The sequence below is a fragment of the Capricornis sumatraensis genome, chromosome 4 (assembly GCF_032405125.1).
Source record: "Capricornis sumatraensis isolate serow.1 chromosome 4, serow.2, whole genome shotgun sequence".
NCBI lineage: Eukaryota > Metazoa > Chordata > Mammalia > Artiodactyla > Bovidae > Capricornis > Capricornis sumatraensis.
Genome location: NC_091072.1, coordinates 154560360 through 154629752, shown reverse-complemented (window position 1 = coordinate 154629752; position 69393 = coordinate 154560360). Strand labels below are relative to the sequence as shown.

Here is a 69393-nt window from a genome sequence, read left to right as displayed (position 1 = left end):
GAGGGGAGGCTTCGTTGTGCTTGGAGAGGATGTCAGGGGAAACTGCAGGACCCTGACTCAAAGGGTCAGGAGGTCCCGGGAGGAAGAGGGCCCCCAGGAGGAGAGCACAGCAAGTGCAAAGGACAGGAGCTGGGATGGTGCTGGGCATGTCACACTCCGGGCGCAGACCTTCACAGCTGAGTTCACGGGGCCTTACACAGAGTAAGTGTGCAGAAGTGTCAGTGAAAGAAAGGAGGAAAAGTCTGTTGTCGGGCAGCTTGTCACTCAGATATAGGCAGGACTACTATTAGGTTTCACAGTAACCAGGACAGTTAAGGATGAAGGTTTTAGCTTGTCTGGTTAGAAGATGGCAGGGGCAGGGCCCGGCCTCTCTCTGCCTTCTAATACCTCCCTAATACCTACTCACCTCCCTTCTTGTCCAGCAGTCCTGGGGGCAGCCTTAGCCAGAATCACAGCCTGTTGCTCTGGGTTTCTTTTTTTTTTTTAACATGCCCATACACATTTGTATGCATATCTGTATACATACATAAATGTTTTCAAGTTATATTTTTTATGTACTAGCATCTATTTTGGAGAAGGCAATGGCACCCCACTCCAGTACTCTTTCCTGGAAAATCCCATGGACAGAGGAGCCTGGTAGGCTGCAGCCCATGGGGTCGCGAAGAGTCGGACACGACTGAGCAACTTCACTTTGACTTCACTTTTATGCATTGGAGAAGGAAATGGCAACCCACTGCAGTATTCTTGCCTAGAGAATCCCAGGGATGGGGGAGCCTAGTGGGCTGCCGTCTATGGGGTCGCGCAGAGTCGGACACGACTGAAGTGACTTAGCAGCAGCATCTATTTATGATGAATCATCCTCCCCCCACACACACTTTTGGAAGTTATTTAAAGTTTGCTTTTAAAATTATTCAAATAAAATAGCAAGCTAAGTTAAAGGCAGATACTAGGTAAATAATCATGCAGCTGGAAGAAGGGTGGCTGAGCTCTGCAATTACTCAGGTCTGTCCTGGCTGTCTAGAATGCTGCTGTCTGGCCTGGGAGTGGTGGAAGGTCCCTTGTGGAAAGACCTAGGGGTCTGCTGTAGGATCACTGCACCAGACAGTCTCTGAGCATTTACCAGATTTCCTCCTATGTGACAAGGGACCTTCAGAGCTGGCCTTGATGATGCAGGTGTGTGCTGAGGAGGGAGGGAATGGCTGGGCCAGGCAGAGGCCACACGGGCTGGGGCGTCAGAGGGGCTAGGGACAGCAACAGTAAGAACCACAGAGCACTTCCCGTGCACCGGCTGCATTAAACACGTGAATGCACTTAGCGCGAGAGACCTTTTAGTTCATCTCAGTTGCTCGGTTGTGTCCCGTGGACTGCAGCACGCCAGGCCTCCCTGTCCATTACTAACTCCCAGAGTTTACTCAAACTCATGTCCATGGAGTCGGTGATACCATCCAGCCATCTCATCCTCTGTCGTCTCCTCATCCTGCCTTCAATCTTTCCCAGTATCAGAGTCTTTTCTGATGAGTCAGTTCTTCGCATCAGGTGGCCGAAGTATTGGAGTTTCAGCTTCAGCATCAGTCCTTGCAACAAATATTCGGGACCAATCTCCTTTAGGATGGACTGGTTGGATCTCCTTGCAGTCCAAGGGACTCTCAAGAGTCTTTTCCAGCATCACAGTTCAAAAGCATCTATGGATGGGGAAATCAGCACAGAGATATTGAGCCACTTGTTCACAGTTGTGCTGCCAGCCAGGGCAGAGCTGGGGTTTGAACTCGGGCAGTCTGGCTCCGGAGTCCGTTTTTCACCACATGCTCTTGCCTCTTATGGGAAGGGAATCCAGGGATGTATGGGGCCTGCCCTCTTTCAGTTCAGTCGCTTAGTCGTGTCCGACTCTTGTGACCCTGAGGTGAACATGGGGATCTAGTCAGGAGCTGGACGAAGTCATTTTTAGGGTGATGTGATCAGGATGAGGGGAGTTCTGGTGTTGAAGTCCCCAGAAGGCCCCCAACCTAGTCTGGTGGGCTAGGGACAATTTATGGGATTAGGAGACAATTTCAGGCTGGATCAGGAAGGGGCAAGTCCTGCCCACAGCAGCTGTGGCCTTTGAATGCGAGGCAGGGCTGGAGGCGGAGCAGCTCTGACCGCTTGTTTGTCTCCCCAGGTACAGCACGTGGGAGCCGGAGGAACACATCCTGGACCCCCGCCTGGTCATGGCCTACGAGGAGAAGTAAGGGGCTCAGCCGTCCCCAGGGCTGGGGCGGGGACGGCAGCCTCTGAGGTTTCGTGGGGAACTGTTGCCGGCTTGACTCTGAACAAGGGTCATGGGCCGGGGGGGACAGGGTTCTAGCAGGGACAGCTGCAGCTGGGGAAAGGTACTGGATACCGGGTCCCAGGGCAGCCGAGGGTCCTGTCCATTTCCTGCTGCTGGGTGATGTCAGCCATTCTGCTAACCACCCCAAGCCTCAGTTTCTTAGCCATTGTTAGCCACCCCTAACCATACCTGCCCCGGTTTTCCCAGAAGGTAGGGGTTTCAGTTGCCATGGAGAAGGTGAAAATGGGCATAGAGATGCCTTGCATGTGAGGGGTGGCTGTGTCAGTATTGCTCTGTCAAGCCCAGCAATGGGCCAGAGAGAGCTTTCCCCTAGAGACCCTCTCACTGAGTCTGATGAAGCTCAAGAAAGGTCTGGGTGGGGGGAGTGTGACTTTAGAGCTAGGACAGCTGGGTTGCAGTCCCTCCTGCTTGGCCCCCTCCTAGCTGGGTGGCCGTGAACAAAGCTGCCCCCAAGTCTCAATCTCCCGTGTCTGCCAGGGCTCTGCTGCAGTTCTGAGGGTGGGTTAGCAATTGCCAGCTCCTCCAATGGGCCGTGAGGGCACACCTTTAATGGAGAGCTTTTGCCGAAAATGTCGTTTCTCCTGGGTGGAGGGCTTTTTGAGCATGATCTAGCCATTCCCTTCTGATGAGCCTTGGTGTTACCAGCCTCCCTGCCAGCAGACTGCCCAATCTTTCTGCCTCTCCCCAACGCATCAACCCTGTAGAGTACAGGGCCATTTTATAAAGTCATTTTTGTTTGGTTCCTTTTAGTAACCTCTTGAGACAGGGATGAGGGTCTCGTTTGACAGATGAGGAGACCGAGGCTCTGAAGAGCTAAGGGACTTGTCCAGCAGCCTCACGGCTGGGAGACAGTCCAACTAGGGCTTATCGGGTGGGCCTCCTGACTCCCAGTGATGCTGTTCCTCTGCCCTCCCCACCCCCTTCTGATCACTTCTCCCCCAGGAGGCCTCCTGCTGCTGGTTCAAAGGAAATGTTCCCACTGGTCTTTCCTTTAAAAATCACAGTGTTCCTGTCCCACAGCTTCTTTCTGTTTCCCGAGTGCTGGTGGGACCTTGATCCAAAAGGGTTGTGACACTGGGAGAACCCTGTGGAATGTCCTGGATTGTGGTAAGACCATTGGGCAGGCATCAAGGGCCTGGATCAGCATCCTGGCTCGGCTGCTCCCCAGCCATGAGGTGCTGGGTAGGGCCTTTTTCCTCTCTGAGCCTCAGCTTCCCTGTCTGTAAAATGGGGAGAACAGTGCTGACCTCGTGGGCTCTCGTGGGGAGCAAAGGTGTGTGAAAGCACGTCACGAGCCATGAAGTGTGGACACTTGCGCGCGAATGTTTTCCTCATGGTAACTGGGGGTCACCTAGCTCGCACTGTCATTTGTTCAGCCAAATCTCTTTATGGAGATCGTCCTGTGTGCTGGGCACTGTTTCAGGGACTGGGGCACAGCAAGGCACAAAAACAACAAGTGTCCCTGCCCTCGTGGGGCTCGCAGTCCAGTGTGGAGGCCCGCAGTGACAAGTAGGCCAGTGATCATATAGATGCAGACGTGTGGCTGCTGTTTGGACCGGCGGGGTGGGGCGGCGGTGCTGCTTTCAGCCCGGTGGTTGGGTGCTGGCGTTTGACCAGACCTGAGCTGAGTGAGGGAGGGAAGGAGCCCAGTAGGCATGTTACGGAAGACCATCCAGGGAGAGAGCACACTGAAGCAGAGACCCTGGGCTGAGGAGCGGCATGGAGGCGAGTGGGGCTCTGAGCGTGGCTGGCTGGACTGGTGGGAGCTGGGCAGGGGTGGTGCATTGTGGAGTGGGCATGGGCAGCTGAAGGGGTGGGGTGCAGCTCAGACTCTACCTGTGAGTCCTGGTAGAGAGGGTTTGGATGTTCCTTTGAGTCAGAAAAGTCAGTAGTTAAGGGACAAATGAGACCCACTGTCCGAGACCTGCAGACCCACAGTGTGGTTTGCCTTCCTCCTCCTCTCTGGGTCTTGGTGAGAAGGAAGTGGAAGGGGGGTGATGAGCATTCTAACACCTGCTTTGCAGTGTTTTTAAGGGACTCAGAAGGAGTCTGGTCAGGGAGTCCCTGCGTCCTGGGAGGGGCCGAGGGGACACTGAGGCCTGGCTGGGGCCACGATCCCCACAGCCCTGGACACTGAAGGGCCACGGGTTCCGGGGTTGACAGAAACTGGTCCCTGGGTAGAGGACTGACAGAGTGGAAGCCCCCACCTCACCCTCCTGCTCCCCGCACACCTACAGTTACAGGGCAGAAACTTGGGCACTACAGGTGGGAAGCCAGGTCATGTGGCCTAGGCTGCAGGCCTGCCCCACTGGCCCTGACTGGGCTCCCAGGCTTGACCTCACCAGGCCCGGTGCCCAGAGTTCAGCATCTTCACCAGTAGCGAAGGTTGTTGGAATTGTGGCATCGGTTAAGTGACTTTATCTCTCTGTGCCTCAGCTATAAGATGAGGATAGAAACTGTGCCTCCCTCATAGGGTGAAGGTCACAGCATTGAGAACAGTGCCTTGTACAGAGTGCCCAGGACACGGTAATAAATACAAAAATAAACAACACTTACACAAATATAATAGACGTCATCATCTTCTTTTCTCTCAAGGCCCTTTCCTCCCCCTGCCCCCACCACACTGCCTTCTCTTGCTCTTTTTTCTTTCTCTTCCTTCCTCTCTATGATCTTAGTCTTTCTACCTCCGCCCCCCAGCCCTGCTTTGAGAAATGTCAGGGACCTCTCGCTCCCCGCAGGAGCCCCAGGGCCCAGCTGAGAAGGGAAGCTCGTACTCCAGACCAGGAAACTGAGGCCCAGAGAGGGAGGGTGGCCAGCCAGGGTGTCCCCTGGGTCAGGTAGGGGTGACCTGGGCTCCCAGCACCGGGCTCTGAGATTAGATTCTCACTCTCCAGTATCGGAGAGGCCTGATTGGTCTGGGTATCGCATGCTCTTGGTGCTTCTCTCAAACACTGGTTCTGGGACCCCAGGGCAGACCTGCTGAAGCCAGCTCCACAGGGTGGGAGGGACAGCTCTGCCCCCAGCGCTCCTGGAGGCTGATGCCTGGAAGCGGGCAGCAGCCACTCCCTCGAGGAGGGAGACAGGAGCCATGGACCCACTGGCTTAACTGGGCTCAGACTGAGAGGCTGGCCTAAGGCCTCAGAAAGCGTGAGTGGAATGAAGTCAAGCACAATGACTTTGCATCATCCCACCACTTCCAGCACATGGTTGGGGGATCTGGCGTGTTGCATTGTGTGTGTCTGGATGCGTCCTCAGTTTGTGCCTTGCATGTGTGTGAAGTGAGGAGGGCATCCAGCAGAGAGTCTGACATCTGCTGGGGACTTAATGCAAGTTAGTTTTTCTCCGCTTCCCCAGCCAGACGATACAGGCAACAGGAGCCTGTCTCCTCTACCAGGTTCGTGCAGATGCCAAATTGGTGGGGAGTTCTGAGCAGAGCCTCACGTGCAGAAGGACTAATCCGCCATTCTCCTCAGCTCCTCTGGGCCCATTCAAGGCAAATTTGATTGAGAGGTTTCTATACAAGTCTCCTAAGAGTGGAAACTGGAAATTGTTCTGGGGGTTGTTCCCCGTGCATGGAGAGCAGAGGTCTGGCCTGACCTTGGGGCCATGAAGACCCACATGTTTTTGGAGATGTCCGCTGAGTCCCACCTCAGCAGATGGGACCAGTGGCTGTGCCCTCGCCTTTAGTCAGTTGAGAAGAGGGAGCTCTGGGAGTTGAACACTGCCCCCCACTGTCATGGCCTAGAGAGCAACGGGAGGGTCCCGACCCCAGGGTGGGTGGTAGCCTGTGGTGGTTGCCCCCCTCCCCCGTAGACAGCAGAGGGCCAGGTGGAGCGGACGCCTTCCTTACCCTTAAATGTCACCAGTGTTTCCTTTTCTTCTGCCATCTGCTTTGCATCCCAGGGAGGAGAGAGACCGAGCGTCGGGGTATAGGAAGAGAGGTCCGAAACCCAAGCGGCTTCTGCTGCAGGTAACCCCGCCAGCTCTGGTGCCACCCCTTAGGGCCCCTTGCTCCTACCCACCCCACCCCACCCCACCCCACCCCCAGCCCTACCATCTGTGCGTTTGTACCGGCTAGTTCTGCTAAACCACTAACCCTCCTCTGGCTCCATCCAGGGCACTGTGGAGGGAGGGGTGGGTGGGGCACTTAGTGGGTAAGTTTCAATGGGAGGAGTTGGGAAAAGTCAGAATTCGGGCTGGTACCCAGGGGAAGACAGCATGGGTGGGAGATCCAGTGGAGGGAGGGAGGGTGGATGTGTGGCTCATGGGATCCTAGAATTTTGAAAGCTTAGAATCTTGTAAATAAATTGATGCTCAGAGTCCCCAAAATACAAAGTTGTAGTATTTGAGAACCTTAGGAGCATAAACTTGAGAGCTGAGGAAACAAGGGGAGTCTGGAATGTTAGAATCTAAGGAGATTCATAGAATTTTAGAATCATAGCCTTGGAATGTCCTAGAAACGTGTCATTTTGAGTGAGAAGAAACCCTCTGTTTGAGGTCTTGAGGGCACTCTGCTACTGAAAAGAGGATGCAGGCGAGAGTGATGTAGTTCCGTGACTCAAGGCATGTCTCTGGGCTCGAGTTTTCTCTTCTACAAAATGCGGATGATAACAATACCTGCTGTCTTTAATTTAATAAGGCCCACCTGGGACTTTAAAGCCAAAACATAAGGCTTCTTGGTCCATGTGCAGTGTGAGCCACGGCCAGCCTCCTGTCGACTCTCAATTGTAGATCACATGAGGCTTTTGCCAGATTAGATGGGTCTCCCTTCCTGCAGTGGGTGTGATCCCTGGGGTTTGGTGTTGATTGGGTCCTGAGAAAGAGATAGCATGTCAGACATCTCCATGCTGAGCTCTGTGCTCCATGCTCTTCACAAATGAAGTTTATCTGCACACCAAACCCACAGGGAGGGTGCATCAGTCATCTATTGCTGTGTAACAAATTAACCCTTAACTGAGCAACTTAAGGCAGTAAACACTTAACACCACAGTCGCAGTGAGTCAGGAATCAGGGAGTACCTTAGCTGGTTCCTTAGTGATTCTGGCTCAGATTACAGTCATGATGTCAGCTGGAAGTCCACTCATCTGAAGGCTTGATTGGGGCTGGAGGATCTGCTCCTAACATGGCTCCCCATATGCCTGGTGCATCAGTGCTGGATGTTGACAGGAGGCCTGGTTCCTCAGTGCTGGGCCTCTCCATAGGGCTGCTGGCTGGCCTCATAGTAGGGCCACTAGCCTCCCCCAGGGTGGGTGAACAGAGAGAGCAAGGACAAAGCATCGTGTCCTTAGTGACTTAGCCTCGGAAGTCCCACACTGCAGTATTCAGTATAGAGGGGACTCCACACAGGTGTGAATTCCCAGAGGCAGATATTTGGGACCATCTTGGAGGCTGGCTGCTATAATTTCTTCACTTCATTGATGGAAGAAACTGAGGCTCAGGGAGGCCAGTACCAAGTCACGCAGCTGGACTAAAACCCAGATCTGACTCCTGGTGCTCGCAGACCCATTAGTAACTGTAATTCTGTCATGGTGAGGTAGAGAAGAACAGAACTGCATGAGAGTTTCCCCGGCCTGCGAGCCAGGTTGAAGGAGTGGTCTCTGATAAAGCTGCACATGGGGTAAGCCCTGCAGTGCTGAGGCAGTGCCGTAGCTTCACAGTCTCCTCCCAGTTCGGCCCTCTTCACATCGTCATGACAAGCCGCGCCCGTGCCAAGTGATGGGGATTAGCAGGTGGGACTGGAGCATGGAGTCTGCACCTGTGATGACCTCTGTCCCCAGCTTGAGATGTTTGACATGCAGGTCCCATCTGTGGGCCTCACTCTCTTCTGGGAACTCTTGGCCTCTGGTGACAGCAGAGGAGCTCCTGTCCCAGAATGGCCCAGGCCCTCAACATCTTAGCACCAAGGATCTTTCTTGGATTTGTATAAATTTCCACTAGGAGTCAGTAAGACAAATGCACAGATTTTAAAACTTCAGCCTTTGAATGGTGGAAGCACGTGCCCTCCAGCCCCTTTTAACATGAATGAGGCAGGACATCGACAGGGGTCTGGACCCCCCCTCCAACCCCCGCTGCAGCTCAGAGCTGAGGAGGGCCCTGGGGGAACTGAGGGGCGTCTGCGGCCTGCCAGCAGTGCACTGTCCCTGTGGCTGGGTGACACGGTGCACCCGGTGCTGTGTTAACTTTCTCCAAGAAACTTCAGAGCCCTGTGCCTCCCATCATCTCCCTGGCGGCTGACCGTTTCAGCTTTGGGGGCCTGTTAGAAGCAAAGATTCTTTCCTATGATGAATAGCTCCTTAATTTATCGGCCGCAGAAATCCTGGTGTTTTTTCTGTCCGTCAGTTTTCCATCTGTACCTCTTGTCTGCTCCTCTGCTGTGGAGCGAAGGAAAGCGCCCTGCAGCCCTGGCCCCTAAGATGAGGCCGCGCCTCTGGGGCCAAGATGAAAGCCGAGCTGGGCCTGGCCCAGGGGCTGGGGTGTCGGGTGGGGTGCGGGCTGTTTCTGAGCCCAGAAACTTGGGGAAGGGACCCCGGGCGGGAGGGAGGCGTGAGCCAAGGCGCGGCAGCAGGCGGTAGGGCGGGGCTGACCCGCCCTGCCCTGGCTTGCCCCCGCAGCGGCTGTACAGCATGGACCTGCGGAGCTCCCACAAGGCCAAGGGCAAGGAGAAGCTCTGCTTCTCCCTGACGCGCCCACTCGGCAGCGGGAGCCCCGAGGGGGTGGTCAAGGCGGGGGCGCCTGAGCTGGCGGACAAGGGCCCCTTGGTGCCCACCCTGCCCTTCCCGCTCCGCAAGCCCCGCAAGGCCCACAAGTACCTGCGGCTCTCGCGCAAGAAGTTCCCGCCCCGCGGGCCCAACCTGGAGAGTCACAGCCATCGACGGGAGCTCTTCCTGCAGGAGTCACCGGCCCAGGACGTCCTGCAGGCGGCCAGCGAGTGGGAGCCTGCCGAGCAGCCCCCCGAAGAGGAGGGTAAGGCGGCCCGGCCCCCGGCGCAGACCCAGGGACCCTCAGAGCTGGCAAGGCCCCTCGAGTTGTCAGGGCCCAGAGAGGGTCTCCTCAGCCTGCGGGGGACCCTGGCACCTAGCCCAGAGCTCTTTCCGTGGTCCCACTCGGAAGGAGCGCGTGTCCAGCCAGGGAAGATAAATGTGACCTCTACCCGTGTGGCCAGCCTCGAACTAGGCTCTGACCTGGCTGGAGACTCAGAGGAAGATCTGGTGTTGGGGGTGGGGGGGCTGGAAGGGGGGTTCACTTGGCCCCCCATGCCCACCTTCCCCACCTTGTTGTCAACGCTGCCCCCCCCTCCCCCCCGTCTGTCTGTCTGTCTATCCGTCTGTTCCACGACTGCAGCAGAAGCAGACCTGGGCGAGGGGCCCCCTTCCTGGACACCCACGCTCCCCTCAAGTGAAGTGACAGTGACCGACATCACCGCCAACTCCATCACCGTCACCTTCCGCGAGGCCCAGGCCGCCGAGGGCTTCTTCCGAGACCGCAGCGGGAAGTTCTGATCCGCCATTTTTAACTCTTCTTAAACTGTTTTCTGGGGCTCGGGGTGGGGACATCTGGAAATGAGGAGGGGGTTAGGGCGGGATAATTATTTTATTTAAAAAAAAACAACAACAAAAACATTGGCCAGGAGAAGGGGTGATGCTCCCAACATTGTCCTGCCCACCCGCCCCTTTCTCTGCGCGGATGGACAGACGGACATTTACAGAGCTGGGGCGGGGCGAGGCCTGGGGAGGCCTGGCACTGCTCTGTCGCTTGGGGCGCTGTCTCCAGGGCAGGACGGGGACAGGGCCAGCCTCCCCCAGACCCCTCTGGCCCCCTTCTTCGGAGAGAGCGCAACTGGTCCCGGGACTAAAGGAGGTCGGGAAGACCTGAACCCTCCCCCGAGCATCCTGCCTCCTTTCTGGTTGGTCACCCCTCTTACCTCCTGTGTGTGTGTTTGGGGAGGGGTCTTTCCTTTTAACTTTGCACTCCAGCTCTTTGGGGGAGATGGAGACTGGCTTTGAGCAAAAGCGACGGGGTCTGAGAGGTTAGGGGCGCCGGGAAGGGTTGGAGATGGCTGGGCACAACCCAGAAAGGTCTCTCCCTTCCCCAGGTCGGGTGGTTGCCAGCTAATAAGCCCCTTCCGCTGAGAGCTATTCCCCAGCCCACCCCACCCCACCTGGCCTGTGAAAGCCAGTCACACGCGCACCTGGCTTCACAGGCGTGTGCACTGTCCCTCATGCCCTCGTGACTGCGCGCACAGGTCTTGCAAACTTCTGTATAGAAACCCTGACCAGGTGAATGGGGGGGTGAATGACAGCACAAAAGAGCTTGCCTTAGGCAACCCCCACTCAGCCCCCTCTCCCAGCGCTTCACCTGACAGGGTCTGTCCATCAGCGTGCTGGCGCCCTCAGTGGAGGGCGGGGGTCCAGCTGGGGCGGGGCGGCCAGATGGCCTCCAGTGCTCCAGGGGTGAGATGCCCTCTTGTGGTTTCACCTGGCCAGTCACGGGTGTGCAGGTGTGTGCGTGTGTGCCCTGCACCAGCGCAGTCATGGGTGTGCAAGTGTGTGTGTGTGTGCCCTGACCAGCGCAGTCACAGGCGTGCAAGTGTGCATGTGTGCCCTGCATCAAGCTCGGAGGCACTTGGGTTCCATTCCTCTCCTGCGCGCCCCCTCCCCGCCGGGGCCCCTGTTCTCTCTGACTCAGGTGACTTTCCAGCCCTTCCCCTCCCCTCTTTTTCTGCGCCCCCCGCCCCAACTCAGCCAACCAGACGTGGGTGTGGGTGGTCAGGGAGGGAGAGAGCGTCCCACCACCTTCTCAGGGCAGCCCTTGACTCCTGACACCCTTCCTCCTGTTCTGGGTCTCCTCCGCATCCACCCTCGATGCTGCAGCTGTTTCCCCCTGGGGGCACCTCTGTCCTGTCTTCCTGTGATCGGGCTGTAGCGGAGGGTGGGTCCGGCTGTGTCCAAGTCCCGCTCCCGCCCCCTGCCCCCGCCCTGGCAGGGCCTGTGTCTGCCAGAAGAGGGGGCGCTCTGTTTCTAGTTTGCATAGACGTGTCCTGTGGACTAGTGGCTTCTCCCTGTAGTGAGGAGTGACCTCTTCCTTCCCTGGCCCTGTTGGGGAGAAGCCAGGTTGGGGGTAAGCACCAGGGGAGCAAGTGCAAGACTGGCTCCCTCCCCTGTCCCCATCTCAGGCCAGGCACTGGGTCCCGACCCCCCCCTCCCCACCCCAGGGCCAGCTCCGCGCTCTGCTTTGTCCTCAGGAAGTAGGCAGAATCCTGCTGAGGCTCCTCCAGTAGGACAGTTCTTCCCCAGACCCCTTCTTCCCAAGTTCCCAAACCAAAGACACCCTGCAACCCCATTTTTCTGTGGGGTTCCTTGCTGCCCAGATCCCAGATCCCTGTGTGTGGGTCCCCTCTTCCTCCTCAGTCCTTTGTTGTCCAGGCTCAATTCAGTGCTTCCACTGGGGGATGGCACCCCCCCCCACCCCATGGTTTGATCCACCCCCAGCCTAGGGGTTTGTGTCTAGAGGAGTAGGTGGGGGTGGACTGGGGGACCGAGGGGCTGCGGGGACCCTCCTGCCTGCAGCCCTGGGGAGGGGATGGGCAGCCAGAGTGGGCCGCTGTCCCAGGTCAGGGGCTCCTGGCAGAGGAGAGGGTGGTGGCAGGGGCCTCACTGTGACAGAAAGATGCTGGCCCTGGCTTTGGACTTGGCTGGCAGCTTCCGATAGAAGTCACACCCACGCCGTCCCTGGGGACAGGTGGCCTCCTCCGGCCTCACTTCGACGAGCTGTTTGTATCGTGTGCTGGTTTGGGGTGGGGGGCTCTTTTGTGGGACGGGGTGGCTGCTGCGGTGGAACACTGCCTGACTCTCCACCCTTCATGGCCCGTAGGGTGCCCTGCTGTCTGGAGGGCTGAACCCTGGGAGCCAAAGCTCTTAGGACCTACCCACCCAGGACACAGGACGGAGACCTTTGCGAGGGGTTGGAAGTGGCCTTCAGGCCTCCTCCAGCCCTGAGCATCCCAGTGGGGCTTGGGGTGAGGGGACAAGCTGGGCACGACCTCCCTCCCCACCCCGTAGCCACCGCAGAAGGCCAGTGCTCACTTGGGGAGGGGCGTTGAAAAAGCTGGACCAGCTACCTTTCCTTCCCCCAGGCCCACCTGTTTTGAATGTAGAGACCGGTTGGTACTTTTGTTTTGCTGTGGGGTGGGGCAAAGGGCATGTTCTCTGCCCCTGACACAGCTACCCCCCTGCTGATGCCGCAGGCCACTCAAGGACCACCTCTGCTCTCAGGATGGTGGTTCCATCGCCAGCTTCCTCCTTGACTCCTGCCCCAGGAGAGGGCGCTTCGCTGGTCCGGTGGTTTTTGCCTGTGCTTTATAACTGGCCCGCCGAGCCTCCAAGGCTCAGCACAAGAACGCTTCCTTTGCACAGAATGAGCGTCGAGCTTTGTTCAGACTAAGTGAATGTATTTGGGAGGGGTTGGGGGGCACGAGTCGATTCTAAGCACATGCCTTTTCTGACTGAGCGTGTGCCGGGAGAGCTGGAGCAGATGCAGAGCGTGGTTTTATTTTTCTACTGATGTTGGTAAGAGACTGTATAGCATCTATTTATTTAGATGATTTATCTGGTAAATGAGGCAAAAAAAAAAAAATATTAAAACATTAAAGATGATTTTAGAAAAAAAGCTGTTGGACACCTGATCATTGCTTGCGATGGCGTCACAGCCATGCCGAGGGAAGAGCTGCAGCCCTGGGGTGAGCCCTCCAGACCTCTCAGACCCATCCCCACTCCAGATCCATCTTGGGCCGGCACCAGGCGTCCGCATCAGCTTGTTAATCTTGAGATCTGGAGGTGCTCTCGTATCTACATTCTCCCTGTCTGGTTAATTTTCCCCTCTAAGTCTCAGACCCTCCCATGCAGCCCCACACGTGGTCTCAGCACGCCTCTCCTGTGTGTCAGCGGGCCTTGTAGTTCTTCAGGAGGGTAGGGCATTTCCTCCTGGGAAGGAGTGAGCTGTCTCTGGTCAATGCTGGGATGAGGAGGGGAGATGAAGGGGAATTGAGAAGGAGAAGAGTGACCTTGAGGGGTATCTGCCTCAGGTGTGGCCCTCACTTGGGCACCAGGTGGTCCACAGGCTAACAGTGCCAGCCAGAGGGGTCAGGGGATTCTGGTGGGCAAGGTTCCTAGGTCCTTTATCCCTAATGTTTTCATCCCAGGGCTTCGGGTTCTGATTCCTTCCTGTTGGCCCTCAGCATAAGAGGCCCGTGAGGCTGTTCAGTCTCCTTTGCAGCTCTGCCTCTCTTGCGACTAAATACTGGGCCCCACGGCCCGCAGGATATCCCATGGCTGCCGGATGTCAGGGGCCTTTTAAACACTGTAGTAAATAAAGTGCAAAAAATAGGACCATTTACATACACGAGGAGCTTCCCACGTGGTGCTAGGGGTAAATGCAGGAGTCCTAAGAGATGTGGGTTCAGTCCCTGGGTCGGGAAGATCCCCTGGAGAAAGAAATGGCAACCCACTCCAGTATTCTTGCCTGGAGAATCCCATGGACAGAGGAGCCTGGTGGGCTACAGTTCATGGGTTGCAAAGTCAGACACTACTGAAGGGACTTGGCACACACACCACGCACATACATCTATGAAACATTACTTTTCAAAACAACATCTAGAAGAGGGACTTCCCTGGCAGTCCAGTGGTTAAGAATCTACCTTCCAGTGCTGGGGACGAGGGTTCAATACCTGATCTTGGAACTAAGAATCCCATATGCTGCGGGGCAACTACTGAGGCCAAGAACCACAGCTAGAGAAGTCCAGGTTCCGAACAAGGCCCATGGGCCGCAACTAAGACCTGATGCAGCCAAATAAATATTTAAGATAGAAAAAACCTACAAGGCCCAAGTTGAGAGTGGGCTGACCTGGGTCTGCCAATTCTTTGTTCGAGCTTTCACACTGAGCCAAGCCCACATTCAGGGCCACCGTCTTGTATCCAGGGTTTCATCTCTGCCGCCCGTCCCAGGGCACAGCACAGTCAGGGATTATCACAGAGGTCTGACTGTGGGGGACCCGTTTCCACATCCCACCCTACGGATCTGCTTCTGAGACCCATGTCCACAACCCTGTCTTAGCTTCAGTTTCTGTTACGGGTGGAATTGTGTTTCCAGAAACAGCGCCCCCCACCCTTCACCTCCCTGAATCCACAGGTTGAAGTCTCAACCTCCAGGGCTTCAGAGTATGACTTTATTTGGAGATTGAGTCTTTACAAAGATAATCAAATGTAAACGATATCATTACCCCAGACCCTAATCCAATTGACTGGTGGGAAATTTGGGCCCGAGACAGAGAGGGGAGGTGATAAGAACAGACACAGGGAGAAGGTAGCCATCTGCCAACCGAGGAGAGAGGCCTGGAACACATCCTTCCCTCAGCCTCAGAAGGAACCAGCCCTGCCAACACCTTGATCTCAGACTTCCAGCCTCCAAACTGTGGCAGAATAAATTCCTGTTATTTAAGCCATCCAGTCTTACTTCCTTAGAGCAGCTAGCTCCTGAAAACTGCTACTGTATCTATGAGAACAGAGTCTGAGACTAGGCTTGGGTATAGGTCTGAGACTTTATTTTGGAGGTAGTCCCTGGGAGCAGGGTAAGGACTAGGGAGAGACGGACGGGGAAGGAGGAAAAGCATGTCACTGAGGTTGATGCCGTGGGCAAGAGGGGTTGATTCCACCTGGACTTTGTGAGAAGCATTCCAGTGCCCCGCTCCAAATGGTCCCCCACCACCCGGAGGACTGGAGATGGGAATGTTTATCTGAAGCCTCCTGTCTGTCATTGGCAAGGGTGCCGGGGCGCTGACTCCCTTGTACCTAGAGGCCAAGGGTATCAGGAGAGTCCATGGGGCAGGACGTGAAGATGGCCCATCCATCCTCCCATGGCTAAAATCATTGATAAGGACGAGAGGACAGGAGGCAAGCAGCCAGAAAGATGATCCAGCCAGCTTTGCGTTCTGAGTTTCAGGTGGCAGTGGGCACTTAAGTGGTAGATGTTGAGGCCCTGCCCCCAGGCCGCCGGTGCCAGGCCTTGCACCAAGGCCACAGAAACGAGGCCCAGGACCAAGGACACCTCTGAAGCTGACTGAGCCCCTTTGTAACTGTTGCCCCCAAGCCCCCATCATCACCAACAAGCTTCCTGACTCCCAGTTAGGCAAAGATGCCCAACCCAGTAAATACCCTATAGCGCACCAACCGGTCATCTAACGCCAGCCTTCCCGCGGGAATTTTCTTTGTCTTGAGGCTATAAAAATTGGCTACTGACCAACGAACACGGCCAACTCTCCCTGGCCTGTCAGGCTTTGTCAGTCCCGCACGCTCGCAGTGCCCACTTGATCTCTGCTCTTTGTTCTTAATAAACTCACTCTTTTCTGCTGTACTCTGTGTCTGGAAATTCTTTCCCAACCCACGCTCAGATTGACTCAACAGTAGATAAAGCCACAGGGGTGACGGAGACGGGGCCAAGGTCAAGGTTGGTTTGGAGGAGGCAAGAAGGCAGCATGTGGGTGAGTTCCAGCTGCTTCTTAGTTCCTGACCCAGGGGAGTCTGGCCTCTGCCCTGGCAGCTCCTTGAAAACTCCAGTTAGAGCGTAGGGGACTCAGCAGGCTCTGCCCTCAGCTCCGAGCCTGGACTCTGATTATGGGTCCCCCAGAAAAGTCGCATAGGACTCTGGTGTGAATTCGCAGCCTGACACTCAGGTGTGTTACCTGAATACAACCTGCTGCGGTGGCATCATTACTGTGCTCATTTTCATGGGTGGGACAAACAGAGAGGGCGTGGTTAGCTATTCAGGTGCACCTAGCCAGGTCGTAGAGAGCTGTGTCTCACTACAATGGGCTTCCCAGGTGGCGCTAGTGATTAAGAACCTGCCTGCCAATGCAGGAGATAGATGCTGGTTCTATACCTGGGTCAGGAAGATCCCCTAGAGGAGGGCATGGAAACCCACTCCAGTATTCTTGCCTGGAGAATGCCATGGACGGAGGAGCCTGGTGGACTACTGTCCATGGGGTCACAAAGAGTCAGACATGAGTGAGTGATTTAGCACGCTGCAGGGGGCATGGGTTAAATCCCTGGTTGGGGAAGTAGGATCCTGTATGCCTCAGCCAAAAAGGAAAAAGAACAAGTTAAAAAGGAAAAGCTGAAGAACAAGAAAGAAAGCAAGTCAGGAAGGAAGACAAAACCTGGACAAGAGAGGAAGGGTTTAAAGCAAGTGGGATTAAAGGCAAGGGTCCGATGGAACCCAGGAACAGGAGGGGAGAAGACAGTGGAGGAAAGGAGGCCACTGACCTTGAGAAGCCTTGTGGAGACCCACAAGGCCAGCTACCACAAGAAGGAGAGAAGAGGACCCGCAGAAGGTGAGGAGGGAGAGGGCCTTGGCCTGGGAACAGGCAACCAGCAGCCTTCCTGACTTTCTGAAGCTGTCCTTGAAAGGGGAAGAAACATCGGCTCCCAGCATTAGGGGACTCAGTGTAGCCATGTACGGACATGAGAGTTGGACCATAAAGAAGGCTGCTGGTTGAAGAATTGCGTTGATGCTTTGGAACTGTGGTGCTGGAGAAGACTCTTGAGAGTCCCTTGGACAGCAAGGAGATCACACCAGTCCATCCTAAAGGAAATCAAGCATGAATATTCATTGGAAGGACTGATACTGAAGCTGAAGCGCCAATCTTATTCCCTCTCCAATACTTTGGCCACCTAAGGCAAAGAGCCGACTCATTGGAAAAGATCCTGAAGCTGGGAAAGATTGAAGGCAGAAGGAGAAGAGGGTGACACAGGAAGAGATGGTTGGGTGGCATCACCGATTCAATGGACATGAACTTGGGCAAATTCCGGGAGATAGTGAGCGACAGGGAGGCCTGGCATGCTGCAGTCTGTGGGGTCAAAAAGAGTTGGACACAACCTAGCTACTGAACACCAACGGCCTTAAAGCCCCCCGACCCTCTGGAGCTTCTGGAGCGTCTACCCTCTTCTTTTTTGTTTTAGTTAATTAATGGATTTATTTATTAGCTGTGCTGGGTCCTATGTGGCTGTGCGGGCTTCTGTCTAGTTTCGGTGCCTGAGTGTCTCACTGCGGTGGCTTCCCTTGCTGTGGAGCGGGGCGGGGGGCTGTATCTAGGGTGCAAGGCCTTCAGTAGTTGAAGTTCCCGGGCTCTACAGCACAGGCTCAAGAGTTGTGGCCCATGGGTTTAGTTACTCTTCGATACGTGGGATCTTCCCGAATCAAGGCTCGAACCCGTGTCTCCTGCATTGGCAGGCAGATTCTTTACCACTGAGCCACCAGGGAAGCCCTGTACCTACTTCTTGCTGAAGACAGGCCTGGCTGGGCTAAGTCTCTCAAGACCCTGCCCTCCACAGCCTCGCACCACACTGAAGCTGACACTCCTAGTCTCCGTATCAGTGTCCCAAGGCCACCAGAACAAGGACCACAGGCAGGGGTGAGGCAGGGACTGAAGAGCAGGAACTTATGTCCCCACGCTTCTAGAGGCTAGGAGCTTGAAGTCTTGGAGTTGGAAGAGCTGTTTCTCCTGAGGCTTCTCTCTTTGGCTTGTAGACGGCCGTCTTCTCCCCGTGTTTTCATGCGGCCTTCCTTCTGTGTGGGTCTGTCCCCTCTATAAAGGACTCATACTGAAGCAGGGTTTACCCCTATGACCTCATTTAACTTAATCCCACCTTTAAAGGTTCTTACTCCAAATGCAGCCACATTCTGAGATCCTGGGGGTTAGATCGCCAACATGATTTTTTTTAATTTGTATTTTATTATTTAAAAAAAAAAATTTTTATTTTGTATTGGAGCATAACTGATTGACAGTTGTGATAGTTTCAGGTGAACAATGAAGGGACTCACCCATTCATATCAGTTCAGTTCAGTCGCTCAGTCGTGTCTGACTCTTTGCGACCCCCATGGACTGCAGCATGCCAGACTTCCCTGTCCATCACCAACTCCCGAAATTCACTCAAACTCACGTCCATCAAGTCGATGATGCCATCCAACCATCTCATCCTCTGTCGTCCCCTTCTCCTCCTGCCTTCAATCTTTCCCAGCATCAGGGTCTTTTCCAGTGAGTCAGTTCTTTGCATCAGGTGGCCAAAGTATTGGAGTTTCAGCTTCAACATCAGTTCTTCCAATGAATATTAGGGACTGATTTCCTTTAGAATGGACTCGTTGGATCTCCTTGTAGTCCAAGGGACTCTCAACAGTCTTCTCCAACACCACAGTTCAAAAGCATCAATTCTTCGACACTCAGCTTTCTTTATAATCGCTCACACCTGTACATGACTACTGAAAAAACCATAGCTTTGACTAGACGGAACTTTGTTGACAAAGTAATGTCTCTGCTTTGTAATATGCTATCTAGGTTGGTCATAGCTTCTCTTCCAAGGAGCAAGCTTCTTTTAATTTCATGGCTGCAGTCACCATCTGCAGCAATTTTGGAGCCCCCCAAAATAAAGTCTCTCATTGTTTCCAGTTTGCCCATCTATTTGCCATGAAGTGATGGGACCAGATGCCATGATCTTAATTTTCTGAATGTTGAATTTTAAGCCAACTTTTTCACTCTCCTCTTTCTCTTTCATCAAGAGGCTCTTTAGTTCTTCACTTTCTGCCATAAGAGTGGTGTCATCTGCATATCTGAGGTTGATATTTCTCCCAGCAATCTTGATTCCAGTTTGTGCTTCCTCCAGCCCAGTATTTGACATGATGTACTCTGCATATAAGTTAAATAAGCAGGGTGACAATATACAACCTGGACATACACTCCTTTCCTGATTTGGAACCAGTCTGCTGTTCCATGTCCAGTTCTAACTGTTGCTTCCTGGCCTGCATACAGATTTCTCAGGAGGCAGGTCAGGTGGTCTACTATTCCCATCTCTTTAACAGTTTCCCACAGTTTGTTGTGATGCACACAGTCAAAGGCTTTGGGATAGTCAATAAAGCAGAAGTAGATGTTTTTCTGGAACTTTCTTGCTTTTTCGATGATCCAGCGGATGTTGGTAATTTGATCTCTGATCCATACATATACACGTATCCATTCTCTCCCAAACTCCCCTCCCATCCAGACTGCCACATAACATTGAGCAGAGTTCCACGTGGTATACAACAGGTCCTTGTTGGTTATCCATTTTAAATATAGCAGTTCCAACGTGAATATTAAGGGGGACATAAATCAGTTCATAACAATTGCCTATGGACATCCAATTCATCTTCCAGCTAATAGAAACTTCATCATTTTGGATGAGAGGAAATGGCAGTTATCCAGCAAAAGGTTCATTTCCTCAGTTCCCCTCCCCAGCTGCCCACAGCAAGGGGTGCTGTATGACCTATGACATGTAAGTGAGCGCTCTGAAGTGTCACCCTGAATTTGCCTCCTCTGATGTTTCCTTGGAGCTTCCCTGGTGGCTCATCTGGTAAAGAATCCGCCTGCAATGCCAGAAACCTGGGCTGGATCCCTGGGTTGGGAAGATCTCCTGGAGAAGGAAAAGGCTACCCACTCCAGTATTCTGGCCTGGAGAATCCCATGGACTGTATAATCCATGGGGTTGCAAAGAGTCAGACATGACTGAGCTACTTTCACACATGTCTACAAAAATTCAGTTAACCCTCAAGTTAAGAAGAAAAGGGGGGAGCCAAACTGAGGATTTTAACCTGGGGAAGAGAGTCCCAGAAAGCTCTTAGAATTGTTCTGCCTGTTAATTAGAAGTCAAGGGCAGAATTATTTACATTTTTAAGACAAAGGATCCTACGTCAAAGTGACACTGCTATTTCACATAAAGTTCACCGGGGATACATAGTCCAGGTAAGCCTGGACAAAGTGAGCAGTGAGTCACCATGACTCCCTGCAGAGCCAGGAACGAGTGCTGCTGTTTAAGAAGTTACTTTGCCAGCGTCTGAAGAAAGGGAAAAAGTTGATCTTTATGGTTGAGCAGGCACTCCTTTCTTTGAGAAACTCAGGTTAGTGTGTAGCGTTGATGCATATCGCAAGTTAGGGAGGGAAGGCAGAGGCCCAAACACACACACACACACACACACACACACAGAAAATTTTATGATTAATTTTTCTTGTCCCGCCCTATCATATAAATTTTATTTCATCACTTGTGATCAGGTTCAGGTCTTGCATCTCCAGCAGGAACATCACAAAAGTGACCTGTGTTGTCATGGTGCCCCATCCGAGCGCCATTGCTCATGTTCTCCAGTTTATTTGATGAAGACGGCGCCTGCCAGGCTTCTCCACCGTGAAGTTACTTCTTTTGCTTCATTAATAACCATTTCTGGAAAAGGTTCATGCATGCCTTGGAGATATTACAGATTTGGTTTTAGACTACCACGATAGAATGAATACTGAAATAAAGCAAGTCGCAAGAATATTTGGGTTTCCTAGCCCATATAAGGGTTTTGTTTACACGATCCTGTAGGCTACTAAGTGTGCGATAACATTACGTTTTTTAAGAATGTACATACCTTTGGAATTTCCTGGCAGTCAAGTGACTAAGACTGCACTTCCTCTTGCAGGGGGCTCGGACCTAAGATCCTGCATGCCGCATGGTGCTGCCAAAAAAAATTTTTTTCAAGTACACACTTTAGCTTAAAAATACAAAACAATAAAAGCAAATTAAAATGGTAATGTCAAAGATCTCTGATCAGTAACCAACACAACATGGTAAAGCAATTATCCTCCAGTTAAAAATAGATTTTAAGTAATTAGCATCCAATTAAAATAAATTTATATTAAAAATAGATTTTAAAAATATTAAGAAAATATCACAGATCACCATCACAAACAAAATAATAATGAAAACGTTTGAAAGATTGAAAGTATTGCTAACACATGACACAGAGACATGACGTGAGCAAATATTGTAAGAAAAGCTGCTAGTGGGCTTGCTCCGTGCAGGTTACCGCAGCCCTTCAGTTTGTAAAAAATGCAGCGCCTGTGAAACGCAAAAAAGGGCAACACGATTAAATGAAGTCGGCCTGTAATTTGAAACTATGGAAAATCCTCATCACACATTCAATGTAGTTATTAATATTTATTTATATGAGTATGGATTCATGGTTCCCTATTTTATTCAATGACTGTCTTCCATTATTATCACAACTTGCTCGAAAGCTCAACATTTATCAGTTTGGGCCAGTTTTAGCCTAGTTGGCTACTATAGCTTTAAGGGTATGTTTGACATTTAATATGTTCAAAGTTTTCAAATATCTGACAAGGCAATTCCCCTTTCCACAACATTGTTATTCTTTTTCAGAATTATTTTGGCTATTCCTGCAGATTTTTTCTCTTTCCATATTGAGTTTAGAATTGGATTTGTCAAATTATGTAAGAATTTCAAATGAAATCTTTGTTAATACTCTTTCGAATTTATAGAAGAGAAGGAAAAGTAAAATGTTTTCCCTGGGAATATTAAATGCTTCTTCACTTTATGTAGCTCTATTTTATGTCCTTTATTATATTGTTGTAATTCTGTTCATAAAGTGTACATGTTTCTTCTTGGGTTTCCCTGGTGGCTCAGCAGTAAAGAATCCAGTTGCAATGTAGAAGACGAGGGTTCCATCCCTGGGTCGGGAAGATCCGCTGGAGTAGGAAATGGCAACCCACTCCAGTCTTCTTGCCTGGGAAATCTCATGGACAGAGGAGCCTGGTGGATTACAGTCCATGGGGTCACAAGAGGCAGACCCTACTTAGCAACTAAACCACCACATATTTCATCTTCAGACTCATCCTAGCCATTTCATAAATTTTATCACAGTTATGAATAGCATCCCCTATACCAGACACACACAAATATTTCTAAATTCGTTATCACTAATTTGTGCCCACACCTTGATTCCAGACTTCCGCTCTCCAGAAGTGTAAAAGGATACATTTCTGTCGCTCAAAGTCACCCCACGGGCGGTACTTTATTATGGCAGCCTTGGAAACCAGTCCGATGTAAGTATCTACAAATAGTGGTCTGATAAGCTAGTGATTGGGCTTCCCAGGTGGCGCAGGGGTAAAGAATCCGATGAAGACGCTAGGGAAGACTCCTGCCCACGTCTTCTCCAGGTGGGGCCTTTTTCTCGTGCTGGGCATTCCTGGGCTTGTAGGTCATTACTCCAGCCTCCACCTCTGTCCCCACATGAAATTCTCCATGCAAGTCTGTGTCTTTCCTCTTCTTAAAGGATTACCAGTCGTGTAGGATGAAGGGTCCGCCCTGCTTTGGTGTGATCTGACCACACATAATTATCTCTGCAATGACTCTATTTCCATAAGGATAACATTCTGAGGTCCTGGGAAGGGTATTAATTTGGGCGGATACTGCTCAACTTGGTGCATACATATTTCACATTTATTAGTAAAAGCTCTCTGTCTCTCTCTGTCTCTTTTCTCTGAATTTTGGCTGTGCTGGGTTTTTGTGGTGGCACCCAGGCATCTCTTGTTGCAGGGCAAGGCCTTCTCTAGTCGTGGAGCACAGGCAGCAGTGGATGCTGTGCTGGCTTAGTTGCCCTAAGGCATGTAGGATCTTAATTCCCAAGGATTGACCCCTGCATTGGAAGGCAGACTCTTGTTTGGGCTATTCAGAGTCTTTTGTATTTCCACACAATTATTCATTGTACTTCTGTGGAAAAAAAAAAAAGCCCATGGTATTTTGATAGTGATTGCATTGAATCTGTAGACTGCCTTGAGTAGCGTGCTCATTTTAACAATATTGCCAAGAACACTGCCTATCTTTCCATCTGTGTCATCTTCAGTTTCTTTCATCAGTGTCTTCAGTTCAGTTCAGTCGCTCAGTCGTCTCCGACTCTTTGCAACCCCATGGACGGCAGCACGTCAGGCCTTCCTGTCCATCACCAACTCCCGGGGTTTACCCAAACTCATGTCCATTGAGTTGGTGTTGCCATCCAACCATCTCACCCTCTGTCGTCCCCTTCTCCTCCTGCCCTCAATCTTTCCCAGCATCAGGGTCTGACTCAGTCAGCTCTTTGCATCAGGTGGCCACAGTATTGGAGCTTCAGCTTCATTCAGTGTCTTACAGTTTTCCAAGAATATGTCTTTTGCATCCTTAGGTAGATTCATTCCTAAGTATTTTATTCTTTTTGATGTGATGGTAAATGGGATTGTTTCCTTAATTTCTGCTTCTTTTTTTAAAGAAAATTATTTATTTGGCTGCACTGAGTCTTAGTGGCAGCACGTGGGATCTTCAGTTGCAGCCTGTGGGAACCAGTTCTCTGACCAGGGACCAAGACCTGGCCCCCTGCACTGGAAAATTCTGAAAGAGATGGGAATACCAGACCACCTGACCTGCCTCTTGAGAAACCTATATGCAGGACAGGAAGCAACAGTTAGAACTGGACATGGAACAACAGACTGGTTCCAAATAGGAAAAGGAGTACGTCAAGGCTGTATATTGTCACCCTGCTTATTTAACTTATATGCAGAGTACATCATGAGAAGTGCTGGACTGGAAGAAGCACAAGCTGGAATCAAGATTGCTGGGAGAAATATCAATAACCTCAGATATGCAAATGACACCACCCTTATGGCAGAAAGTGAAGAGGAACTAAACATCCTCTTGATGAAAGTGAAAGAGGAGAGTGAAAAAGTTGGCTTAAAGCTGAACATTCAGGAAACTAAGATCATGGCATCCGGTCCCATCACTCCATGGCAGATAGATGGGGAAACAGTGGAAACAGTGGCTGACTTTATATTTCTGGGCTCCAAAATCACTGCAGATGGTGATTACAGCCATGAAATGAAAAGACGCTTACTCCTTGGAAGGAAAGTTATGACCAACCTAGATAGCATGTTGAAAAGCAGAGACATTACTTTGGCAACAAAGGTCCGTCTAGTCAAGGCTATAGTTTTTCCAGTGGTCATGTATGGATGTGAGAGCTGGACTATAAAGAAAGCTGAGTGCCGAAGAATTGATGCTTTTGAGCTGTGGTGTTGGAGAAGACTCTTGAGAGTCCCTTGGACTGCAAGGAGATCCAACCAGTCCATCCTAAAGGAGATCAGTCCTGGGTGTTCATTGGAAGGACTGATGCTGAGGCTGAAACTCCAGTACTTTGGCCACCTCATGCGAAGAGCTGACTCATTGGAAAAGACCCTGATGCTGGGAGGGATTGGGGGCAGGAGGAGAAGGGGACGACAGAGGATGAGATGGCTGGATGGCATCACTGACTCGATGGACATGAGTTTGGGTGAATTCCGGGAGTCAGTGGTGGACAGACAGACCTGGTGGGCTGTGGTTCATGGGGTCACGAAGGGTCAGAGACAACTGAGTGACTGAACTGAGCTGAGCTGAGTGCGACTGTGCGGTAGTTTGAGCATTCTTTGGCATTGCCTTTCTTAGGGACTGGAATGAAAACTTGACCTTTTCCAGTCCTGGGGCCACTGCTGAGTTTTCCAAATTTGCTGGCATCTTGAGTGCAGCACTTTCACAGCATCATCTTTTAGGATTAAAAATAGCTCAACTAGAATTCCATCACCTCCACTAGCTTAGGTCCACTTGACTTCACATTCCAGGATGTCTGGCTCTAGGTGAGTGTTTCCACCATTCTGATTATCTGGGTCATAAAGATCTTTTTTGTACAGTTCTTCTGTGTATTCTTGCCAGCTCTTCTTAATATCTTCTGCTTCTGTTAGGTCCATACCATTTCTGTCCTTTATCAAGCCCATCTTTGCATGAAATGTTCCATTGGTATCATTTTCTTGAAGAGATCTCTGGTCTTTCCCATTCTATTGTTTTCCTCTATTTTTTGCATTGATCACTGAGGAAGGCTTTCTTATCTCTCCTTGCTATTCTTTGGAACTCTGCCTTCAAATGAGTATACCTTTCCTTTCCTCCTTCGCTTTTTGCTTCTCTTCTTTTCACAGCTATTTGTAAGGCCTCCCCAGACAGCCATTTTGCTTTTTTGCATTTCTTTTTCTTGGGATGGTCTTGATCCCTGTCTCCTGTACAATGTCATGAACTTCCATCCATAGTTCATCAGGCACTCTATCTATCAGATCTAGGCCCTTAAATCTATTTCTCACTTCCACTGTATAATCGTTAGGGATTGGATTTAGGTCATACCTGAATGGTCTAGTAGTTTTCCCTACTTTCTTCAATTTGAGTCTGAATTTGGCAATAAAGACCTCATGATCTGAGCCACAGTCAGCTTCCGGTCTTGTTTTTGCTGACTGTATAGAGCTTCTCCATCTTTGGCTGCAAAGAATACAATCAATCTGATTTTGGTGTTGACCATCTGGTGATGTCCATGTGTAGAGTCTTCTCTTGTGTGGTTGGAAGTGGGTGATTGCCCAGTGCATTCTCTTGGCAAAACTATTAGCCTTTGCCTTGCTTCCTTCTGTACTCCAAGGTCAAATTTGGCTGTTATTCCAGGTGTTTCTTGACTTCCTACTTTTGCATTCCAGTCCCCTATAAAGAAAAGGACATCTTTCTTGGGTGTTAATTCTAGAAGGTCTTATAGGTCTTCATAGAATCTTTCAACTTCAGCTTCTTCAGCATTACTGGTTGGGGCATAGACTTGGATTACTGTGATATTGAATGGTTTGCCTTGGAAATGAATAGAGATCATTCTGTCGTTTTTGAGATTGCATCCAAGTACTGAATTTCAGACTATTTTGTTAACCATGATGGGTACTCCATTTCTTCTAAGGGATTCCTGCCCACAGTAATAAATATAATGGTCATTTGAGTTAAATTCACCCATTCCAGTCCATTTTAGTTCGCTGATTCCTAAAATGTTAATGTTCACTCTTGCCATCTCCTGTTTGACCACTTCCAATATGCCTTGATTCATGGACCTAGCATTCTAGGTTCCTATGCAATATTGCTCTTTACAGCATCGAACCCTGCTTCCATCACCAGTCACATCCACAAAACTGGGTGTTGTTTTTCCTTTGGTTCCATCCCTTCATTCTTTCTGGAGTTATTTCTCCACTGATATCCAGTAGCATATTGGGCACCTACTGACCTGGGGAGTTCATCTTTCAGTGTCTTATCTTTTTGCATTTTCATACTGTTCATGAGATTCTCAAGGCAAAAATATTGAAGTGGTTTGCCATTCCTTTCTCCAGTGGACCACATTTTGTCAGAATTCTCCACCATGACCCGTCCATTTTGGGTGGCCCTACACGGCATGGCTCATAGTTTCATTGAGTTAGACAAGGCTGTGGTCCATGTGGTTACATTGGTTAGTTTTCTGTGATTGTGGTTTTCAGTCTGTCTGCCCTCTGATGGAGATGGATAAGAGGCTTATGGAAGCTTCCAGATGGGAGAGACTGACTGAGGGAAGTTCTCAGTCATCTGGAAGTTCATGGTTATCGTACTGTTGAGCAGACTTAGGCCAACCGTGATCCATCCCCTGGGGTATAAGCATTGCCACTCCAACTCAACTAGGGTTTACAATTAGTTTTCCTTTATGTAGCTGGCTGCTATGTTATTTGGTACATGCAGTTTATAATTGTTACATTTTATTCTTTAATTGTTCCTTTGTACTGTATTTAGTCCCTCTTTAACCAGCTGAGCCTTATACTCTGCCTAGTGTAATAGTGCCACTCTTGCTTTCCTTTAAAACATAATTTGGGACTTCCCTAGAGGTCCAGAGGTTAAGAATCCACCTGCCAATGCAGGAGACACAGGTTTGATCCCTGGTCCAGGAAGATCCCACTTGCCTCGGACCAACTTAGCCTGTGAGCTGTAATTACTGAGGCCTGTGCAACTACGTCTGTGCTCCGCAACAGAAGAAATCACTGCAAAGAGAAACCTGAGTACTGCAATGAAGAGCAGCATCCGCTTGGTGCAACTACTAAAGAAAGCCCACCTGCAGCCGTGAAAACCCAATGCAGCCAACAATTAATTAATTAAAAATTTTAAAATTGGGGACGTCCTCAATCCAGTGGCTGGGACTCCATGTTCCCAATGCAAGGGGTCCAGGTTTGACCCTTGGTTCAAACCAGATCCCACATGCTGCAACCAAGAGTTCGCATGCTGCAAACAAAAAGATTCCGCATGTCACAACTAAGGACCGAAAACCAAATTAATTTTTTTTAAAAAAAGTAAAGCCTGTACAACAGGGTTGGAGAACAAAGCTCTACACCAGTTAATTTCTAATAAAGATTCAGTCAGTTCAGTCACTCAGTTGTGTCCAGCTCTTTTTGACTCCATGGACTGCAGCACGCCAGGCTTCCCTATCCATCACCAACTCCTGGAGCTTACTCAAACTCATTTCCATTGCATCAGAGATGCCATCCAACCATCTCATCCTCTGTTGTCCCCTTCTCCTCCTGCCTTCAATCTTTCCCAGCATCAGGGTCTTTTCCAGTGAGTCAGTTCTTTGCATCAGATGGCCAAAGTATTAGAGTTTCAGCATCAGTCCTTCCAATGAATATTCGGGACTGATTTCCTTTAGGATTGACTGACTGGATCTCCTTGCAGTCCAAGGGACTTTCAAGAGTCTTTTCCAATACCACAGTTCAAAAGCATTAATTCTTTGGCATTCAGCTTTCTTTTTTAGCTGTTATTTTTCAAAATTTTTAATTGTATAAAGTTTAATTTGCCTGATATCTTTTTGTTCATCCCTTTGCCTTTTTGTTCATCCCTTTATTTCCAAGCTCTATCACTTAAAGAGCTTTTTTTTTTTGTAAGTAGCGTGGAAATGCTTATTCTGGTCACATTTTGTGCTGTGTTAGTTGCTCAATCGTGTCTGATTCCTTGGGACCCCATTGACTGTAGCCCACCAGTCTCCTCTGTCCATGGAATTTTCCAGGCAAGAATAGTGGAAGCAGGTTGCCATTCCCTTCTTCAGGGGATCTTCCCAACCCAGGAATCGAACCCATTACGCATTACGGGCAAATTCTTGACCATCTGAGCCACCAGGGAAGCCCCTCTGTTCACATTCAGTGTAAAACATTAGATTTTACTCTTCTCATCTTATGCTGTGTTCATTACTTATTGTAACTGTTTCCTGTCCCTTTCCTCCATCCTGATGGGACTGTTGGCAGTGGGGGCAGTCGAAGCAGGGATTCTTTGTTAGTATCCAGCTGCTGTGGGTAAAGCATGTCGTCATCAGCAGTCCTGGTCACTAGACCAGCTAGAGCACAGTTTGGAGGCTTCCTGGCAGTGAAGCCTCCAAATCTAGTTCCTCATCTTTCCTAGAGATTCTGTGAACCATCCAACACCTTTCTCTTAAATGTTTTTTCTGTTTCAATTGGCCGGGGATGTCTGTTGCTTCAAGCAAGAACACGAAAACACAGTTTCAAGTGTGTTGTTTCCCCAGTCAAGTCTGTGGTCAACTTCATGCGATGAAGTTTTACTTTACTTATTAACAACATTATTTTACTTGGCTGTGCCAGGTCATAGTTGTAACATATGGGGTCTTTTTGTTTCGGCTTGCAGGATCTTTAGTTGTGGCATGTGGGATCTCGTTGTCCCCTGACCAGGGCTCAAACCCTGGCCCCTTGCATTGGGAGCAAGGAGTCTTAGCCCCTGGACCACCAGGGAAGTCCTTTTCTTATTTATTTAGACAAATGTTAGATACAGAGAAGGAATAGAGCATAGTTGGACCACAAAATGATCCCACTATTCCAGACGCTACTAGGAATTCTAAAGCAAATTTTTCCTTAGTGCTGTACCACCAAAGTTCTTTGTGAACATGACCGTGAAGTCATTCAGTCATGTCCGACTCTGCGACTCCATAGACTGTAGCCTACCAGGCTCCTCTCATTGTTTAATGAAGGAAAGACTAACCCTAACCTAACCCTTTTAGAAAGTAAAGTTTCACAGACTTTCAAATTGTCTTTATTTATCTTTTTTTCAATGAAAAAATATTTTCCCACTTAGAAAACTGAAGAAAGGACTCTGGACTTGGGAGAGGGTCAGGCATGCCCGTGGAGCTTGTTACTCAATCCGGAGAGTCAGCAGTTCATGAAGCATTGAGATGCCCCAGGATCTGTCATCTTGAGTCACTTCTGCATGAAAAAGGGGATGAGAGTCTGATGCTCAAGCCTCTGAAGATCTTTTCTAAGTCGGGGCCTGTGAGAGAGGAACGAGAATGCTTTGATTGGCAGGAAACTGTGAGGGAGGTAGGGGAGGAGAGGTGATGCTGAAAATGCAGGGACTGGAAATGCAAAGGGAAAGAACGGACTCAAGTGTGCCCTGGAGGCCTGGAGGGAAACAGAGCGCTAGCGAGAATTTATTAAGGGGCTTCCCTGGTGGTCCAGTGATACAGAGTCTGCCTTCCCATGCAGGGGACTCGAGTTCGAACCCTGGTAGAGGAACTAATATCTCACATGCTGCAGGGCATCTAAGAGGCTGCGTGCCACAAAGAAGTGTCAGTCACTCAGTCGTGTCCAACTCTTTGCGGCCCCATGGACTGTAGTCCACAGTAGCGCGCCAGGCTCCTCTGTCCATGGACTTCTCCAGGCAGGAACATGGGAGTGGCTAGCCATTCCCTTCTCCAGGGGATCTTCCTGACCCAGGGATCACATCCGGACCTCCTGCATCGCAGGCAGATTCTTTACTATCTGAGCCATCGGGGAAGCCAGAGAGAAGACTTGAAGCAAACAAACGAACAAAAAGGGTCTATCGAGAGAGACATGGAAGGAACTGCAAACCGGGAGAGGGAGCCGAGAGGAGGCGTCATGAGAACAGAGAAAGGGGTGAGGGGTGGGAGCCAGCAAGGAGAGGACAGAAGGCAGAAGTGGGGAGGCTGAAGCTGGGAAGGGAGTCGGGGAGAGGCCAGGGCCTGCCTCAGGGCCAGCTTCTCACTGTCAGGATCCTCTGGAGCCTTCGCCTTATGCTAGCACTGTATTGCTCCAGCTTGTCCCAGGGCTGGAAGGGCCTCAGCTGGTTGTCCACAAACTGTTCCCAGCAGTCTTCAAACTCTTGAGATATTAGAGAGAGAAACAGAGTCAGGCCCCAAGGGCAGAGGAGCAGCAAGCAACCCAGGTTCCTTCCTTCCTTCCCCCTTCTTTCTCTTCCTCTCCCTGGAATTTCACCTTCCAGGTGATATCACACCTTGAGTCCCAGCTGGGCCTGCATCCTTCCTACCCAGCCTCCCCTCTTCTCCCTCTCCCACTCAGTGGCTTTCGTACTTGGAACTTGCAGAACCTCCAGGCCACTGACAGCTCTGTCTCTCTTCCTACCTGTGTGGGTCATGACAGCCACTGAGATCCCAGCTTCCTGCAGCTGCTGCAGCCCCCTCCGAAACGGCTTGATCCAGTGGAAGTACAAGCGGGAGGCAAAGATCTGCAGGTTCAGGTGGTCATTCCTGGTGATGAAATTGACCAGTTCACTGGCACAGTTCGGGCAAGGGCTCCATGTGATATAGCAGATGATTTTGTAGCTCTGGCTCGGGTTCAGATTCAGTGAGTTGATCTTGTCAATAAAGCGAATTTCTGCATGCCGCTGCTTCTGGAGAGGGTATCGGACAGAGAGCAGGAAGGGCTGGTTAGAAGGCAGAGGCCAGACGTCACACATGGAGGGTGAAGTTGGGGATGAGGGGCTCTATCCTGTGAACTTTCCAGTATGTGAGCTTGCCGATAGCACAAGGAAAGAACCTCCTTTCGCTCATTATGTATTCCTTCACTCACTCACTCATCCATTAACCCCACATATCTGTATCCTGATCAGAATCTGATGAGGGTCCTTGTGACCAGAGGAGATGGGTTGTAGACCAGACACCCCCAGACTTCATATTTAGTCACTAAGTCGTGTCTAACTCTTTGCGACCCCATGGACGATATATAGCCCCCCAGTCGCCTCTGTCCATGGGATTTCCCAGGCGAGGATCCTGGAGTGTGTCGCCATTCTCTTCTCCAGGGGATCTCCCCAACCCAGGGATCAAACCCGCGTCTCCAGTATTGGCAGGTGGATTTGTTACCACTGAGCCACCAGGTAGAGTGTGAGCTGGTGTTTGAACCTGAGGGTACCAAGGAGCAGGTCAGGGAGGGAGACAGGAAGAACAGACAGGTAGAAAGGTGATCAGAAAGGCAGAAATGTGATGGAGATCTCTCAGGTGAGGTTAGGTGCTCAGTCCTTGGAAGAGCGCTTGGCTTCCCGGAGTGATGACTGAGCTGAGCCCTGGAGGATGAGAAAACACGAACTTCTCAAAGAGGAGCAGGAAGACTTTGTGCTGGAGGGAAGGGCTTCTGTGGTGGCCTGGGGATGGGGAAGAAGGTGGAGCGTTTCCGGGAAGCTGGGTTAACTCAGCCTCTGCCGAGCCTTGGGATCCCCCTGCATGGATGCGGTCAGCCTCTGCCTGCCCTGCACCTGGAGGACCCGCTTGGCACCTTGTTTCGGAAGCAGCCTTTGTCAAGCGTCAAGTCGTCAAGCTGCTTCAGCTGGTAGCACAGGTAGGTCTTCCTCCGGTAGTAAGGTGGTGGGACCCGGGGCTGGTTGCCAAACTGCTGCTTGAACAGAGTTTCTCTTAGCAGATTCATTGTGTTTCTGTGCAACAAGGAAGGAGAAAATCCAAGATGCAGAGAGTGTTCTTTCTCTGGCATCACCTTAGGCTTGGTTACATTCTGAACCCAATTCCTTGGGCTCGCATGGGCCCTTAAGGGGAGGTATGGGAGGGTCTCTTCCTTCTTGGCTGACCAGGGAGACTGGGGAGGGAGACGAAGAGCGTGAGTTCTCCCACCTCAGAGACCACCTCCCACCTCTGGCCTGAAGGAGATCCCCCCGACTCCAGCCCATGATAGAGGACACTGCAGGTAGGATGCCTGGGCTGGGGTGGGGCAGAGGTGCCCCGAGAGCTGAACACGGCATGTCCTTCCTCGGCTCTCACATCTTTGTCCTGAGCCGCAGACCCCTCTGTGTAGGTCCCACAAGCATCTCAATCCTGTGTCTAATATCAGAACCCATTGTCTTCGGGGAGTGGGGGGATGGAAGCTGGTGTTTTCCCTTTAACTCTTTGTGCTCTTGGCTGAAGTGTGTGTATCACACTTCTGTCTGTAGAAAAAACACAGAGGTACGTGACCAGGAAAACTTGCTGTCACCAAGGCTGTGTTGCCACAGACACTTTTGGTGGAAGCACTCACTTAGCTTTTTCTCCCCCCGCCGATTATGCTTGTACTCTGTAAAGGATTTTATTTTGTATCTTGCTTTCCTTCATGTAATGCATTGCAAAGTGGCCCAGCCCATGTGGAAATGCAGAACCACCAGGTTCTAGTATGTGAGCTTGCCCACAGCACAAGGAAAGAACCTCCTTCTTTCCTTCATTAGGTATTCCTTCACTCACTCACTCATTCATTAACCCCACACTCCTCAAGCATCTGTATCTTGATCAGAATCCGATCAGGGTGCCTGAGGCCAGAGGAGATGGGTTGTAGACCAGACACCCCCAGGGCTTCGGAGTTGTTTAGTCACTAAGTGTGTTTGACTCTTTGTGACCCCATAGACTGTAGCCTGCCAGGCTCCTCTGTTCATGGGATTTCAATAAACCCCATTTCTTTTCAATAAATGCTGCTGGCTTTGCACAAATTGAAGCAGGTGGATACAACCAGGAGCCTTCCTGCCAGACCCCAGGGAGGTGTAGGAAGACACGCTCTGGCCGGAGCCCCACCGCAAGTGGACACTCAAGGCCAAGCAGATGCCAACCTGAACAAGCATGGGAGGCTTGATGGCCTCAGACCACTGTCCTTTTGGACCCGCCATCCACGGTAATGTCACTTGGCCTATCATCGCGTCAGACACAGGTGACCTCAGAGCATCGGAACTGGCATCTGGACACAGGAACCAAACCAAGGATGCCCTCACAGCCTGGACCCTGGGTTGTAACATTATCCTACAAGGCCGGAAAAGCTTTGCCATATTTCCTGCTGACTCACTGAAATACCACCAGTTCCACCAATGAAAAACCATTTCTGGTATCTGGCATTCTAATTAGCAAAGCCACAGATTTCACCAGCGGAAACCTATCTCATTAATGGAAACCTAACATCCCTCGTGTTAATCAGTAAAACTTTAGGTGGATTTGGAGAACAACCGCTAAAGAGACCATCTCTGGACTGTGACCTTTCGTTACCCGCCACTGACCTCCCCTAAAGTTCATACTCCCGGTGAGGGGAACTGGCGGCCAGATCAGAAGGGAAATCCCATTTGCAGCACATCCGAGACAACCACTGCCCCGTCTGCCCAGAGTCTTCCTGATTTTAGCCCTGAAGTCTCCACGTTCTGGGAAACTCCCCTGTCCTGGGGACACCCAGACAACTCAAGGCTTAGACCCTTCACATTTCAAACAAGAGGATTTATCTTCATAGCACGTATGTTGCACCTTGACCTTGAATAGCTAAAACTGTAGGTGTGACAGAAACAACCTTTAAGAAGTATTTAAAGACCAATTGAATTTTTCACACTTGGTAGTGTCTTCATGGGAAATGAGTTATCTTCTTATCTTGGAGAGTTTTCCCTCCACAGAGCAGAAATGAGAGTATTCTTTTGCAAAATTGTGCCTTTAAAATAGTTTTACAAAAATGCTTTTGTAGCTGACTCCAGACATTGTTTCAATCATCCTTGAACCTAAAGTCTAGGATTGAGGGGGCACAGAAAGCTTCAGGAAGACCTGGGGGCCATGTCTATGGGATATGGCCAGGGCCAGACAGAGAGATGGCCAGGGACACAGACAGACAGGCTGTGGCAGGGGCGGGGCTGGGAGTCTAAGGCAAGAGGAGGAACAGAAGTGGAGCCCTGCAGGGAAGGAGCCAGAGAGAGAACCCAGGGCTGGGAGTGGATGGTGGCAGAGCCCGAGGCTGAGAGAAGAACTGGCATCGATACCTGGTCCCCACAGCCTGGCTCCAGCCCCGTTGGCAGTCTCGGCTTGCCCTGGCACTGGGCTCTCTGGCTCCACCTCCCTCTCAGCAGGCTGCCCTTGGCCTTGGGAGAGTCCCTTATCTGAGAATGTTCCCCCACAGCTTTCTGAGTGGCAGGTGCCCTTCTGGTCTGGAGAAGCCGAGGTGGGAAGTCCTAGGCTGGTTTTCTTTTTCTCCATCCTCTTCCTCCTCCCGGGCTCTTGACTTACCTGGTTTGGGGAGTCCAAACACAATCTCGTTGCCCAGGAAGGCCTGATCCAGCCCAGCCCTCTGTCATAGACACTCCCAGGACCCTTGCTTTTAGGACAGCGCCTGATCTGAAAGCGACCTCGCAGCCATCTCAGCCAAGGTCCCACCCCCTTCCTGTTTTGGCACCAGGGGTGGGAGGGCCCCGGGGTGCTTTGCTTCCTCAGGCTCAGACCCACCCTCTCTGGGGCCCTCCCTCTTGGCAGAGCCCAGCCTCTGATGGACCGACATTATTGCCAAGGGGAAACAGAAAGTAAAGATGCTGGCGAGGGGCTGGGCAGGCCCTGGCTGTAGAGAGCAAGACAGAGGCTGTTCCCACTGGGGGAGGGGCAGGCTGGTGCTCTCTCCACCCCACCCCGGCTTGGCACTTTGTTGTCATTTAGTACCCTGGCAAGACTCTGGGCAGGGTGGAAAAGGAGCACTGGGGGTCAGCGCTCTAAATCTTCACCTCCAGCACTGTGTTGGGCAGATCTGTACACCATCAGCCACCCCAGCGCCCCAACAGCCTCGAGCAGGGAGGATCGTTATCCTGACATTTTAGATGAGGTCCTAGCACAGAGAGGCCAAGACACTCTCTCGAGGTCACACAGCAAATAAATGAAAGAACTGGAAAGCTGTCCAGGCAGCCTGGCCCGGCTCCCTTCTCCTGCTTCCTCACTGTTCCATTAAAAGGAGTGGGCGGAGGGTGGGTACAAAAGAAGGAGTAAGCTGCCCCTTGTCATGTCAAGACCTCCAGATGAAAAAGCAGCTCCGGGGAAAGGGGAAACCTAGAGAGGAGGTCTTAGAGCAGCCACAGCCACCTCCGGTCCAGACTACACACTAAGTCGACTTTTCCCTCACACGGACCCTGCACACCCACCCTTCTGCCCCACAGGCCCTGGTGTGGCCTCGGGGGTAACAAGAGCTTGAGTAGGAAGTCAGAGGATCTATAAGAATGCTGTCCCCTTTACTTCCCTTTTTCCTAATGCCCAGGGTCAGGGTCACAGCCAATGGAAAATTCTAGAACGATCTGGGTCCTTCTGGGAAGACTGATCAGATCTGCACACTGAAGTGTTGGTCAGACTCAGAGAGCTAAGTTGCCCCTGGCCTGAGAAGCAGGAAGGGTGGACAAGAAGGCTGAAACCCTTTGCTGGCCTTTCCCTAATGACAGCAATCCTCCAGCCCGGCCCTAGAGATCCCCGTGAGCTGCCTGAGATGGGCCGAGATGCAGGTGTGCTGGAGTGGAACATTTTGAGCCGGTTAGACACAGGTGTGCTGGGAACAGGACATTTGGAGCCAATTAGACGCAGGCGTGCTGGGAGCAGGACATTTGGAGCTGGCCACTGTGGCCCTTTTAATGCTGGAGACAATCAGGAAGTGCCTCATCCACAGGCGGGTCCGTCTGTGCCTCCCTCCTTGAAGGAAACACCGACAGGGAGGGCATCGAGGCAGAGGAGCTGAAGCAGCCAGGGACCCCCACCCCCCACCCCCCCGGGACTCTGCTCAGGACCCCCAGGCAGCAGTGCAAACAGGAGGGGAGGGCAAATGGACAAGCATCTGCTGCCACTGACAATTCACAGCCAGATGCCAAGAGGAGTGGGACCCCCGACCTTCTCCACGAGGACTTTATGGCAGATTCCAAACCGACAGCTTCCCACTTGCTGGTGCTTCCTGGGCCTCTGGTGGCCCAGAAACCCAGCTCATCAAGAGCTTACTCTCTTTACCCCTTGCCACAGTTCCCGCCACCCTTTCTGGAATCTCCACCGAGCTCCTCCTCCTCGGTGCATTTATGTGGCTGCTGGCTCCGCAATCACAGGGCCAGACACTCACATTCTGGTCTACCTTGAGCAGCCGAGCTGTGGTCTCTGACCTGACTCCTGGAGGCCCTTCCACTTTCTGTTCTGCTTTTGGGAGAATCTCTGATCGTCTCAATCCTTCCGTGCCCAATCCTACTTTTTCCCCTAAAGGCTTATTTAAATGTAAACTTAATCACTAACTACCCCTCAAACACACTCTCCATCACCATCCTCAGCGCTTCATCGCTGGCAGCAATGTGGGAATGGGACCAGGAATGAGCAGAGTGAGCATGGGCTGTGATGATGTCAGAGTGACCAAGGGGTGAGGGTGGGGTTGTTGGGGGCACCAAGGTCTAGAATGGAAGCAGACGAGTCAGGGTCAAGGCGTGGGGGCAAAACCTGGAGAGAGACACACAGGACCAGGATCCTGCTGTCACTGAACCCGCTCAGCTCAGAGATGCCCTTGGTCATTGAAGGGGCTGAACTGTGAGCCCCAAATCCATATTCTGAAGTCCCCACTTCCACTTCCTCAAAATGTGACCGTAACTGAGACAGAACCTTGAAGGCAGTGATTGAATTAAGAGCAAGCTGTTAGAGCGGGGGTCCCCAGCCTTTGGGCCATGGACTGGTACCTGTCTGTGGTCTGTTAGAATGGGTCTGCACAGCAGAAGGTGAGCGGTGGGCAACCGAGCAAAGCTTTATCTGTACTTACAACCGCTTCCCATCGCTCACATTACTGCCTGAGCTCCGCCTCCCATCAGGTCAGGGGCAGCATTAGACTCTCACAGAAGCACAGACAGGGCTTCCCAGGTGCCATTAGCGGTATAGAACCCCTGCCAATGCAGGAGCCGGAAGAGACTCGGGCTCAGTCCCTGAGTCGGGAAGATCTCCTGCAGGAGGGCTTGGCAGTCCACTCCCGTGTTCTTGCATGGAGAATCCTATGGACAGAGGAGCCTGGCAGGCTGCAGTCCATGGGGTGGCAAAGAGTTGGAAATGATTGAAGCAACTTAGCTCGCACATATGGGCGTGCACACTCTACTGTGAACTGTGCAATCAAGGGACCTAGGTTGCACGCTCTTTATGAGAATCATCCCCAAACCATTCTCTTCTCAACCCTCCAGTCCATGGAAAAACACTGTCTTCCACGAAACTGGTTCCTGGTGCCAAAAAGTTTGGGGACCACTGTCTTAGGGTGACTCTTACTCCGATCTGACTGCTGTCCTTATGTGTGCTAAGTTGCTTCAGTCGTGTACGACTCTTTACAACAGTATGGTCTGTAGCCCGCTGGGCTCCTCTGGCCAGAGGATTCTCCAGGCAAGAATACTGGAATGGGTTGGCATGCCCTTCTCCAGGGGATCTTCCTGACCCAGGGATTGAACCTGCATCTCCAACGTCTCCTGCATTGGCAGGCGGATTCTTTACCACTAGCGCCAGCTGGGAAGCCCCAACGTCCTTATAAGCAGAGGAGATTGGGACACATAGAGGGACACCAGGGGCTCCCCAGAGGTCACGCACAGAAGAAAGGCCATCTGAGGACACAGCAAGAAGGCAGCCACCTGCGGCCAAGGAGAGAGGCCGCAGGAAAACCCAGCCTGCCATCACCTTGGGCTTGGACTTCTAGCCTCCATGACAGCGAGGAAAAGAAATGCCTCTTGTTAAGTCACCCAGTCTGTGGAGTTTTGTTGCCGATGCCCTAGCGAATGAATACAGTCGCTCCCATCAGGAATCCTCGTTCTCTGATTAGTCAGGTCAGGCTTCAAGGTTGTTGTTTCAAATCTCATTTTCACATGTATACATGTTCACACCCACTTATGTTCAGTTCAGTAACAAGGTTGGGTCAGCACGGGAGATGGGAGGAGGCGGGGGCCCCTTGCTAGGGGAGAGGGGGACGCTGGGGGAAGAAAGGAGAGAGGACCAAGGAAAGACAGGGTGGTTCAAGGGCAGGGGCCCGGCAGGACCGGGGGAAAGAGGAGGCTGAGAAGGGAGGTGACGGTGGGCGGAGGTGAGGGGGAGGCCGTGGGTCGGGGTAAGGGGCAGGCTAAGGAAGCCCTCACCCGAGAATGTCCTCAAGCTCTGCAACCAGCAGCTGATAATTTGTCTTCAGTTTCTTCCAAGGCCTGAAGGGCCTCCTCTGACTGTACACAAACTTTTTCCAACAGTATTTGAATTCTGAGATAAAGAGGAAAGCAGAGCTGTCTGAGCTGGGCCTGTCCTCCCTGTGCCCTGGGCCCTCCTCCCCGCTCCCCAGGCTCCCCTCCCACTGCCCCCTTCCTCGGGGGGGTATTCTAGGCGCCCCCCATCCCTCCCCTCGCCCAGCCCCCCAGCCCCCTCTGCTCTCACCTCGGTAGGACATAACGTCCACACGGGCTCCCTGGTCGCTCAGCCCGAGCAGCCCCTTCCTGTACTGTGGTTTCTGGAAGTAGTAGAGGCGGGCGGCGAAGATGCTCAGCGTCACATTCTGGTACATCCCCAGGAAGCCCGCCACCAGCTCCGCGCACTTCATGCAGGGGCTCCACGACATGAACCAGGTGATGCGGTAACACTCGTCAGGGCGCAGCTTCTTGGCGCAGAACCAAGACAGGAAGCGGCGTTCGCTGTGGCAGTGAGTCCCAGCATAGACCTGGGAGAGACAGAGGAGGAGCCCGCGGTTGTTCTTGGCGGCAGAGCAGGCCATGTGGCCGGGGCGGGTGGTCGGGGGAGGAGGGGTCAGGGGCTGGTGTCCCAGAGGCAGGTGGCCTACTAGTTATCCCTTCCCTCCGTCCGTCCCCTCCCTTCTTTTCTTCCTTAGTTGTCCCTTCCCACAGTCGTCCATTCATCCCAACATCCATCCTCTCAAGCATTCACTCTACAAGTATCCTGAGTCCGGCTTCGTGCCAGGCCCTCTGCGGTCCAGGTTGGTTCCCTGGGTGCTGTCTTCTAGGAGGCTCACAGAGCTGCCCTGCACCTCAGGGAACCCACCAGCCACACACCTCTACAGAGCACCTGACGTGTGGCTCGAGTGAAGGGAGATGTGTGGCAGGTGTGAAAATACACAGTTCAGGGATTTCCCTGGTGGTCCAGTGGCTAAGACTCCACGCTCTCAATGCAGGGGGGTGGGGTTCAATCCCCGGTCAGGGAACTAGACCCAACAGGCCACAACTAAAACAGATCCTGTATGCTGTAACTAAAAGAACATGCCAGAGCTAAGGCCTGGAGCAGCCAAATAAATAAATATTAAAAATAAAAAACACGGTTCGTTTCAGTGACTTAGTATGAACAAAAAAGAATACAAACTATCTCATGAAGTTTTAGATTAGTTATGCATTAGAAAATACATATAAGCGTATAGCTTAGATATACAGTCAATTCTCTGTATCTGAGGGCTGCTCATCTGTGGATTCAACCAACCGCCTATTCAAATTATTCAGAAAAAGGAAATTCCAGAAAGTTTCAAAAGGCAAAACTTGAATTTGCCCGGCTGGCAACAATTTACATAATATCTTGTTCATTCGCTAAGTTGTATCTGACTCTTTATGACCCCATGGACTACAGCACTCCAGGCTTCCCTGTCTTTCACCATCTCCCGGAGTTTGCTCAGAATCATGTCTATTGTGTTGATGATGCCATCCAACCATCTCATCCTCTATTGTCCCCTTCTCCTCCTGGCCTCAATCTTTCTCAGCATCAGGGTCTTTTCCAGTGAGTCAGCTCTTTGCATCAGGTAGCCAAAGTATTGGAGCTTCAGGGTCAGCCTCAGTCCTTCCAATGAATTTTCAGGCTTGATTTCCTTTAGGATTGACTGGTTGGATCTCCTTGCAGTCCAAGGGACTCTCAAGAGTCTTCTCCAGCACAATTCGAAAGCATCAATTCTTTGGTGCTCAGCCTTCTTTATAATCCAGCTCTCACATCTGTACATGACTACTGAAAAAACCATAGCTTTGACTATACGGACCTTCGTTAGCAAAGAGATGTCTGCTTTTTAATACACTGTCTAGGCTTGTCATACGCTTTCTTCCAAGCAGCAAGCGTCTTTTAATTTCCTGGCTGCAATCGCCATCCACACTGGTTTGGGAGCCCAGGAAAATAAAATCTGTCACCGTTTCCCCTTTTCCCCCATCTATTTGCCATCAACTGATGGGACTGGATGCCATAATCTTAGTTTTTTGAAAGCTGAGTTCTAAGCCAGCTTTTTCACTCTCCTCTTTCACTTACATCTACATCGTATTTACAAATGTTTATGTAGCATTTACGTTGTATCAGATATCACTTTAAAGATAATCTAAAGTATATCGGAGAATGTGGGTAGGTTATATGCAAATGCTATGCCATCTTACATATGGAATTCAGTATCTGCAGATTTTGGTGTTAGCAGAGTTCTTAGAACCAACCTCCCGCTCCATACAGAGGGATGACTGCATTGCCCAATACCTTATCAATATTAATTTCATCGATTTCTCTTAACCTTTTGAATACTGGGTAGTAGAAAAAGTCAGATGACATGTATGACTCGGATTGTATTTTGATGGGGTAATGTTGCTATGGCGCACACTCCTACCCCACCTAGCCCATGACAGCTGCCTTCCCCAGGTAGGTTCTGAAAAGGCTGCAGGCGGGTGGGGGACATTCTGCAGGACTGGTGAGATGTTGACACAGGAGCCGCAGGACAGTGGACTTATCAGGCACTGCTGATGCTGCAGTGGTCATCCAGGAGACCTGGCCATGTGCTCAAAGCCAGCTGGCTGACAGGCAGGATGAAGGTTGCGGGTCTGCCCCGTGAGATCCCAAGCCCTAGGCGCAGAAGCGGAATGGGTGTGGCAGGCGAGGACCCAACCAGCAGAGCAGCTACTAGGGTCTGGTCGGCACTGGAACACAATAGACCAGACTTCCTAAACACGTCGTTGTTGTTAAGTCGCTAAGTCGTGTCTGACTCTTTTGTGACCCCATGGACTGTAGCCCCCCAGGCTCCTCTGTCCATGGGATTTCCCAGGCAAGAATACTGGAGTGGGTTGCCATTCCCTTCTCCAGGGGATCTTCCTGACTCAGGGATGGAACCCATATCTCTTGCATCTCCTCCACTGGCAGGTGGATTCTTTACCACCAAGCCACCAGGGAGGCCCACATGCTTTCCTCCAAAGCTAAAGGCCAAGCTCGATGACAACTCGGAGACCCATCACCAGCAGACTCTAAACGAAGCCTGGTGGGATGTCAACTGCCATCTGGTATGAGGTTTCAGGAGCGTCAAGTAGAGACCTCACAGGCCAAGGACTTAGGAAAATGTATGGAAAGACACAGAATTCCCTGAGAGCCTCCAAATGGCATAGGACTGATTACAATTTTTTTCCACATTATCAACTGGCTTGTGAACCTTTGTATTACCTGTGACAGAGGGATACCATTTGTGGGACATTTTTGAAACAGGAACTAGATTGGAACTATTACCCTGGGCAAAGGCATCGGACACTATCACTGCAGTGTGCCTGTGCTTGTCCAACTCTTTGCCATCCCAAGGACTGTAGCCCACCAGGCTCCTCTGTCCATGGAATTTTCCAGGCAAGAATACTGGAGTGGGCTGCCATTTCCTTCTCCAGGTGATCTTCCCAAACCCGGGAAAGAACCCGTGTGTCCCGCATCTTCTGCACTGCAGGCAGATTCTTTAGTGCTTGAACCATCCAGGAAGCCCCATCACTGCTATATCTGCATTCTTTTATTTATCTAGGCCCCACCAAACTGCTTGCAGGATCTTAGTTTTCCATGCCCCCTGCCCTGGGAGCACTGAGTCTTAACCACTGGCCCGCCAGGGAAGTCCCTATAACTGCATTTTTGATAAAAACTGGACACACTGCGAAAGGAATTTTCCTAGTATCTGACATAACACAGTCTGAGAACGAATATGGCAGTTGTGATTATATCCCCCGGTCACAACTTTGGGAAAACGACTTGTGCAAGGATCCTGAAACTTCGACAGTTTGCCCATCCACTCCCTGCTCCCGGGCTTTTCCTCCCTTGGCGGGACACAATGCCGGCGGCACCTGAATCTGCGCTGCCCACACTGCAATTCTAAGGCACCAAATAAATGCGATGAGTTTCCTGGGGCCTGTACCTGGTTATGAAAGACCCCCCAGTCAAAGGAGACAGGTGAGCGGTGTTTCCATCTTTCCACCCGGTAGCAGATGTAGGAGCAGTTCCGCCCATAGGCATAGAGTAGGTTGTGAAACTGGAAGTAGAAGGTTTCGGGATCTAACCTCGCCACGTGGTCGCTGGAGATAAAAAGAGAAAAGAGAAAATGCAGAGAGCACCCCCCTCCACCCCTACCTGGGCATTCCTCCCAGCTGGTGTCTCCTGAGTGCAACACCCTGGCCACTCTTGGTGCTCAGCTTCCCAGCAACCCTCCTGGGCCTTGGGGATTTCCTGCTGCCTTTGCAGGCAGGAAGGAAGACTGGGGAAGAGGAGACGATGCTGGGTCAGCAGGGTGGGTGACGCCTCCCCCTGGGGCCCAGGCTCTGCTCTTTCCTATAGCACCCTAATCCCCACTCCAGTTTTCCTGCCTACCATTAGTAAAACATTAAAAAAGTAATAAAAACCTCTGCACTACAAAATAATAGCCTTTGACATTTCAGTTCCATTCATCCCTGACTTTTCACTTGTGCATTTGTTTGCTTGTGTAAATTTTTGTTGGAGTGAAGTTATTTTGTAACATTGTGTAAGTTTCTATGGTCTGGCAGAGTGAATCAGCTATAGACAAACATGCATCCCCGCTCTTTCGGATTTCCTTCCCATTTAGGTCATCACAGAGCACCCGGTGGAGTTCCCTGAGCTGTAGAGTAGGTTCTCCTTAGTTATCTATTTTATACATGGTATCAATAGTTGTTTCAGTTTTTTAATGTGAGGTTAACACCTAAACTCACCAGCTCAGGCTACTGTTTCAAGTGCTTTCTGTATCTGAACTCATCGACTCCTCCCCCAAAACCCACGAGAGCCAAGCCCATTTTATAGAGGAGGAAGCAGGGATCCAGAGGGGGCAAATAGCCCACCCAAGTCACACAGCAGTAAGTGATGGAGCTGGGCCAGACCAGGCCATTTCCCGCTGTGCCATCTGTGACCTTGCAGCCGTGTAAAGTCTTGGATGTGGCTTTCTTTCCTTCTCACTTTTAAAACAGGAGCACTTCCTCTGATCTTTCCTCGATTCTAGGCTCGTGGTACAGGTATAAACGTGAAGCATGGTCACCTAAGGTGTGGCCAGGTTGTAAACCATTTAATGGATTTATTTAAACCAATGGTTGTAAATAAAACCATTTATTTTTCTGCTCAGAGCTGAGGTATCCTTGGAAGAAGGGATGTCTCTACTTGCCTCAAAAAGTATTCTCACACTGTGCTTACAGTGGTCTAAACAGTAGAGAAAATGGATCGGAGTGCTGTAAACACAATCCACCAGCTGCTTCAGCCATCCTTTGGCCAAATTCTAAGTGTTCATAGAGGGTGCAGCCCAGCACAGGCGGGAAGAGAACTGGCCCGACAGCATTTTAGACTGGGAGCTGGGCCAGAGGACCCTCAGAGAGGCGTGGAGGTGTGGGAGGGGCCAGTTAGAAGCAAGAGTGGGCGCCCCATCCCCGGAACAGGGCAGACTCCAAGTGGGAGAGGGTCCTTTCAGAAAAGGTGCCAGAGGGGGGAAAAAAGAACGGGGCTGGAGCTGCAGAGACTTCAGTGAGAAGGAGGCTGAGGGACAAGACACAGCCCTAGAGACCTCGGGAGAGGGGGCCCAGTAGACAGAGCGGGCGGGCAGCAGTACCTGATCCAGGGCATCTGGCTGTAGCCTCGGCAGGCTGGTTGCAGCCCTGGCCTTTGTCTTGAGTGCGGGGGCTCCACTTCCTCTCTCAGCACTCTCGGATAGAAAAACCCCTTATCTGTGAGTGACCTCCCAGGCCGGCTCTGCGGAAGCCCGCCCTCCTTCCTGCTTTGGCACCGGGGGTGGGAGGAGGGCCCCGGGTGGGAGGGCCCCCGGGGTGCTTTGCTTCCTCAGGCTCAGATCCACCTTCCCCTGGGCCCTCCCTCTTGGCTGAGCTCAGCCTCTGATGGGGCCAGGCCCCTCCATGGGGTAGGACCTGACGTTACTGCAAAGGGAAAGAGAAAGTAAAGATGCCCAAGAGGGGGATGGGCCAGACCCTGGCTGAAGAGAGCAGACCGAGGCCCGCTCCCACCAGGGGAGGGCAGGCTGGATCCCTCTCCACCCTACCCCCTCACCCAGCCCAAATCTGCGCCTCGCTCTACACCTGCCTGTTGAATGAATGGACGCCATGAGGGAGTGTGGCCCTTATGAGGAAGGAGACTGGTGGGCTCCAGGTTGGAAATTTACAATAAGCCACCCTTCTGGTTGCATTTCCTGAGATAAGAGATAGGTGGGTTCCAGTTAAGGAATTTACAGGGTCAATAGCCAGTCTTTGACTCCTCCCTCAAGGGGATAATCACGACAAGGACAATGAAAGGAAAAAAACCCTGTCTGACAGAGGAGACCCTACAAACACACAGAAACTCTCCTTGGAGTCAAGAAAGAAAGTAGAAAAGTATTTAGTTGCCTGACTCTTAGCGACCCCATGGACTGTAGCCCGCCAGGCTCCTCGGTCCTTGGAATTCTCCAGGCAAGAATACTGGAGGGGGTTGCCATTTCCTTTGCCAGGAGATCTTCCCGACCCAGGGCCACCAGGGAAGCCTTGGAATCAAAAGTCAGAGGATAATTCCAGGCCATGATGAGTCTTGCTCCTCCCAGAAGCCTTCACTTCAAGATCCAACTTGGCTAGGGTGGGCGTGTGCACCCCAGGGGAGGGTCCTGAGACAAATTAACCAGGGAGGACAAAGTAAGGTGATTGGCTTGAGGGAAGACATAGACCTGGAAAACTGCCCTTTTATGAAGGATTTATTATAAAGGATTTAAACTTCCCAAAGTTGCTAATTTCTCTCTCTGAGCTCACCCCCGTGCCTTTCTGAATGTACTTTTTCTTTTCAATAACCTTTTTACTTTACTCTTTACCTTCTGCCTCCTTGCCTGAATTCATTCTTGATTAGGCAGGCTAGACTAGGAACCTTAGTCTTACCTGCTGACTCCTGTGGTCCAGGGGTTAGGACTCCTGGTCTGGGAAACGAAGATCTTGCTTCCAGTTGCCGGTTGCTGCCGTTTGCTCCTGACCGCATCCGAAATCATTCCCACCTCCAGGTTCCAGCCTGCTTGGTGTTCAGGCTATACAGAGAAGAACAAACCTGACTCCAGGTTGAATCTGTTCCTTTAGCTCGAACCCTTGAGCTCTGCGGCCTGCGCTCAGTCACGCTGGCTCTGCAGCCTTTTAAACCAATGTTGCTTGGAATTTCCCATGGATTCAGGTTCTGGATCCCACTCTAAAGCAGGAGTGGTGGACGCTGGCCCCAGACTAACCACATGATTTTTTGTAAATATCACTTTGTTGGCACTTTTGAAAAGGGGGAAGTCCAGGAGTTCCCTGGTGGTCTAGCGGCTGGGATTTGGCACTTTCACCACCACGGTAGGGTTCAATCCGTGATCGGGAATCTAAGATCTTCACATGCCTTGCAGCACAGCCAAAATGAAAAAAAGGGAAAATCAATCAATAAAGATTACTTTAAACACAGACACACACGGGTATAAGAATGCTGCCTAGAGCCAGGACTATATGGGACAGACCAGTCTCCAGCCAGCCTCTGACCTTTAAAGGCACTTTCCCGTTCACATAGAGATTAAAAGTTGCAGAACAGAAAGTAACAGTTATCTTGTTGGAGGGTTACAGGAACATGGGGACCAGATTTACCTGGACAGCTGCAAGAACAAAGGATTCTCACAGCAACCAGCGACACTCCCACCCCCCCCCCCCCTTTTAGGATTAAAGAAGCCTGAATTCTAACCCGAATGAGGTGGTCCTTTGGGACACTAGTCCACCGTGCTCTTGGTCTGCAGGCTTTCCTAATACAGTCACTATTCCTTGCCCTGACACGTCTTCTCTATTTATCGGCATATACTGTGGAGAGCAGTATGAGTTTGGACTCAGAAACAGGGCTTCAACATACAAATTTGCACACAGATGTTCACTGTGCACAAGTGACACAGACTTTTAGCCCAGACCAGCCTGTGACCCACAAGATTGCTTTGGTTGCCGCCTGGACGATAACGGTGTAATCCTGCTCTCAATACGCTAGTTGCTGCTTAACACCCAGAGCTGAAACTGCCCTGCACCTGCCTTCCCAGATGTCGTGTTCATTGCTACAATACCTCACCCGGAGGCCTGGAACATGGCTTGTTTTAGCTGGGCTTTTGCTGCCCTTAGAGGATCGACATCTCCTTGTGGGAATAAAATGCCTTACTTGGCACTCACTGCCAAATTGCTTTAAAAAAAAAAAAAGTTTACCTATTTGTTTGGCTGGGCTAGGTCTTAGTTGCGGCCTGTGGGATCTAGTTCTCCAATCAGGGATTGAACCTGGGCCCCCTGCCTTGGAAGCTCAGAGTGTTAATCACTGGACCACCAGGGACACTCCCAAGTTATTTTCTAAAGCTCTAGCACCAGCAGACCCTTCCAGAAGAAACAAAAAATGTTACCATTCTGAGTCAGTTCCTAGGCAGATTGATAAGAAGTCCAGGGTCCCCAAGGAGGAGAAAGGGGTCTGGGGCTCTCGAAGTGGAGATCAGGGGTCTGGAATTCTCAAGGAGGAGAAAAGGACAAACTCTTTTTCCCTCTACATTCCTTAGTCAAGTACACAACTCAGTTTAAACTCTGTTCTAGGGATTATACAGCAACAATGTATCCAGCTGGAGGGCAGTTTCTCCTTCCTGAAAACCTTCTGATTAATCCTAATATTTTAGAATGTATATTATGGGAGTGGGTCTGGAGGATCTTTCTATTGTTAAATTCTAATCTTGTTTTCCTAAAATGTAAATTATGGGAGTAGGTCTGGTAAAATTTTCACAAACTTGAGACATTCTTTTGATTCATTGTAATGACTAATTAGAAGGTATATAACTCTATGACCAACTTAGATAGCCTATTAAAAAGCAGAGATATTACTTTGCCAACAAAGGTCCATCTAGTCAAGGCTATGGTTTTTCCAGTGGTCATGTATGGATGTGAGAGTTGAACTGTGAAGAAAGCTGAGCAACAAAAAACTGATGCTTTTGAACTGTGGTGTTGGAGAAGACTCTTGAGAGTCCCTTGGACTGCAAGGAGATCCAACCAGTCCATCCTAAAGGAGATCAGCCCTGGGTGTTCATTGGAATGACTCATGCTGAGGTTGAAACTCCAGTACTTTGGCCACCTCATGCGAAGAGTTGACTCATTGGAAAAGACCCTGATGCTGGGAGGGATGGGGGCAGGAGGAGAAGGGGACCACAGAGGATGAGATGGCTGGATGGCATCACCGACTTGATGGACATGAGTTTGGGTGAACTCCAGGAGTTGGTGATGGACAGGGAGGCCTGGCGTGCTGCGATTCATGGGGTCACAAAGAGTCGGACACAACTGAGCAACTGAACTGAATTGAACTGAACTGAACTCCATTGCTAACACTAGCAAGGGGGTACTCTTTCTGTCCCTTTCTGATGTCTGTGTCAGAAGCTTTCTCTATCCTTTTTATACTTTAATAAAACTCGATTGCACAAAAGCTCTGAGCGATCAAGCCTCTTCTCTGGCTCCAGATTGAATTCTTCTCTTCCGGAGGCCAAGAATCCAGCGTCTTTTCATGGGTCAGCAACAACCTTTCAATTCCCCATATTTTCACCAGTACTGGTGTTATGAGACCTCTCATTTCCCCAACCTGATGAAATGTGAAAAGCTATCTCATTGAAGTTTTATTTTATATTTTCCAGACTTCTAGGGAGACCAAGTGTCTTTTCATAATTTCCTGCCCCTTCCTAGAATTGTTGGTTGCATCCTTTGTCTGTTTTCTAGTAGGAAGTTTGTCTCTCCTTATTGCATTATAGGAATTTTTAAATATTCTGCACAGTAATCCTTTGTCAGTTATACACATTGCTGATACTCTCTTCCAATCTGTGACTAGGCTTTTAGTTCATGAAGCCTTTCCATAGGTAGATGTTTTAATTTTTAATGTTTTCAAATGTATCCGTTTTTCCATGCATGTGTATGATATGAGGCAGATATCTAATTTTTTTAAAAAAAATTTCATTTCTTGGCCATGCTGCAAGGCATGCAGGATCTTAATTCCCTGACCAGGGCTCAAACCTGGGCCCCACGCAGTGGAAGCTCAGAGTCTTAACCACTGGACTGCCAGAGAAGTCCCAAGAAAATTCTTCTAAGCTAGGGAAATAAATATTACACGTCCTGTATCCTTTATTTTGGGCTGTGCTGGCTCTTCGGTGATGCACAGGCTTTTCTGTAGTAGTAGGGGGCAGGGGCTACTCTCTAGCTGCATTGCAAGGGCTTCTCACTGCGGTGGTTTCTCTGGTTGCAGAGCACAGGCTCTAAGGCATGCAGGCTTCAGCAGTTGCAGCTTGTGGACTCAGTAGCTGCAACTCCCAGACTCGAGCGCACAGGCTCAACCAAGAGCTGCGGCACATGGGCTTAGTTGCTCTGAGGCATGTGGGATCTTCCCGGATCAGGGATCGAACCTGTGTCCCCTCCATCTTCAGGCAGCTTCTTAACCACTGAGCCACGAGGGAAGTCCATAAGTCTTATATTCTTTAAGTCTTCCTTGGCGTGAATATTTGCTAACAATTTAATTATGGCTTTTCACATCTATGTTTATAAACAAATATGGTTATAGCTTTTCTTTCTCACATTCTTCTTCATTTTAAAATCAAGATTATTGTAACGGCTCAAAATCAACTGGGAGAAGCTTAACATTTTTTTTTCTTATTTCTTAAGAAAGTTTAGTTCTGATACTTACAGGGTTGATTGAACTCAGCATAAAACTTTCTGGGCTGCTAACATGATATGATTGCTTTCGTGACCTTTTAAACTAGTAATTGCATTTCTTTACATGGTTTAGGGTTAACTCATGTGTTCTTTCTCTGTTGGCATAATTTCTATCATTTTTTCTAGCAAGTTGTTCATTCTGCCTCATTTTCCAGGTCTATTGGTGTGTGTTCATAGTATTATCTTCTGACATATACTTCTATAAAAGGTACAGAGACTTTTTATGGTGTCTATGACTCCATTTTACCCATAATATAGTTTGTTTTTGCTTTCTCTCTTTTTTGAAGAGATTTTTCAGCTTTGTCTGCTTCAGTGTACTAGGTTTTGATATTAATCCTTCTGCTATTCCCTTTTTTTGAACTGATCACTTAAGCCTCAAATATCAATTTTTTTCTTTTCTAATACATGCATATTATGAGATAAATTTTATCTTAAGTACTGTTCAATTATATTCCACAAATTTGCTCTCTATTGTTTTAAATGATTGATGAGTTCTAAATATGTCTTTAACACATGAATTATTTAGCAACGTGTTGGTTTAGGTGAAAGCCAGGATCCAGTTCAGATCCTGATGCCCTAGCTTGAACCCACTGGAAATCAATATCCAACTGTCCACTGGTACCAGGGACACTCAGGGCTCAGCCTTCATCACATCCCCCAAGAAGCAAAAACATCTCACACGAAGTAGAATGAGCATTATGATTTTACTAATGTTCTCGGATAGTTGATGGAGGAGGGTAACACTTCAGGGATGCAGTCATTAGTCAAGGCTCAACCGAGAGTCAGGGCATCTGTGATACACACATTTCATATAAGGACTTCTCTTTTTTCCAGCTGTATTGAGGTATAATTGACAAATACAATTGTATGTATTTAGAATATACAACATAATGATTTGATACACATATACGTTGTAAAATGATGACCACATTCAAGTTAACACATCCAGAGTCACCTTTTGTACGGTGAGAACTCTTAAGATCTACTTCTAGCAAATTACAAGTTTCCAATACAGGATTATTAACTATAGTCACCATTCTGTATATTACATCCTCAGAACTTACTCATAACTGAAAATTTGTACCCAATGACCAGCATCTCCCCATTTCCCCCACCGCCCCTGGCAACCACCATTATACTGTCTGTCTCTATGAGTCTGACTTTTAAGAAGTTTCACACATGGATGATAACATACTTTGTTTTGTCTTTCTCTGGCTTATTTCATGTAGTACAACATCATCCACTTTCACCCACATTGTCACAAATGGCAGGATTTTCTTCGCTTTATGACTGAATAATAATTCAGGATATGCGCGTGTGTGTTTGCAGTATCTCCTTTATCCACTTTCCCACTGATGGGTGCTTTGGTTGTCTCCTTGTCTTGGCTGTTGTGAGCGATGGTGCAGTGAACGTGGAATGCCTCACAAAGCTATCTCGCAGACACACTGATTTCATTTCCTCCCAGTGTATACCCAGAGGTGGGACTCCTGGCTCACGTGGCACATATGAGGGTTTCCTACAGAACTCCCACTTTCTGGAATTGTGGGGGCTGGCTAAGTAGTCTTTGTAAGATGCTGTCTTCATGTCTGATGCTGAAGTCTGCAAGAAAGCAGCTGGCAAGGGAAGACAGGTGTAAGTGTGGGTGAATGAGAACAAGCTGGGACCCTCAGTATGAGCTGTGGAGCACACGAGGGTGAACAGAAACCCCTACAATCATTCTTGCCTCTGACTTCAGTGGTCTGGGTGTCCTGCTGGGGCCCTTCTTCAGCGAGATAAAAATGCGACCAGGGGGATGTGGGAAAGTCCTGGCCGCTGCAGGCAGTTACTGCTTCACACCAGCGTGCTGAGTCTGGTCAGCGCATCAACACGTGAGCACCTAGAAGAGGTGCCACTTCACGTCCTCCCTGGAAACCAGCCAGGATAGTCCTCTCAGGGCCTGGTCCAAAACTTCTGGGAATGGAACTCTGGGAAATGTCATTTGGCCTGGCCAAGCCCACACATTGCAAAGCTACCACCAGGGGGCAGGATTGGGATTGCATGGAACCTGTAGGATTGACACCAGTGAACAATAGCGAACCCTCCCATCCACAAACATGGTACCTCTCTCTATGTATTTAGGTCTCCTTCACCTTCTCTTGGGCTTCCCTGGTGGCTCAGACAGTAAAGAATCCACCTGCAATGCAGGAGACCTGGGTTTGACCCCTGGGTTGGGAAGATCCCCTGGAGAAGGGAAAGGCTACCCACTCCATTATTCCAGGGACTATACAGTTGTATAGTCGCAAAGAGTCAGACACGACTGAGCAACTTTCACTGACCCTCTCTTGGGGCTTCCCAGGTGGTGCTAGTGGTAAAGAATCTGCTTGCTAATGTAGGAGACACGAGAGACTCCGTTCGATCCCTGGGTCAGGAGGATATCCCGGAGCAGGAAATGGCAACCTGCTCCAGTATTCTTGCCTGGAAAATTCCACAGACAGAGGAGTCTGTCAGGCTACAGTCCAAGGGGCTGCAAAGAGTCAGACACACATACATACCTTCTCTTAGCGATGCTGTCGGTGTATGGGTCTTACACAACATTTTTGTGACAATGTTTAATGCTCTGTTTTCAGAGACAGATTTCTAGTAATGGTTAACAGCAAACACATGTATACTGCTTACAATGGGACAGGCACTCTTCATAATATGTGTAGCTATAAATATAAACAAAGGCATTTAAGCCTCCCAGCCACCTATGAGGAAGTTCCATTACTGTCTCCATTTTACAAGACAGGACTGAAGCACAGAGGGGACCCTTCTCCAGCAGATCTTCCTGACCCAGAAATCTCCTGCATTGCAGGCAGATTCTTTACCCACTGAGCTACCAGGGAAGCAAGTAATTTGTCAAGTGTTAGAATCCAGCAGGTGGTGGAGACAGGGTTGGAACCCAGGCAGCTGACTCCAGCTACTCCCAATATTACCCTATTCTACTTGGTAGTAGCTACCAGCGTTCACAAAAGAGTCCAACAACCCCGAAATCAACACTGATGCTGCATGAATATAAGATTCCATCTGACGTTCAGAGTCATTGAACTGGTGCTTTGAACTACTTCTATGACACAGCAAGGTCTCTAATAACTGCTGTGGAGCAAGGGGACCCTCATCTCTGTCTTACATTATTCTGTGTTTAGGAAGATTAGCAAATATCTTCAAGCAAGGTCATGGAACTTCATCTGTAATAGGAAAGCCAGTAGCAAGCTGGTCAAGTCAAATTTTACAGGAAGAAAGAGAGTGAGAGGGACAGGATTTCCCTTCAAGAGAGTAAACAAACACATTGTTTTCATCTTTCCTTAGTGTAACCAAGCAGGATCCCCCAGGCCCCACCCCATGTCTTCCACCCACCTCTTTCTTGTCTGTAGAAAATCTTCAGCCTCCTAGGTCTTCCTGAGTTCCAAAGAATAAATTTAATTGAAGAAGTGAGAAAATGCAGAAACAACGGACAACAGTCAAGCAAGACAAAATAATATAATAGTTTAGCCATTAAACAAAATCAGGGGCATTTAGCGTCTCCCCGAGGGCTATGGGTAATATTCTGAGCCATGTCCTCTGCGCTGTTTTGCAGATACTGAAACCCCCAGCAAGTGGAAGAAGTTAACTGTATGTTGCCCACGAGCATGTAGACCCCAGATCAACTGGAACCAGAAGGTCAATGATGTTGATTCCCAGTTACCTCACCACCCACCATTCAGAACAATGTCCACGAGCTGATCACGCACTTCATGATGCCCTCCCTCACCGGGTCTCTGAAAATTTTTTATCTGAAGGTCATCGGAGAGTTGGAGTGTTTTGAGCACTGGCTGTCTGGACTCGTTGCTTGGCATCTGCAATAAGCACTGCCCTTTCCTTCATCACGACCGGGTGTCAGTAGACTGCCTTCACTGACTGTGGGTTCATGGACCCAAGTTTGCTTCAGTAACACCAGGAAAATACAAATTAGGACCAATATGAGCGCTTATCCCCATATAGGATTGGAAAGGATGGATGGGATTGGTTGTACAGACGCATGAGCAATGAGGGGCCCGAGGGGAACAGAGAATGCCCAAGCCCAGATTCATCAGGACTGTGTTCTTTCCCCTCAGGGCTCGGGCATTCTCTGTTCCCTTCGGGCTCCTCATGGTCTCCTAAGCTCTGCCACGGTCACTGTGCCCCTAGCCAATGTCCATCAGCCGCATAGATGATGAAGAACCGGGTGGGATTCTCTCCAGCTGTGAGAACTGATGGTAAGCAGAATGGATGAGCCTCAAACATAAGTGAGTGACAGAAGCCAGACTCCATAGGTTCTGGCGGGGAGTGTGTTTATACAAAGCACGGAAAGAAGACGAGCTAGATAGTGAAGGACAGGGAAGCCTGGCGTGCTGCTGTCCACGGGGGTCGCAAAGGGTCGGACGTGACTTAGCGACTGAATAACGCCAACAGATGGCGCTGTGAGCGGCGCGGAGCTTGCAGGCCGGGGTCTGCAGCCTTGGCGTCATCTGCGCTCAAGGCGCCCAGCCCACCGTGGCCCTGGGGGCGACGGGCGGGCGGCCGCCGTGAGGCCCCTCTCTGCTGTTGGGTGTGTACATTCACGACAAGCATGAATGGGTAACAACTGAAAACGGTGTTGGAACAGGGGGAATCAGCAATTTTGCACAGGAGGCTTTGAGAGTTGTTTTTTTAAATTATTATTACTGTAGTCTGCTTAAAGTTGAGACCAAATTGGAATTGGACAAACAAGAGGAATTCGGTGCTTTGACAAGTGTGAAAGCTGCTAGTGAACTCTGTTCTCTCGCAGGAGAAGTAACTGAAATGAATGAAACTCTAGCAGAAAATCCGGGACTAACAGACCTGGGTGTGAAGATGGTTGGCTGATCAAGATGATGCTCAATAACCCTTCAGAACTAGATGAAATAATGAGTGAAGAAGCATATAGGAAATACATAAAAATCTATTGAGGAGTGAAAGTGGAACTCTTAAACTAGTTTGGAACAAAAAACAAACAGACAGCAAAAAAGGATGAACTAACCTGTGTTAGAAATCAGGAGAGTGCTTATCCTTGGGGAGACAAGGAGAGGGAGTAAGATGGGACAGAGGGGGGCCCCCAAGGCGGCTGGACTTTTCTTTTATGATCTACCTGGGGCATTCATCTGGGGAAACTGTATGTCACACCGTAATTAGAAATTTCCTTACAATCCCACACATCACATACTGATTGGTTCAAGACTGAGAAAGGAGTACGACAGGACTGTCTGCTCTCACCTTATTTGTTTCATCTGCAGAGCACATCATGAGAAATATCGGGCTGGATGAGTTACAAGCCAGAATCAAGATAGGCAGGAGAAAACATCAACAGCCTCAGATGTGCGGATGACACCACTCTAATGGCAGAAAGCGAAGAGGAACGAAACAGCCTCTTGTTGAGGGTGAAGGAGGAGAGTCAAAGAGCCAGCTTAAGATTAAACATTAAAAAAGCTAAGATCATGGCATCTGGCTCCATTACTTCATGGCAAATAGAAAGGGAAAGGGTGAAAATTGTGAGAAATTTTTTTTCTTGGGCTCCAAAAATCACTGCAGACGGTGACTGCAGCCATGAAATCAGAAGACGATTTGCTTCTTGGAAGGAAAGCTATGACAAACCTAGACAGTGTGCTGAAAAGCAGAGACATCACTCTGTTGACAAAGGTCCGTGTAGTCAAGGCTATGGTCTTCCCTGTGGTCATGTATGGTTATGAGAGTTGGACCATAAAGAAGGCAGAACGCCAAAGAATTGATGCCTTCGGACTGTGGTGCTGGAGAAGACTCCTGATAGTCCCTTGGACTGCAAGGAGATCAAACCAGTCAATCTTAAGGGAGATCAACCCTGAATATTCACTGGAAGGACTGAGGCTGATGCTGAAGCTCCAGTATTTTGGTCATCTGATGTGAACAGATGGCACATTGGGAAAGTCCCCGATGCTGGGAAAGATCAAGGGCAGAAGGAGAAGATGGCGCTTCCTGTTGCACAGGAAGCTTTGAGAGTTTCCTCTCAAAGGATGAGGATGAGATAGCTGGATGGCATCACTGATGCGAGGAACATAAACCTTGGGATGTTTCAGTCCATAGGGCGCGAAGAGTCGGACATGACTGAACAACATGGACTGTTCAGTTGGGCAACTGAACAACAACAGCGGCAACATTATAACACGGTAGACGCAGGCACATCTGTCCTTCGTTCATGGAGAAAGGTCTGGACAGGCACACTCAGACATACCGCAGCATGTGTCTGGAGAGGTTGTATAGGGTAAGCACTGGGAATGGAGGAAGAGGAGATTTTCTTTCTAATTCTCTTGATCATAAGTTGTTTGAGGGAGTTCCCTTGTGGTCCAGTGGCTAAGACTCCGTGTTCCCAATGCAAGGGGTCAGGCGTTCAATCCCTGCTCAGGGAACTAGATCCCACATGCTGCAACTAAAGATCCCGTGCGCTGCAACTAAGACCAGGCCCAGCCAAGTAAATAAGTAGATAAAAATATATATAAAAAATAAGTGCTTGAGTGTTTTACTAGAAACCTATAATTTGGTGTTTTTTTTTAATACATAAGAATTGTTGTTGTTCAGTATTAAGTCGTTTCCAACTCTTTGCAGCCCTATGGGTTGGGATGATCCCTTGGAGGAGGGCATGGCAACCATTCCAGTATTCTTGCCTGGAGAATCCCATGGACAGAGGAGCTACAGTTGGACAGAGTTGGACATGACTGAGCAACTAAACGACAGAAACATTTGACCACCTCTCATCCTTTGCTATCTGTCACCGGGGTCGTAGTCACCCCAGAGACCCAGGGCTGCCCTCTCTGTGTGATGGCCTCTCCCACTGACTCTCTGGCCTCCTGGTCACTGGGTTTCCCCCCTGCCCACCCTACAGGCACCTCTGTCCCCACAGGTCCCCCTGGACCTCTCCTCTTTTAGGGGACAGTGGTCAGCCGACATAGGGCTCTAACTGGATGAATGCTGAGCCCAGGTGTGTAAGGTCTAGCCTTTATTCAGAGTGATGGAGTCGCAGTAACACTGGGACTTTGTTCCAGGATCGTGGCTGGGACCTGGTTTGGGGCTGAGCTTCTCTCAGCCTGTGGGTTGACTCCTATTCTTCACCTGACCAGGGACCACCCCAGACGCAGAGGAGCCAGGAGACGGTGGTCCCACAGGGCCCTCTTATGCTTTCCTGCTGGGAGAGGAGCTCCAAGAAGACTTTCATAGGAAAGTGTGTCTAAATGCACCGAAAGCTCGGTGTCCAGCTCTTAGGAAATTTCCTAGCCCCAGTTGTCCAAAATGCCAGAGGTTTCTAAAACTCAGTGTCACTGCCTTATTGACAATACTGAAAATTTGCAAACTACCTGAATGCCCTCCACTGGGGGATTGCTCGGATCAAACAAATCAGGACACACCCGGACATAGAACAGCATGCGGCCTTTCGAGTAACGATGCATTCATTTCCATATGTGATTGTTATGCATATATAATGAACCTTTATGACTTGAGGAGGTGTTTATGATGTGCTCTGAAGGAAAAGCAGGACTCCAACTTGAGGGCGCTGTATGGTGTCAAGTGCAGCTCAGTTCATGACCTGGAGGCTGGCCCTGTTCCCAGGGCTGTGTCTGTCCTCATCCATTTAATCCTTTTTCTATCCTGCACTTACTGCGGAGGCACAAAAAGGGTTAGTCACTCAGCGGAGGTCACGCAGGTAGGAGGAAGAGTTGCCAGGAGTTGAAACCCAGAAATCTACAACCGCAGATCATGGCTACAGTCTGTCTTCTTTCTCGTGAACATACTGGGCAGAAAAAAAAAAAAAAAACAGGCAGAAGAAATATGAGACTGTTCCTAGACTTACTTCTGAGCTAGAAGTCAAGCCTGATTATTTTTCCTGAATCTTAGGAGTTGAAGGGGGATGGGGGTGGGGGAAAGCCCTGATGTGCTGTTTCCGGTCTGTTTCTTAAACTGGGGAATGAAGCAAATACTTGGTGTTCACATAGTATCATATTTAAGTCTTACAAAAAAAAAAAAAGAATATCTGCATTGAATATGTAATTAAATTTATTTAAAATATTGAGACTTTGCTGGTGGACCGGTGGTTAAGATTTTGCCTTCCAATGCAGGAGCTGCAGGCTCAATCCCCGCTCTGGAAGCTAAGATCCCACATACATCAGGGCCAAAGAAACAAAACATAAAATGGAAGCAAAATTGTAACAAATTCAATAAAGACTTTAAAAAAATGATCCACATCAAAAAAAAAAAAAATCTCTAACAACAACCAAAAAAAAAAAAAATTTAGTGGTGCACTACACTTTGTAACAGGAGTGATTTTGATTGTAGATCTGGGAACATTTTCTCTGTGACATTAAAGGACAAGTTGACTTCCTTTCTGAAAAGTAATAGTTTCCTGATAGGAAACTGCATAACCACTTCTTCCTCTACCAGGAAGCTTTTTTTTTTTTCAATTGTATCTAGATTAGGAGTTTGCTTAAAAAGTTTTGTAAACCTTTACATTAAAAAAAAAATCATGACTATTAATTTCAGACCTTCTTCAATCATCCCAGGCAAAGGGTTCAAGGACCACGTTGATGAGAGGTGCTGACTGGTTCAGACTACCTCTGCTTTGCAACCTTTGACCCCGAGAGCCTTAGTTTCCTCACCTGTGCAGTGGAGGTAAGGGATTGATTCTCACTGCTGGGCTGGGCGGAGGTTTAAGTGAGCCACTCACTCTGGTTCAGACGTGAGGATGAGAATATGGTGGACATTCAACACACAGTGAATGTTGCTTATTTTCACGTATTTCTGCTTCAGCTTAAGTCCTTAGTTTACAGCACAAGGGTGTTGTGAGGACCAGGGGTCACTTCCCAGGATGTGTGGTCGTGCACACTCAAGGGTCAACAGCACCAAAGACAAAAACCAAAGGCAGAACATGGAGGAGGCGACGAGAGAGTCAAGGGTGGCTGCAGGGTCCAGCCCGAGGGACTGCAGGCGTCCAGCTGAACTGGGCCATTACAGAGCAGGAGAATAAAACCCGAGGGCCTGGGTGACGGCTCTCAGGTGTGGCTACTCTGACACCATTCTTCTCTTTTTTCTTTAATTTGAAATTTAGTTTTAATAATATAAATGAGATTATAGCTAATGATATTGATGAAAATGACAATTAAAAATCCCTCAGCAGCCTGGTGTGTACATAAATCGGGTAACATCTGAATATACATGCGAGTCACCCCTGTTTCCTGCCCATGGAGCCCTGTTGACCGAGGTGGGGGCACAACTGCTGGGCGTCTGGGACCCCCGTCTAGAGTCCTGGACGCACAAATATAAGGGCACATTTGAAAAGGTAAATATCAAAGTAAAAAATAGCAGAGAGCCATCTAATTTGAACAAATGAGACGGTCAAGGGACATTATTCAGAGATGAGAAATGAAAGTGTATTCTTGAGTAAATTTTATATGTGTATTATACTACAATTTTAAAAAGTATGTTCTTTCTTAAATATAGTTCTCCGTGCTATACAGTAAGATCTTGTTGTTTATCTATTGTAGATGCCGGAGTTTGGATCTGCTAATCCCACACTCTTTATTTATCCCTCCCTCCCCCTTGCCCCCTTTGGTAACCATGTTTCTTTTCTGTGTCAGTGAGTCTGTTTCTATTTTGAAAATTAGTACATTTGTATCTTATTTTATACTCCACAGCTAAGTGATCTCATTCGCTGTTTGTCTCTGACTCACTTCACTTAGTGTGATAATCTATAGGTCCATGCATGTTGCTGCAAGTGGTATTATTTCATTTCTTTTCATGGCTGAGTAGTATTCCATTGTGTGTGTGTGTATTATCCTTTTTCTGTCCATTTAGGTCCTTTGCATACCTTGGCTATTGTAAACAGTGCTGCTATGAACACTGAGGTGCATGTATCTAATCGGAGAGTTTTCTCCAGATATATGCCCAGGAGTGGGATTGCCGGATCATATGGTGGATCATATAGCTGGATCGTATAGCTTTTTAAGGAACCTCCATAGTAGCTGCACCAATTTACATTCCCACCAACAGCGTAGGAGGGCTCCCTTTTCTCCACACGCTCTCCAGTATTTATTGTATCTATTTTTTTAAAATGATGGCCATTCTGACTGGTGTGAAAGGATACCCTATTGTAGTTTTGATTTGCATCTCTCTGATAATTAGCAATGTTGAGCATCTTTTCTTGTTCCTTTTGGCCATCTGTGTGTCTTCTTTGGAGAAATGTCTATTTACATCTTCTGCCCATTTTTTATTGGGTCGTTTGGGGTTTTTATTGTTGTTGTTATTGAGTTGTATGAGCTGTTTGTATGTTTTGGAAATTAAGCCTTTGCTGGTCCCCTCATTTGCAAATATTTTCTCACAGTCTGTAGGTTGTCTTTTTATTTTGTTTATTATTTTATTTCCTGTGCCAGAGTTTATAAGTTTGATGAGGTCCCATTTGCTTATTTTTGCAAAAGCAGAGACTTCTATTGTCTTGGGAGACTAACTTAAGAAAACATTGGTATGATTTATGTCAGAGAATGTCTTACTTATGTTCCTTACTAGAATTTCTGTTTCATGTCTTATATTTAAGTTTTTAAGACATTTAAAATTTTTGTGTGTGTGGAGTGTGAGTGTTCTAACTTCAGTGATTTGCATGGCACTGTCCAGCTTTCCCAACACCACTTGCTGAAGAGACTTTTTCTCCATTGTGCATTCTTGCCTCCTTTGTCAAAGATTAATTGACCATAGGTGTGTGGGTTCATCTCTGGCTCTCCATTCTGTTCTGTAGATCGGCATGTCTGTTTTTGTGCCAATACCATGCTGTTTCGATTCCTATAGCTTTGTAGTCTTATCTGAAGTCTGGGAGAGTTATGCCTCCAGCTTTGTTCTTTTTCTTCTGGGTTCCTTTGGCAATTCTGGGTCTTTTGTGATTCCATGTACATTTTAGGATTATTTATTCTAGTTCTGTGAAGAATTTCATCAATAATTTGAAAGGGATCACAAAAGTATATTCTTCAAATGATGTGCAGTGTGCCTAGTGCCAGTCAAACAGCTGACTGTCCAGACAGCGTAGGGAGAGCATGCTGGACATCTCATGATACAGAAGAAAAACATTTTAGCTGCAAATGAGTGAGAGCTAAGTACCCTCCAAGAACTGGCAGTTCCCAATTGGCCATCAGGTTCAATACAAATTTCCCATCAGTATCCACACAAATGCTTGGTGTTAATGAGGTTGGTGTGGGATTCACATCCAGCTTGGAATTCACCTTCCTTTGCATCAACAACCCAAGATGAACTTTACAGACACACTGATTCTTTTTTTTTTTTAATAACAGTGTCTATTTTTGCAAAGATTTATCTATTTTATTTCTTTCTTCCTGGCTGCACTGGTCTTCATTACTGTGCATGAGGTTGCGGTTCACTTCTCCAGCTGCAGTGAGCAGGGGCTGCTCTCTAGCTGTGGTGCACCGGCTTCTCATTATGGTGGCTTCTCTTGCTGTGGCGCAAGGGCTCTAGGGCGTTCAGGCTTCAGTAGTCGTGGCGCACAGGCTTGGTTGTCCTGCAGCACAAGGGATCTTCCCAGATCAGGGGTCGAACGTATGTCCCCTGCATTGGCAGGTGGCTTCTCTACCACTGAGCCACCAGGAGAGCCCCAAGACGTGCAAATTCTTAACCTGAGCCTCTTGCAGACCAGGAGAAAGGCCAGGAGCTAGATTATTTCAGCCATGGTTCCTTGGGGCTTTCTGATCGCCTGTTTCACGCAGAGCATGGGGAGGGACATCTCCCTGTCACAAGGTGATGTCCAAGTTCAAGCTCCCTTCCCAGTGGTCTCATGGTTGGACCCCTGCTGGGCTTTTGGGCCCATGAGCTTTTTTGCTGTATCACCCTCCGTCACATGCTTTCTAAATCTAACTTCTTTCTTTTGCTATTTTTACCTAAGTAGTAGATTTTCAAGTCCAAAAAGAGGCAAAAGGAATATTGTGTTTTTCTGTGGACTTCTATTAAATTTGCATATTACTTTAGTCTTATTCATTTCTTCTTCTTCTTTTTTATTTTTTTATTTTTTTTGCCGTAAACTGCACGTTTATTAGCACTGGTGCTGCAACACAGCGCTTCCAGTGGACATGCAGAGCTGCATGGAGGTGACCGGACAGGTGAGGTGCAGACTCGGGAACCGCGGGTCCTTACGTCTTCCACTCGTTCTTGTCATAGTCCCACTCGGCTGAGAAGCCCTGGATAGGGGCCACCTTCATGACGAGCATCCTCTTGGTCTGCTTGGCCACCCACTCCTCTTCAAAGGTGTGCAGGATGGGGCCCTGCGCATAGTGCTTCTCCCAGAGGAGGAGGAGCGCGGTGAAGCCAGGAAGAACGTGGCCACGCCCACCACTGTCTTGCACTCGTTTGTGCTCCTGTTCAGCTCAGCGAAGCTCTCCTTGAACTTAAGGTGGTACAGTTCAACTTTCTCACTGATGGAGAGGCTGCTCCAGGAAGCCTTCTCCTTCTGCTTCAAGGCCTTCTGGCTGGCAGACAAGTTCTCGATGTGGGCCACGTCGGGCAAGGGGTAGTCACACCAGTCCACATAACTCGGGAGAGCATAATCTTCACTCTTTACAACACTTCCATGGGCCCAAACACACACCGAGGTGGAAATTGTACGCCTGCCAATCAGGCTAAACACTCTGGTCGCCAACATTCTGCCGCCACCGACCAGCCACTGCCCACCGTGCCCGCCGTGACCGCCCTCTCCAATTCATTTCTTATTAAATTTATTACAAAGCATTTTCTACAGGTTTTCTCCCTGCTGTGAATGAAATTAGAAGATATTCATGTAAGGACACACGCCATGACAAAATCAAAATGACATGGAAACAGCAAACCCAGAGAAAAAATTGTGTCATTCTTGTCGACTCCAGGCCTGCCAGACCCCAGGGCTATGAGCCGCCTCTCTAACTTCCACCACCATTTCCTTACGGTTACTCGATATGCTCGTGCTTCTGGGCCTTGACCCATCATCTTTTGACATCAGTTCTGATTGGGAGAATATACACGGCTCCATCTTCCCATCACTCTTCTCTGCCTTGGAAGTGATATCACTGTTCTCAGACCCTCAACTCATCCCCACCTTCAGCTTTAACTCCCTTTTTCATTCTGCCAACCATGAATAACTCCTTTAGCACCTATATTTATAAAAGGAGGACCCAACCTCCCCCATGTTTCTCCCTGCCAGACCACCTGCCCCGAAGCTCCAGATTTTCATTTTACATTTCAGAGCAAATATTCTGCTGTTTAAACACCCACCACTTCCTGCAGTGTACAGTGGAATATTACTCAGCCAGAAAAAGGGATGAAATTATACCATCTACAGTGATGTGAGCAGACCTAGAGTCTGTTGTACAGAGTGAAGTAAGTCAGAAAGAGAAAAACAAATATCTTACATTAACAAATATATACGGAACCTAGGAAAAGGATACAAGTGAACCTCTTTGCAGGACAGAAATAGAGACACAGACGTAGAGAATGACATGTGCACACAGTGGGGAAGGGGGAGGGGTGAACTGGGAGAGTGACACTGACATACATGACATCTGTGTGTGCGATAGATAGCTGGGGAAGACCGCTGTGTGGCACAGATAGCCTAGTGCTGTGTGCTGTGATAACCTAGCTGGGTGGGATGGGGGCGGGTGGGTGAGAGGGAGGCTCAAGAGGAAGGGATATATGCATACATATGTCTGATTCACTTTGTTACACAGAAGAAACTCGCACAACTTTATAAAGCAATTATACTCCAGTAGTAACATTAAAAAAAAAAAGGTATGCAAATATTTGTTGCTGAATGAACAGTTATCCTTCTCCATAGCGTTGCAATGTTGCTTGTGCAATGACGCTTGTGCATCTCAAAGGAAAGTCTCTCAGTGTCACGTTCAAAGGATTGCCCCCTTTTGATATTCCACAGCCAGGCAGGAGGCATGCCCTTGTTAACTAGCATCTTGCTTGGAACCTCTCAGCAACCATCGTTGGGGAATGGTGGGGTGCTCCAGGGAGCTCATGGGAGGGAAGATTGGAGCCAGAGGACCCCCAGCGAGGGTACAGGACCCACTCAGCCCAAGCGGGGCTGCGAAACAGAATGGGAGTTCCTGTAAATGTCTCCTGCATGAAAAGAGCAGCCAGGGCTTCCCTGGGGGCTCAGTGGTAAAGAATCTGACCGCCAATGAAGGAGACTCAAGCCCAATCCCTAGTCCAGGAAGATCCTTCATGTCGCAGAGCCACTAAGCCCAGGCACCTGTGTCTGGACCCTTGGACACAACACAGAGCCTCGCATCTTCATGGGGGTCCAGGGTGATGAAGAGACCACCCCTCACAGCTCCCTAGATGACAAATGGTCCTGTCCCCTCACTCCGGGCCTCCTCCAGGCCTCAGCCCTGCCCCTCTTCGCTCCCTCCCCAGGTCTCCCCAGGGATCAGGTCCTGTCTCAGTCCCTCCCCTGTGCGCTGAAGTCCCGGGTGCCTTCTCGGGTCTGACCAGGTCAACTCCAGACTCTGGCCCTGGAAACCCCGGCTTTGCTTGCAGCCTTCTTCAGCCTCCCTGTGAGCATCCTGATATAATTCACGGTCCTTAGGAAGGTCTCTCAGGGTTGCCCGAGGATTGGCAGGGACCCAGGTGTGAATGTGGCCTCTACCTACCTGTGAGACCTTGGGAAGAGGGAAAGAGGACTTTGCTTCATAGCCAAGTGGTGCTTAAGCAGTAATTCCCTGAGATTTGGTAAAGCCAGGATGAGCTTGGGTGTGAAAAGGGCTTGGTCAAATCTGGGAGACATGGTGAGTTTGCAACCAAAGGTGAGTGTTGAAGACAAGTGAAAGGGGCCCCCTCTTGGTCCATCTTCCCTCCCATGAGCATGACTCCATCGTCTCTGGGGACTTGCAGACTCCCTGACACGCCTGCAGCAGGAGGGTCAGGGGACACAGAAATGAGGGCATCAGCGCAGAACATGGTTGGGGCCCATGGGAAGAGGCCAGGCCAGGGTCAGCAGTGCAGGAGGAGCCCCCAGGGGTTAGAGAAGGAGCCCCCAGGAGGTAGGAGATGAGGCCCCATCAGCAACGCTGAGAGGAGGGGAACAGGCCTGGCCTGGGTCTGGGCTGTGATGACTCTGCTGCCAAGGCCGCAGATGCTGCTTGTCACCCTCGTCTTCCCTGGCACCTGGCTGCATGCGGTGTGAGCCAGAGTGAGCTGGAGGGCTGATGGTTTATTGTAGATTGAGTAATTTATTAAATGGGCGCTCTCTCCCCCTTTTTAAAATAGTAACGTCATCATCTGTTGAAGAATAACTATGTCAACATCGTCCTAAGTACTTGACGCTTAACTGCCCAGCGGCCCTCAGTCAGTAATTGTTATTCTCCACACATTACAGGTGAGGTGCTCAAGAGCCAATCTTGTTCCCTCTGCAGCCCAAACTGGGTCAAGTGAAACCCCAACAGAGTTTTCCCCACCGGCCCCCTCTCACTGTAAGACACTGCTAGTGTCCTCTAAAAGAACGTATGGGCTCTGAGGTTCTGGGGTTTGTCCTATCTTCTTTCTTCCCCTCTGGAATGAAGTGTGAGGTCTGGAGTTAGGCAGCCATTCGAGACCCTGAGGAGACAAGTACTGAGCTGAGCCGAGGGAACAGCAATAGTGGGCCATGTCTTGACAGCATCACTGAGCAGCCAAGCCAGGCCTGGACCAACCTACCCACCCCACGTGGTTTATTTTATGAAATGAGCCCTACTTTCAGCTTTTCCAGACGGCTCTGACCCTGTCCACCCTCCTTCATCCCAGCACCCTTTCCTTAGGCCCCTTGTCTTCCCACTGTTGGGTCTCAGCCCTGCTCCTCTCCTCTCCTTAGCTCTCCCCTCCCCTCTCCCTCCCAGGCTACCTTCTTCTGCCTGTCCTTCCTTCCCTCAGATGCACCAGCCTTCCCTGATTTAGTCCCTTCCTCCCTTCTCAACCATCATCACCATCTGTCCCTCATTTTCTATCGCTTCAGGTCTCACACCGAATGGTTCTGCTCCCAGCTTCTTAGAGTCACATGTTTGTGTGAGGTCGTGACACATTTGGGGCCCGCGACACATGAGCAGAAGTCTGAGAGGAGAGACCTGGGGAGACTCTGCTGTCTGGACGCCTTGTGGAAGGCTGACTCAGCTCAATTCAGTCCGCACAGAGTCAGCGGCAGGAGAGAAATCTAGTGCCTGAGACCGGTCCTGCTTGGGTCCATGTACTGTGCAGGGGCCAGTTCATCATCTGTGCGCAACAGCCCCTCCCTCTGGCTTCCTCTCCAGGGCAGTAGAAGTAACAGTGGTGTGGGGACCGGAGTAATTCTGGAGTTGTCTAGCTGCAGATTTGAAAGTTCTCTTTCAATATTGAGACTTGTTCTTTCTCTTCTCTTATCGCACGGTCTGTCATTTCAAAACCAGTAATGCTACCAGTGTGATAGGTTGTCGATGGCTGCAGATTTTTGAATCGTAGGTTTCCCTCCTACAAGGGTTAGCTGATTTTAACTCACACCAGCAGGAATTAGTATGACCATTACACCTCCACTCCACCACGAATCAGATCCTCTACAAAAGAAAAGGTATTTGCATCTTTGCAACTTTTATCAAACTGTTTATAGTTCATGATACATTTACTGAGGGAAAAAACAGATATTCTTCATATTTCATTTTATTGCTTTGCATTTAAAATCAATTAAAATATTCATGTATCTAAAAATCAGAAGCTATTCTGATAGTATTGAATAGAATCTTACTGACATAGATTTGAAACACAACATAGGTTTGAATGAACAGTAAATCTACTCAGATTTTTATTTAAAAAAAATCTATTTCTTTTGAGCCATTTGCTTTTTGCTGGTCTGTTTGGATCAGTCTGGAGACAGTAGCAAATGGCATGTTTACATTTCTTGAAAGAAGGTGTTTTGTGCTGCTGTTGAATAGAGGCCTCCTGCCTTCTTAGAGAGGCTGGCGTCCGTCCTTCAGTTTTACTGAGCCTAGGACGAAGCAGGGAATGAGACAGTTGGAAGACGAAATAAAAACAGAGAGGAGGTCTGGGGAGTGTCACAAAGATGGGGAAGGAAGGAGGGACACAAGCATGTGAGGAAGTCGAGGGACCCCTCGGGAAAGGAAAGCAGGGATGGAGCCAGTGTCCCAGGAGGGAACAGATCCCCCCAGAGGAGGCTCTCAAAAGAGGGGAAAGCCAGGCAGGGACTCCTCTGGTGGCTTAACAAACTGCCTTCCAAGGCAGGGGACACAGGTCCCACCCCTGGTCTGGGAATGAAGATCCCACGGGCCTCAGGGCAGTTAGGCCCACGTTGCAACCAGAGACGTGCGCAGCCCGCCCTGGAGCCCTTGCTCTGCAACAAGAGAAGCCTGTGCACGGAAACTAGAGAGAAGCCCCTGCATGCTGCAATGAAGACCTCCTGCGGCCCAGACATAGATAAAGGCCCAGGGAGAGAGGAGGAGAGGAGCGGGCAGGTCCAGGGAAGCAGCCGGGAGAAACCCTCACCCTGAGAATGGCCTGCAGTTCCTCACAGAGCTCCTGACTCTTTACCTCCAGCCCCTCCCAGGGCTGAAAGGGTTTCTCCTTGTGGTCCACGAAGGTTACCCAGCAGCGCTCAAAGTCTGAAATGGGACCAGGGAGAGAAAAGTGAACTCCAGTCTGGGGATGGGCTTTCCCCATCATCATTTCGCTGCCTGCTCTCTCTTTTCTTTCAGGGACTTAGCTTATCCCTCAAATTCTTTCTTCTTTAAAAATTTTTTTAAATTTTATTTTTAATTGAAGGGTAATTGCTTTACAATGTTGTGATGGTTTCTGCCATACATCAACATGAATCAGCCATAGGTATACACATGTCCCCTTCCTCTTGACCTTTCCTCCCATCTCCCTCTCCAATCCCACCCTCCTCAGTTGTCACGGAGTCCTGGCTTTGGGTCCCTAGCATCACACAGCAAGTTTCCAGCTGCTATCTGTTTTCCATATGGTAATGTACATGTTTCAACGCTACTCTCTCAAATCATCCCATCCTCTCCTTTCTCCTCTGTGTCCAAAGTTCTGTCCTTTCCATCTGCGTCTCCTTTGTTTCTGTGCGAATAGGTTCATCAGTACCATCATTCTAGATTCCATATATATGCATTAATATATGATATTTGTCTTTCTCTTTCTGACTTGCTTCACTCTGTATAATAGGTTCTAGAACTGAGTCAACATGTTCCTTTTTTCAGCTGAGGAAAATGTGGAACACTTCAAGAGTCTGTGTGTCCTCCTTGCCTGGGGGCCATGCTCCTCTTCTCTGTATTGTTCCAGTGTTAATAATATGTGCAGCTGAAGCAAGCCCTCAGATTCTTTCTTGCTACTGGAATCTGAGCCAGCCCTTTCTCCTTCTTTCTGGAAGCCCCCTAGTCCATTCATATTCACCCCCCGACCCGACCCTCCTGAACCACCTCTGCCCCTCTGAACTCTCTCTTTCCATAGGCTTTTTCCAGAGTCTAGCCTCCCTTCTCAGGCAGCACACAAAGGCCTCTGCACCACGCATTCCCACCCTGCCCAACTCTTTCTAGCAACTTCCCACAGGCCTCTCCCTGCCACTGCCCCACCCCCAGGAGACCCCTGCTGACCCTCAGAGGTCATGATTGTGATTCCGGCCCCAGCCGCTTGCAGTGCGCGCAGGCCACTCTGATGGCACCCAGAATCGTCGACGGTATAGATGCGGGAGGCAAAGATGTGCAGGCTTATGTGGCGGTTCTCCTCCAGGAATGTAGTCAGTTCCTGGGCACAACCGTAACAGGGGGTCCAGGAGATGAAACAGGTGAGCCTGTAGTGCTGATTCCGGTCCAGATTCCAAGAACGGAGCTGTTCCAGGAAGTAGAGCTCTGCATGGCAGGGTTCCCCTGGTTGATCCTGACCCTACGGAGAAGAGGAAGACAAGCGTCCTGTCCTTTGCTGTGTATGGGCTAGCGCAGAGGGAAAGACCAGGGAAGGAAGGAGGGTGAGGCGCCGGCCCCCAGCACGAAGTTAGAGTAGGGGCCAGCCTCAGTACCCAGTGAAATGCCATTTCAATGCAGGATTTACATGATCCAGAGGAATGCCAAACCCCTTGAGAGACAGTATCCCTATGGCTCTGCATGGCTCTGAAACTGATCAGTCTTCAGGCAGATGTTGCTGTTTCCTGCATCACAGAATTGCGTTAATTTTGATTTTTAAACCATTGAGTTTAAGTATGACTCATCTCGATTTCTGAGTTTGCTGGAGTCCCTCTTATCTTGTGCCCGTGATAGGGCCTTCAGGGGCCTCACCTAGTCCAGCCGTGCCGGGAGAGAGGAGGCCGGGGAAGCTCCAACACTGGCTTCCTGCCATGGAAGTGGGCATTTCCTCCCTGGAGAAATTCACTCTGTTCTCCAGCTCCTCCAGGACCCTACCCCACTAACCCACAGGTGTGCCAAAACTTTTACACGCTTCTACTCTGGTGTCACCCTGTGCTGAGCCCAGTGATCCCTGGACTAAATACAGCTGGCAGCGGCGGGGTGGTGGGGATCAGTACCCTCGCCAGAATCTCTCAGGCAGTGGGCTGATGTCTTGCCCAGCCGCCCAAGCCCGTGGTGATTGAGAGAGGATCGGGCTCTCTGGCAAGAGTCTGCCCTGGGCAGAGTCCAGGGGAGAACGCGGCCGCTTGTGCACATGCTCCACCCTCTGTCCCAACCCCTCCCCAGAGGCAGAGCAGGAGAGGAGTAACCAAGTCATGGAACTCCGGGGTGACACTGGACTGGAGGGCCAGGCAGAGCAGCGGCAGCAGCTACAGGGACCTTGTGAGAGAGCTTGTGGGACACCCTGTGTGCACCTGACAACCTTCTACCCTGAGTGTCCCACCACGGGGAGGGCCCGCCTGCTGCGGGTGGGCGGGGTCGGTCACCTTGTTGCGCACAAAGCCCTTGTACTCGTCCAGAGGGATCGCAGCGTCACCATCCAGCCTCTCCACCTTGTAGCACAGGAAGGTCTTGGAAGGCCATCCTTGGTTGTTGAAGTTCTCAGTGAAGGTGTTTTCATCCATCAGGTGACTGAGGACAGAGGTGGGAGAGGCCAGAAGACACGGGGCTCCTGGAACCGCCCAGGGCTCCCCTCTCTGCCACACCCCTTCCTCCTGCACCCCACATCTCTGCTGGAGCCACTAGACCTCCCTCTCTGACCCCCACTGGGGGCTCCCGGGGAAGTCAGGGTCTCCCCGCAGGAGCAATGTGGGGTGCTCAGAGCCTCGATGACGACCCAGTCCTCTGCCTGGAGTCCGACTGCCAC

General features: G+C 49.8%; 3 protein-coding genes, 1 non-coding gene and 2 pseudogenes across 8 annotated transcripts in view; 2 read left to right on the top strand and 4 right to left on the bottom strand.

The window, feature by feature from the left end:
• CBX7 (chromobox 7) overlaps nt 1-9825 on the top strand; it is a 16870-nt gene extending 7045 nt beyond the window's left edge. The window contains exons 3-6 of one of the 3 annotated variants that reach the window (XM_068971830.1): nt 2156-2221; nt 6230-6296; nt 9217-9289; nt 9668-9825. In XM_068971830.1, the coding sequence (XP_068827931.1) occupies nt 2156-2221; nt 6230-6296; nt 9217-9289; nt 9668-9825 (364 nt within the window). Of the gene's footprint in view, nt 1-2155; nt 2222-6229; nt 6297-8937; nt 9290-9667 lie in introns of all 3 variants that reach the window. The other 2 variants (XM_068971828.1, XM_068971827.1) reach the window with 2 other exon arrangements.
• A 19384-nt stretch (nt 9826-29209) lies between these two features.
• On the bottom strand, nt 29210-44049 carry LOC138077798 (DNA dC->dU-editing enzyme APOBEC-3H-like). 3 transcript variants are annotated; one of them, XM_068970038.1, is made up of 8 exons: nt 43935-44049; nt 42249-42405; nt 38510-38789; nt 38224-38338; nt 31629-31785; nt 30483-30750; nt 30106-30221; nt 29210-29370 (listed from the first exon to the last, which is right to left on the bottom strand). In XM_068970038.1, exons 1-8 carry the CDS (start codon nt 43946-43948, stop codon nt 29359-29361), a joined length of 1119 nt encoding a protein of 372 aa, XP_068826139.1. In that variant the 5' UTR covers nt 43949-44049; the 3' UTR covers nt 29210-29358. The 3 variants fall into 3 exon arrangements, with proteins under 3 accessions (XP_068826139.1, XP_068826138.1, XP_068826140.1); XM_068970037.1 differs by lacking the exon at nt 29210-29370 and having other exon boundaries at nt 29890-30221; XM_068970039.1 differs by lacking the exons at nt 29210-29370; nt 38224-38338; nt 38510-38789; nt 42249-42405; nt 43935-44049 and adding an exon at nt 34358-34482 and having other exon boundaries at nt 29890-30221.
• A 9468-nt stretch (nt 44050-53517) lies between these two features.
• Nucleotides 53518-54032, top strand: LOC138078805 (glycine cleavage system H protein, mitochondrial-like; annotated as a pseudogene).
• A 7298-nt stretch (nt 54033-61330) lies between these two features.
• Nucleotides 61331-61774, bottom strand: LOC138077799 (cytochrome c oxidase subunit 4 isoform 1, mitochondrial-like; annotated as a pseudogene).
• A 4314-nt stretch (nt 61775-66088) lies between these two features.
• Nucleotides 66089-69393, bottom strand: part of LOC138078803 (DNA dC->dU-editing enzyme APOBEC-3G-like) — a 3438-nt gene continuing 133 nt past the window's right edge. Inside the window, exons 2-5 of the mRNA XM_068971544.1 lie at nt 69014-69158; nt 67722-68010; nt 66607-66728; nt 66089-66097 (exon numbers count right to left, since the gene is read on the bottom strand). Of these exons, the coding sequence (XP_068827645.1) occupies nt 66089-66097; nt 66607-66728; nt 67722-68010; nt 69014-69151 (558 nt within the window). The 5' untranslated portion in view covers nt 69152-69158. The remainder of the gene's footprint in view (nt 66098-66606; nt 66729-67721; nt 68011-69013; nt 69159-69393) is intronic.
• LOC138079387 (U6 spliceosomal RNA) lies at nt 67334-67437 on the bottom strand. The gene has a single exon (XR_011144865.1). It is a non-coding gene; the product is annotated as a U6 spliceosomal RNA (small nuclear RNA).

Bases quoted from the DNA above. Each gene is read 5' to 3' on its own strand.
- LOC138077798 (XM_068970037.1), bottom strand. The intron at 38,790-42,248 runs GTACAGGCCCCA...TGTCTCTCCCAG, and splicing joins GGGGGGTCTTTCATAACCAG to GTCTATGCTGGGACTCACTG. The intron at 31,786-38,223 runs GTGAGGGCTTCC...CTTGTTGCACAG, and splicing joins GAGCTTGAGGACATTCTCGG to AAACACAATGAATCTGCTAA.